Raw genomic sequence first — 72,089 nt, 5'->3', positions numbered from 1 at the left:
ATGTGGGAAGGAGACTAAAAAAATCATTGGTCACGGCAGTAAGACTGGCGCACACGCGGCCATGATAATAGGGAAGGAGACTACAAAGATCATTGGTCAAGGCAGTAAGGCCGGCGCACACGCGGCCAAGATAATTGGGAAAGAGGTCATTGGTCAAGGCAGCAAGACGGGCGCAAAGGCGGCCAAGATAATTGGCAAAGAGACTAAAAAGATCATTGGTCATGGCAGTAAGACCGGGGCACACGCGGCCAAGATAATTGGGAAAGAGACTACAAAGATCATTGGTCAAGGTAGCAAGACTAGCGCAAAGGCGGCTAAGATAATTCGGAAACAGGCATTGGTGTATGAGGCTCATGCTGAACATGCGGTCAGGAAGATGGCTAGCACTGCGGTCAAGAAGGCGTTGGAGGCTAAGAAAGACAAGCATCATGGTTCACACACAGCCAAGAAGAGCGTAAGCAGGGGGTTGGTGATAAGCCAGGCTCATGGTGAACACGCGGTCAAGAAAGATAAAGTTCATGGTGAACATGCTGTCAAGAAGGACGCTGCTCATGGTGAACACGCGGTCAAGAGGGATGCGGTTCACAATGGCAAGGCGTTAGTGGTAGTAAATGATCACGCGGCTCATGGTTCACATGAGGTCAAGGACGAGAGTAAGGCGTTGGTTCTAGTGAACGATGGAGGTCATAGTGACCACTCGGTCAAGAAGAATGAGAACCTGGCGCTGGTTTTAGTAAATGACGGAGGTCATGGTTCACACTCGGTCAAGAACGAGAGCAAGGCGTTGGTGGTCCACAAACCAGTAAGTAAAACAGATAGCAAGGCGTTGGTGGTCCACAAATCCGCAGGTAAAAAACCAACAGGGGTGCAGTCACTGATGGGTGGATTGTTAAAAAAACAATCTAAAGATTCTACAAAATCAAGCAAGTCTAAAAGTGCAACAAAGGGAACTAGTGGTGCTAGTAGCAGTGGGAAAAAACAAGGTGGTGGTACAAGTAGTAGTGGTGGAAAGTTGAAAAATAATATAACGTGGGTGCAAATGCTACGGCAGAAGCGAAGACTAGAGCGGATGGAGAAACTACGTCGCAAATTCGACACTGGTAAGAAGCGTTAAATGTATATATTTGATTCTTCTAAATGTTTTTTTTACTAGTAGTGGCATGTATCAAGATAGATCTTCATTTCATGCATATCGAGTTTATGAAAACGCAAGTAGGGGTGTTAAATGAGTCGTATTGAATACATTAACCGAACATGGCACGAGTATTTATGGATTGACGTGAACTCGATTCATTTAAACTATAAGTTTAGTTTTATCTTTTGCATATTAATGTTCTAAAATTACAAATTTATAACAAAAACTGAAAGTGATATATGAAATATTTAAGTTTTTACTATGAAGTTGATGACTCAGTTTCTCTTTTCTGTTTAATTTTGGCATACAGTACCTGATCAAGTTAATTTATGAAAGTAAACTGTTTTCTTCAGATATATAAAATAAACGGGCCAATCCAAAACGACCCATGCTTGTGGGTTCAACTCGAAACTAATCTGTGCCTGTTTATACTAAACTTGAACACGTGAAAATATATGGGTTGATGGGCAGGGCAAAAAGAAAAGGTTGAAAACGAGTAAGTTTTAGTAACGTAAAATATGACTAATAAGTTATATTACTACACAATATAATTTCAAAAAAAAAACATAATATAATTTCCAAAAAGAAAAAGATTTATGAAGCTGCATTTATAATATGCCATAAAAACTAAAACTATTAATATTCACCGATAAGAAGCGACTTTAAAATGGCTTCTTTGTTACCATTATAATTTGGGAGCAAATGACCGACACCCGGTAGCTCATGGTAGTGAATCCATGGTAGCTTTTTTGCTATGTACCTTTCCAAACTCACAGGCACGAGCCCGTCTTCATCCCCGTGCCATAAATGCACACAACCCTCGTTATTTGGGAACGGGTTTTCTATCTCCATTGGGTCGAACTCCCATTTACCAAACCCGACTATCATGTCCCTAAAAATCGACTCCATTAGTCCTTGTTGCCTCACGTAATCCTGTTTACAAGTATTAGCTCGAGTTAGAGGTCGAAAGATGAGCATGTTAGATAGATTTGCAAACATTTTTCTTGTCTGTTACTATTATTTTTTTTTTACATACAAAAAATTATTGTTTTGAAAATAAAAACATTAGCTAAGTTTATTTTTCTTTCATAGTATTACAGTAGATGAGTGGAATTGGTAGGCCATAATAAATAATTTAAAACTCCTACTTTTGTGGATTTTTGTTACCAAATAATTTGAAAATAGAGCAATTGGAAAAATTAAATAGTCAAAAAATGACTACTTTGACCCATTATTTTAGTTAAATATATGTTTGACCAGACTCGTCTAATATACACAACTTAAAAGTCATACTTTTGTGGCTTTTTGTTACCAAATAATTTGAAAATAGATTGATATTTTTTTAGTTAAATAGCCATTAAAAGAAATTTTCGTGATATTCCCTTTAGTTTTACCTTTAGGTTCGGCTGCGATGTTGGAGACCCTTCGCTTTGACGTTTCACAATAATCTTCCAGTCTGAAACCGATAAATTAGGCCTTCCTGCTATAACAGTAGAGCCCATGAACCATTTTTGAGTGTTCCACCAGCAGACTAACCATGGCACGTAGTGTGACACAACAACTGCCCATTGATCTTGAACAGGTTGTAACTTGTAGGCCGCCATTGTTAAGTTTCTTGGAAAACTAGACCACCAATAGTTCACAACGGGAGACACCAATGCCACTCCTGCTAACCTGTTACAAACACTTTTTTATTATTTTTATTTTTCATTTTATAAATACTTATATGATACTGCAATTACATAAAAGTTAACTGTTAAATTTTAATATAAGTTGACAGATTAGACCGGCATAATTTGACTTTCAACTTCTTCCTTTTAAAGAAAAACAAGAATAAAAAACTAGAAAAAGTATAAGATGTCTAGAAAGATCAAAGATATCGGTTTTGTTTGGTTTACCAAACAATAACTTATAAAGATAATAATAATAATGAGAAAAAGAGAAAAAAACTCAACAAGTTGATAAATATTTTTGTTAAATACAAACAAGACTCGTAATTCATGTAAAAAACATAAACTCACACACTTAAAATTGTATAATTCAAACATGTCTTTTTAGCCCATTTATTTGAATGTGTCAAAACAGGTTGATAGTTCAAAATCAAGTTACTAACAAGTTAATCGGAGTATGGGAACCGGCCTGTTTTAATTAAATGGATTAACATGTCAATCCAAACCCGCGCCTTTAATTAATCTTATCAACATGTTTTATCCATATGATAATATAAACATATAAAAATCCAAAATTTAATCATCTGTCATACAACTCATCAATGCATGACGTGTTATTATTGGGAATCTTTGCCATGATCTTCAAACATTCGCGTGAAGAAATAATCTTATCATATGTGGGCCACTACAAACCTTAAACTTATAGGTGACAGAAAGTAACATGTTGTGCTGACTTGTACGGTACAATTAAAATTTAAAACATTACCTATGAGGAATGTACTTTAACTGCCCCAAGCTCCTTGTTGACCCATGGAGTATCCAATTACATAAAACTTTGACCCCTTCATCAGCAAGATTTTCGATATCCAAAGCGAAGCTCCGAATCGTTCGTTTCGGATCTGGATCACTCTCTCCATAACCCGGCCGATCAAACGTTACCATGTAGATCTTTAGTTCTTCGAACAGTTCCTACAAATTGTTCATAAATTCACAAATCATTTTATTTATTATCATTTTGTCAAAACGTCGCATCATACACTATTTAATTTTACTCCTAACTTTCAACCATTTTATAAAATTAACTCCAAACACCAAAGGACAATTTTTAACAATAAAAAAACTAATAAAAAAAGTTTTAGCGCCACGTATATTTTTATTTATTATTATTAAAAATCAACTTTTTTAAACTAAAAACTCAATCGATGATTCTAGCAAAATTTGTTAGGGGTGTGTATGGATTAGGTTTAGGAAAGGTTCATAACGAACCGAATACCAGGGTTTTATAAAACCTTTCGGTAATATGAATATAAAATGCATTATTTTTAAAATCCGTAATAGAATGATTTCTCAAAAGTAGAATTGTTGTACCGAAAATATGGTTGCATTTTTTCAACATGTGACCCGACCCGACCCGACAGACAATCTAATCGTTTTTCATTTTAGAAAGTCTGAAAATTACCCTATGGAAAAGCGATGCGTCATGTGGGCAAGACCCGAACCCATGAACAAAGACGATCTTATAATTGGCTGGCAACACCGTATTCACTATAAGCTAGATGTCTACCGTCTCTGAGGGTGACACGTGGTCCGGTGACCGGTGGACCGCCGGGGGTACCGCAGAGTTGTGGGGGTGGCGGGGTTGTGGCCTGGTACGCCCATGCTAATAATCCGATGAAGAGCACCACGGCAGTTCGCCTGAATGTTTTGTTTTGTTGCTTCATTTTATGGTGCTCACGTCGCCGGAAAGTGACGACGGAGATGGCAAGGTGTTGAGCGGAAGACTTGTTCTTGTTTGATTTGGCTGTTAATATTTGAATTGTGGAAACTAAAACTTATATGTACATATATAATAATAGAAAAATAGCCAACGTATGAAATTTGAATATATTTTATATATAAAACGTTACATTATTTTTATATTGGGAATTGGATGAAAATGACCATTTTTCTTTATGAAAATACTCAAAATAGTTATCTAAAACCAGTCGAACCGTTTGATTAAAATTTGTTAGGGGTGGAAAATAGGTTGGGTTGGGTCGAAACAGGTCATGGGTCGTAACGGGTTAGGGTCTGAATGGATCAACTAAAAAAGGGTTGTTTTGGTCCGGGTTGGAACGGGTCAAGGTCAAAACGGGTTTCGAGTCGTTTTTTTGTTTTTGAAGAACGAGGGCAAATGCGAAAACGTTTTAATTTTTTTACATTTTTCGTTTTTGATTTATATTTTGAGTTATGATTTTTTTATTACTTTTTTTGAATTTTTTAAAAACCCCTCCGAAAAAAAATCAAAAAAAGTAATAAAAAAATCATAACTTAAAATATAAATCAAAAACGAAAAATTTAAAAAAGCTAAAACGTTTTCGCATTTGCCCTCGTTCGTCAAAAAAAAAACCCCGGAGAACTGAAATCGAAAGTCGACGAAAACGGAACATACACCAAAAGGGAACCAAATTGATCGAAACCGAAAAAATAATAAAAAATGAAACTAAAAAACTGAAACCGAACAGAAATGAAACTAAAAAAACCGACCACAACGAAACAAAAGGCCGAAAACGAATCCGAAACCGACCAAAAACAAACAAAAGAAACCTAAACCCAACATGTCCAGTGCTCTGAAACTGACCAAAAAGAAACAAAGGAAGCCGTAACCCAACTCGTCCAGTGCGAAAACCCGTGTCGGTTCGAAACCTAAACCGAACTCATTCCAATACAAAACCCGTTTCAACCCGAGCTTGCCACTTTTCCTTAAGCCACTAACCCACATCAACCCATTTCTTTAAATTTGTCGACCCATTTTGACCCAAAAATAAGAAGGTGGAATTTCAAGTGACTCATTTTGACATATCTTATTAAAATCTATGACTCAAACCAACCCATATGATTTTTTAAAACAACCCAAATTGACCAATTTGAAATGGTTTGGGTCAAGATTGCCACCTCTAAAATTTGTCGTTCAACGGGTTATGCAATCATTCATAAACACATGTCCGCATAAAAGTCGGGTCAACGATAGATTTTGCTCAGAACCGACAACTTATTATTAAATTGTAGGTACGTTGTTTAAAGTTCTGTTTCCATCGAATCCGACTATTTAGTGTTCAGTCGGGTGGTCAGTCTAAACGGTCGGATGACCAATCTTGTTAACAAGTAAAAGGATTTTATTGGATTACAAGTCAGGCGGATGATAGATAAAAATGGACGGGCAGCCGACGGTTTTTAAAGTAACTGGTTTGAGGATTTTTGAAACGAAAGTATGGTCATGAAATCTCTAAGATAAAATGACAATGCTTTAAAGATTTTCTCTTTTATATTTTATAGTTACATGCATCTATAAATAGTTGTGATTATTATTGTTTTGGTTATAAAAATATTTTCCTTTAAGAAAAACGTGTTGCCTACACGGATGAACAAAATGATTTTAATATTTCTTTAGTAAATTAAAAATACAAGTTAAACCAATTATATTAATCATTTTATATTTATATATACTATCCGTTTATCTTTTTCCAAAAATGAGTTCGCCACCAACTACAATAGCATCACACGTTAAAACATGTCTCTTTTTAATACGTTCAAGTTCAACCACCGAACAATACTACTATTCTTTCTTAATTGTTTGGAGAAAGGAAAATATTTTTATAACCAGAACAATAACAATGATAACTACTCAAAAGAAACACATATCATAAAAGAGGTTTTCATGGTCTAACTCGTTATATTTGACGAAACTTTTCAACAAAACCATCAACTATGGTTTTAAGAAACGATAAGTTGGCCTCTCGGGCCCACTGGTTCACTGGCATGAGAGTTTATCATGTTTTGATGGTTTAATTTTTTCATATACAAAATCAATAATTTGTATTAAATGTTTTAAAATGATAAAGATGATTCATGTTATAATATACATGAATACTGCATGTTCCATAAATGAAAATAAAGATCAAAAGTCTGGTTTTCTAAGTTGCAAACCCGACAACACCTACTTGAGCCCGCTTGTTTACCGGTGGATACTATTAGAGAGAGGAAGCCCCCATTCATTCAACTACTGCACCTCCGGTTATTCACTGTTTTATTATGTGTCATTGGATCGTGGCGGAAGATAACAAATTAATATTGATGCTTGTATCTTTAAAGCTTGTAATTAAATGTTTTGTAAAGGCGATCAAATACAAGAACTAAAGATCATATACAATTTTTAGTAGTTAAAGATCAAGTATAATTTAGAGAACTAAGTATTAATATCAAATATAAGTATTGAAGATCAATTGCAAAGAGTAGAAGGTCAACACAAGATGCAAAAATCAATGAACACAAGAACATGATAGAAGCTATAATGGACACTAAAGTGTTTCATTTTTCTATTTAATATAAAACTAATAATCTCTTCTAATTTTTCAATAAAGTTAGGGGTTATTTATTTTAACCAGATCTGATCGATTCGAATATCATTCATTCTCTTTTCCATTCTGTATCAATCGGGAACTGCCCAATTCATACATAATTTTGTCCCATTCAGATGTTTTTCTTTCTAGAACCAAACGGTCTAAGCTTTGACCAATTCAGATATCTCCCTCTTAATGGCTCCGTTCAAAAGCAAACAAACAGCCTGTTGTTTACAAAAGTTTACGTCTTAACATGTATAAAACATATTAACATAATTGCTTATAATATGCTATGTTTGTGTATACACCAAAATATGTTATATGTCAATCACACACCTAATTCAGTTCACGCATCTGCCTCAGGGCCTCACCTATCTCTGAATCACCCCTTTCTGTTTTGGACCACTTATGGGTAGTGATTGTGTTCTAGCTTTATGTATGTATGATAGTGTTTTAACTTTTTTTGAAAGGTATATATGATTATGTTTAATATTCATATTTTGTAACTTACCAATCTCTTATGGCCTAGCTACTTTTGTTGTGGGCCATTTTGTGGGACTATTTTGACACCTCCCAATAAGAAAAATACCTCATACAGTCATACCTCTCACTCTTTCCGGTAAGTTAGCCAAAAATTAAATTTAATTTTAAATCTTAACTAGGTTTCATAACCCGTGCGTTGCGCGGGTTTGTGTTACACAAAGTTGTGGAGGGTAGAGTAAATACAAAGGTCGACTATTTTTCTAGTAGTCCTGACCCGTGTGTTGCGACATGAGTTAAGTATGACTAATATGTTATTGAAAGGCAAATTTTTTTAGCAATCTTGAACTTATATTACATCATATGTAAAGATGGTTTCTTAACATTCTATAAAAGGTAATTGTTTCTTTGTTCTTTTAGGTGCTGTTTGTTTTTGCAGACATAAACTGTCTGCAAGCTGATTTCATCTGTTTTCATGTCTGCAACTGAAGATGTGGTCTGAAGATCTGCAAGCTGAAAATATAAGACTGTTTGTTTTTATAAGCTGATACTGTCTGCATAACTGTCAAACTTATCTCACAAGATAGAAGTCATTTATTCAAGTTACATCTAGTTTTTAGTCTTTGCTTGCCATGCCGATTTGGTTTTGGTGGGTGGTGGAAGGTGGTGGTGGTGGATGGTGGTAGTGGCGGCGGACGGTGGGTAGTGGCGGTGGATGGTGGTGGTGGACAATGGGTGGTGGTGATGGATGGTTTTGGTTGGTGGTGGACGGTGGTGGTGATGGATGGTGGTGGTGGTGGGTGATGGATGGTGGTGGTGGCGGTGATGGATGGTGGTGGTGGTAATGGATAGTGGTGGTGATGGATGGTGGGTGGTGGACGGTGGTGGTGATGGATGGTGGTGGTGGTGGCGGACGGTGGTGGTGATGGATGGTGGGTGGTGGACGGTGGTGGTGATGGATGGTGGGTGGTGGACGGTGGTGGTGGCGGTGATGGATGGTGGTGGTGGTGGGTGATGGATGGTGGTGGTGGCGGTGATGGATGGTGGTGGTGGTGGCGGACGGTGGTGGTGATGGATGGTGGGTGGTGGACGGTGGTGGTGATGGATGGTGGGTGGTGGACGGTGGTGGTGGCGGTGGATGGTGGTGGACGGTGGCGGCGGGGTACGGGGGTGGTGGTGGCGGCGTACGGTGGGTGGTGGTGTTGGCGGACGGTGGTAGGAGCAGTGGATGAGAGGGTGGCTGCAAAGGGAGAAGAGTAGGGTTTTTTTGTGAAGATGTTTTAAGCAAGATTTCCTTGCTTTTCTTTTAAGATGAAAGAAGATAACTTCAGATCTGTTTTAAGAAAAAAAACAAACAGTCTTCAAGGGTAATGTCTGCGCGCCTGCAGACATTAGCTCCCTTGAAGATGTTTGAAGAAAAAACAAACACCCCCTTAGTCGCATCTTGGGATGCTGCACACTTTTAACCAAAAAAGTTGTACCTGCATAAAGTTGCAAGAAGTTATTTTTGTTTTAATGTTTGTATAAGCACTTGTTTTTACTAAAGTTGTTCAAAAAAGGGATGATTGCCACACAATACAAAAGACTCTTACCTGCATATATCCCAGCTGCAATCTTCTAATTTGATTCCCAACTAAATCAACCTACAGTTCCATTCTGCAAATTAGAACAGTTAAGAAAGAACTCTAAAATTGCAATCAGTTAAAATTACTCATGATGTGCTTTAGACTTATAAATACCAATTTACATGTCCATCGATCTATATTTACAAACGAAGATACACAATCTATTTTGCACCTTGAATAACACTGGTAATATGCCAGCAATATGAACCGTTCGCGAATTATCTGCTGATAAAACGAACCGCATGTACAATACAAAATACCAAGAATGACCTCCTTTTCAAAAGTGTTATGTTAATCAATACTACACCAAATCAGCACAATAATGAATTTATTTCAAGCCGAATATGAGGCTTAGATATGTTAACATTTTCAAACTGCCACAATGGTGTCACGCCAAAACAATGATTGCAACATTTTTTGTTCACCATCACAGTCTATGAACGCTTTTTTAGGATCAGATCATATTCATGGCTTGTTTCCGAGCAACACAGTTGCCACTTGCCAAGAGTCCGACATCGTCCTCGTCATCGCCTTACGTAAACAAAGGTAAACTATAGGTAAAGTTTAAAGTCAAAGCATTCCATCAAGGACCTCATGTGAAGGTCACATAATCCATTGCCGCAACCTCCATATCGCTACACGGCAACGATTGGGGATGATAAAGTCAAACCATTCCACGTGACGGAACAACCAGGTTTACCAACAACACAACAGAAGATACACTGAAAATATGCACATAGATCGAAAAGAAATATATAATAATATCATATGCGAGCTTTCTAATGAACAGTTAAGTTGAGAGTATGACAGATCTTTTAATTTAAAATATATAATAATATCTCATTTCTATTTAATTAAATGTCTTTTTAAGAGCAATTTATAGATTTTCTAAGATAGACCGCAACATGCACCTCTAACCTTTTGGTTGAGGGTTTAGATACCCTGTATGAATTAAACTCTACAAGATTTGAACTCATGATTTTTATTAAATTAAATAAGTATTATTTAATTTTATTTTTCCATTGTTTTCTCTTTCTTTCATTTACTATAACACCAACAGAAATAAGAAGAAATGATAAGGAGTCCCTAGATATGAGTATTAAGAAGTGAGTCTTTAAATTTCATCATCATTTTTAAGAATGAGATTAGTGTCAATTTAGATGAAGAGCTTAATAATTTTCCTTAATTATTGGGGTAGAGTTTAATATGAAGAATGTGATGTGAATACTCTTGGCTGTTTCTATTCTTTGATGTGCATAAATTAGGGATGACAACTAGTTGAGCTTGTGACATGTATAGGTAATTGCAGTCTTTAGTCTATCCGATTGTAAAATAATGTCTATGCTCGGTCCAATACTTTTGGATATCAGGTTTAACACGGGTATTGTGTATACTCATTGCTTTGTTAAACTTACTCGTTGTGATTCCAATTACATTTCTTACTATTTTATTTTTCCGTAACTTTACTACACAAAAGAAATTAGAAAGATAAAATCCAAAAATTCATTGGATTAATAGATATATCCATTACACAAAAACAATGAAAGATTAAAGAAAAGAAAAAACTATACCCCGGGTATAGTTCGAATAAATGTGTGTATGTTTTGAATAATTAAGTTAGATATCATTAAATACCATATACACCCCATACCCATAAAATAATTTTAAACTAACTCGTACTCATTCCCATGTTGTCAAATGTGGGTTTGTCTGCCATCCCTAACATATTTATAATTGAAATACACTTATGAGGTAGTATGTGCCAGGAGACGAGTGTGTATATAGTCAAAAAGACATTTCTTATTGAGGATGCAAAAATTTTCAAATAAAAACACTAAGGTCAGGTATTTGAATATGAGACTAGGTATGATATCGATAATTTCTATTTTTTGCGGGTTCTGTGTGATATCTGACTCGATTATCCAAAACCATGTACTCGTTTATTCTAATCATGTATCCAAAAAAATTAAATTTGTTTTTTCTTGAACCTTACAGTAATATTTCGTTTTAGTACCTTTATCATGTGAAAAATTAAATTTTCGTTTCAGATATGTGTTTTATTATATTATTTTGGTATCAAGTATCAACTTGTTTTTTGAAACTTATAATGTCATGAAATTTACATGTTTTAGATATTTCAAAATTGTTTGGTGATGATTATGTATGCAATTTTTATATTTTAAGTTTTGTAATTGTTAAAAACATGAAATTATATATATAAAAATAGAAAGGTAAAAAAAAGGAAGAAATATACTTCGAATAAAAAAAAAGTCTTATGAACCACAAAAATTACACTATTTTTATTAAAAAAAATAAAAAATTAGCAATACATGGTAAAGGAGGTCTTATGAGACATTGAACTTTAACTTAACTCATATCGGAGGGAAAGTGAAGGTTTTAGTGTAGTGAACTTTCGAGTAACAAGTTTTTTTCCAGGATAGGAGATGATCATAGGCTTCAGCTACCTAGCACTGTCTGCGATCGCAGATGTATGAAGTCGTCTTGGGCTTTATTTGTTAGTCGTTCCAAACCGAAGGAAAAACAAAGGTCTTATAAGCCATTCAAATTCAACGTAGGCGTTGAATCGCTACATTTATCAGATAGCATACAAATTCTTACCAAAATAATTTAATTTACAAATTTAATAAACATGTGTAAGAATCATATCCACATAGTCAGAAGTTTGAACAAAAGAATATTAATGACGATCCTTCAATTGAGATGACGCCACGTACGATAAATGGACTTCAAAGTTTGGTAATCTATATATCCCAACTATTGGTGGTTGTCGGTCCACATCTTCACAACCACAGCTTTGAACAAGAATACAAAAACGAATCTTACTATTCTAATAAATAATAAATAAATACTAACCGAATCTATTAGCAACTCTCACAAATTTTAACCCATTTTCAAAAACTGGTATCTCATTCGGTTCAACCCGCCCCAATAATACTAACCGAATCTATTCTTTTTAATTCTTTCTTTCTTTTCATCAAACCCTAATTTCAGTTCCTCTCTTCTGTAGCCACCTACGCCATCGCCATCGCCGTTCCTCTCTTCCACCTTCGTCTATTTTAATCCATTATCAATCTCTCTTAAAATCTGGCCATCGCCGTCGCCACCGCTGTCGCCGCCTCTCTTCCGTAGCCACCTACGCCATTGCCATCGCCGTTCCTCTGTTCCTCTCTTCCACCTTCGTCTATTTTAACCCATTATCAATCTCTCTTAAAATCTCGCCACCGTCGTCGCCTCCGTCATCGCCTCCGCCGTCGCCTACATTTAAATTGATTAACCTACTGTTTTTATATTGTTTTTCGTCTATGTTGAGTGCTGACCCTCTATTTTTTTTGTTGTTGCAGTCTTTCCGTCTTGCTTTCGCGTTGATACTAATGGGGTTGGTGTTCACGATGATGTCACTTGTAATGCTATCAAGGAAAAACTGGTAAGTTAAATTTTCCTACTCATAAAATGTCACTTGTAATGCTATCAAGCATTTATAATGTACGTATAAATAGAACAATTGTTAATGCTTTTGTGTCGTGATTTAATTATTTGAGTTTAGGCATGGTATAGTTGATTAAATTGGTTATTAGACTGTATTTAGGGGTATCTATTTTCAGCTAGGCTTCTGTTTACCGTGAATAGTTTTTAGGTTTAGTTTACGAGCTTATAACGAGCAGTGCTTGAAGTGCATTGGGATGTACTGATGGGGAGGTGCATTTTTTATGTGATGGCTAGGTCTATAATTTGTGTGGCATGCATTGTGTTTGTATGTTTGAGCATTAGTTATATATGTTTAAAATAGCACCTGAAAAGTGTAATAAGTTGACATGCAGGGGAATCAAAGGAGAATGGATTGCTTGATGGACTGTTTTAAGGACATTAAGCTTGTATTAGCACTAAAAACGTGTTTGTTAGTATCATTCATTTGTATTATAGTGAGTTAGTGACTCATTACAATGTTGAGTTGAGAATGAGGTTCCTTGAAATCAGTGTTTGTAATACACTAACACCTAAGCAAATTATACACCACTGTGTTTATAAGGAAAACTCAATCCTAAATACTGTCAATTTGTTTTGGGTGTGTTAATTGCAAGTGGCATGAGAACTCCACATTTAAGCTAATTCTAGGATGGGTAGTCTCCACCCATCTAGGAACTCTTCGTTGGCAATGCCTATAGTATTGGTTGGTATGAGGGACTGAATGTGTTGCTAGATCTTTTAGCAAATTAGCCTTCCATTGTCTTTGTTAGATCTTGAAGTTATTATTTTTTGTTGTTGCAGTCTTTCCGTCTTGCTTTCACGTTGATACTAATGGAGTTGGTGTTGGCGATGATGTCACTTGTGATGCTATCAAGGAAAAACTGGTAAGTTGTACATACTGGTAAAATAGTTGTACTCCGTATAAATATGTCTGTATTTTGAGTTTTGACTTGAAACTAAATGTTGCAGCAAATCGACTGTGTTCGTAACCGGTTTAGGTGCACAAGATTTAGCTCCAATGAGCTATAAATGGATATGATATGTGAGCTATAAATTAGTTTTGAGCTACAAACGGGTTTTAAACCGGATGAAACCTGTTTTTGTCTAACTGGTTCCAAAATATCAGGTTCAAACCGGTTTTAGCTAAAAAAAACTCCAAACTGGTCCTAACCCGGTGGCTTATAATTACAAACCGGTTTTTGTAATATCGGGTTCAAACCGGTGTTCCTATTATGCTCCTTAGAAATCTTAACCAGAAAGAAGCCTTATGTAACAGTACTCGACTATAAATTATATCTTTAGGTACTCGTGTAGTTGAAGCAAAAATTATTTCTGGAACTAACATTGGACATAGAGTTTTGATCCATAGATCACCACTGACTCCAATAGACAACAAAATAGTATATAAGTTTCAAGGATAACGGTTTCCCCTTGCAGTATGTTTTGCGATGACTATAAACAAAAGCTAAGGTCAATCATTATCTAGGGTTGGCTTGCACTTGAAAGAACCCGTGTTCTCACATGGACAGTTATATGTCGCCTTCTCAAGAGTTACAAGCAGGTGTGGGCTAAAGATTATGATTCTTGATAAACAAGGTAATCTGACAAATACAACCACATATGTAGTGCACAAGGAATTTTTTTTTTATTTGTAAAATAGTTGTGTAATGTTTGTTTTGTAATTCCTGTAATTTTAATGTAAGTTGTAATTGTATTAATAATATATGATAATTGTGTTATGTGTTATTGATTGTATTTTGTTTAATGTTTAAATATTTTAATTTTTATTAATTCCCCGTGTAATACACGGGTCTCAAACTAGTAATAAATAAATAAATAAATAATTGCATTCTTAAAAACAGACAAGGACGGCTAAGAAGAGCATTTGCACTCAATGCCCGTAGAGATTCACAATGGCCCATTGATACAACCACGGCGGTTGCATCATGGGTTCATGCATAGACGAGTCCATGTGTGTTTGTATGTATTCATTTTAACGGATCTGGTGGTTGACTTGATGAAAAAGGGCTAAGATAGGAAAAAAGAAAAGTGATATGAGGGTGTGCATGTAATTGTTTCTGTTTTGAGCTGAACCAAACCGAAACCGACATCTTGGTTATTGGGGAATGCTAGCATGTTGATTTTCGGTTAATCTGTTTTTGCGTATGGTTAATTTGAATTAAGCTATATTAACCAAATCTTTCTTTATCAATGGACGGACCTTCTTTAGATGATACTATTTACGTGTAAGACGAATGCATTCTTACAAGTTACAACATTAAACTCATACCAATTACTTTTATTATAAGATTAAGGTACAGCACATTGTACGATGCTCCTAATGTTCACTTTCTAACAAACATGTAAAAAATGTCGGTTTAGGACAATAGAACCGGTTTCCAACCAGACCCACTCGCACCTATAACTGGTTTTGCCCAAACCAGTTTGGTTCAAGACCAAGCCTGCCGATTTGCCATCAGGTCAGTATTCAAGATTGTAAAACCGGTTTGAAAAAGAAAACCCTGAATTGTGACCTGATTGTAGCCGTTAAAACTCAGTTTTCTAACCAGTTTAACCGGTTTGAGGGCCCAACAAAAACATAGCTGTGAATTGGTAGTTGAGAACCAGTTCTTTTACCAATTGTTTTTTCTTTTTACCATTTTGCCACCCAAATGTTGAAACATATGGTGGATGTTGTGGAACCACAACACACAAATATGCTCTCTACTCTTGAAACTAAAAATGCACATTATTTTCTAGGGCGTTCAAGCAAAAATGTGACATCTGACCCGATCCGACCCGACCCAGGTACCCGTTTCTCCGATCCGATCTCTTTCTTTTATGATTTAATATTTATTTATACTTATATTTTACTTTTAATAATAATAATATATTTTCCTTCCCGCCTCTTTCTCTCTCTTCCTTTCCTCCGTCCCGTCCCTCTTCTTCTCTCCGCCTTCTCTCTCTTGTCGCCGTCCCGCCCTTAAGCCTTGAACCCCTTCTCTTATCTTTGTGTCCTTTGTTTCTTCCCGCCTAAGGTTGTCTGCGCAGCTCCACGCGCCAGACTCCTTACAAGGAAGCCTGCGTGAAGACCAGTTGTTCCTGCGATACGCGAGGCGAACTGTTCTCGCAGCGCGCTAAGAACGGTAGTTCTTCCCGCGACGCGCTAAGAATGGTAATTCTTCCCGCGGCGCGCTAAGGATAATAGTTCTTCCCGCGGCGCGCTAAGAATGGTAATTCTTCCCGCGGCGCGCTAAGGATAATAGTTCTTCCCGCGGCGCGCTAAGGTTTGTTCTTTCAGCCTTCGCCCTCGCGCGTGCGCTCGAGCCTTCTCGCGCTAAACCCTTTGAGTTTTCTTCTGTTTAATCTAGCCGTTTGCTTTTGTGTTGTCTTATCTTCTGTGCTGTTGACCTGACCTGTCTTGTGTCTGAAAAGTTACTTTCGGCGCAGCATGTGCACCAACCCCATTGGTTGACAGAAAAAGTGACTGACATAATCTTTTGAGATCTGCTTTTTCCATGCTTGACCAGTACCTTTATCTGACCCGCCCATGCCTGTTACTGTTACCTGTCAGCTTTATCTTGCCCCCTGCAGCTGCCATATCTTTTGATATCTTTTGCTTTTGGAATCTTTTACTTTTTGGAGATCTTTTCCCCTTTTCTAGGGATTGTGTTCCCTAGGGTTTCTCTATAAATAATAATATTATTTTTCCTAACACATCACACACAAACACTTAATTTCTCCTATTCTCTCTTGCTCCTTGCTCTCTCTGCCGCCTCCCTCTCTGCCTCCGTCTTCCTCCCTGTTCTGCCCTGCTTTTCCGGTAATATATATTATATATAATAATTTACTTATTATTTATGCTAACTTATATTCAAGACTTAAAACCAATCGTTAAAACAATAATCTTTAATTATAGGTTAACTTGTGCTTGCTTAAAGTTGGTTCTTGCTTTATCTTACACCGCATCGTTTATCAAGTGAGTAATCTCGTACCTAATCCCTTTTTGCTTTTAATGTTTTGGGATGTTCATGTGTTCATACAAACTTAGAGTCTTAAACTTGTTTATGAACTTTAGTCGCGCAGTATCCCATGTGTTGAGGACGTTTACTTGGCTGTTTATTTGTATGCGTGTATCATTAACCGCTTTGTTCGGCCTATTCCGAAGTTTTCATGGATCCATTAGATGAACACGGGAGACCTATCGTTTACGGTTTTCTTTGTTTACACTTGCACAGATGTTTTCTTGTTTTTGTGCTCAATTGGGAGCACGGATTGAACTATGAGCTATGATCTATTTAGGCTTGATCACAATCTGATTGCACCCTTGTTAAACACCAGACATACACGTGTTGCGCGCAGATTTATTGTTATCTATTATCTATTAAACTTGATTTCTCACCAACACGCAAGTGTTTGACGTTTTATTTTAACACATGTTCAGGTTTGCAGTAGCTGTTTTGGAGCTTGTGGACACGTAGGAAGTTTTCTTTATTTTGGACCTAGATTAAAATGTATCAAGACAAGTTATTGCTGTTCGATTATTATGATTTATAATATATTGATTTATGATGATTTATGTTATATTATGTCTACTTTGCGCGTGCGCGAATGAATGTATTTATTAAATATTGACACCCAATAGTGTCACGAGTAATGAAACAATATGTGGCGCCCCGATGTATAATCCGCCTTTGGTCGGGGTGTTACAGATTGGTATCAGAGCTCGTTGACTTTAGGATAGGTGGTTAGACGTAACGGCCTAGAATACCTAAGAGTCCCTTCTCGCGCATGAGAGAAATCTCATGTTTGCGCGCTTATTGTTAATTACTCGTTGTTTATAAATATGCTCGCGCTTGCGCAGTATATGATTTTATGATTTATTTCGCGATATTTCGATTTTTGCTGAATTTCGATTTTTATTGATTTTTCTTGCATATTCGTTTGTTGGGATTTGAAAATCCGAAAAGTCATGGTGATACATGAATAGTTGATTTTCAATTTCCATTTACGATTATGTTCTGAGGTTGGAGACTTGAAAAGTCATGGTGATACATGAATTGTCAACCTCCAATACTCATTTTCTTGTATATTTTATATTGAGGATTGAAAAGTCATGGTGATACATGAATCGTCAATCTCCAATACACGTTTGCTCGTATATTTTAAATTGGGAATTCGGAAAGTCATGGTGATACATGAATTGTCGATTCTCGATTCGAATTTGTTACCTTTATTAAGTCTGCATTTAGGTTCATTTATTTTACTTTAACTTTTGACAGTAACTGACTCCGTGAAACCAAGCTTTTCGAGGTTATACTTTGCGATAAAACCAAGATATTAACTAAAATTAAAATTTTTATAGAATGCCTCCGCTATCTCGTCGCCATCTCAAGAAGAAAGAAGCCGCGCGCAGACGTTCGCTGCAACGTTCCCAGGAAATGGCCACCGCAATAGCCCAAGCTTTGAGCCAAAACAGTACCAACACCTCCAGTTATAACATTAAGTCCTTTAACGCGGGTAACCCTCCAAAGTTCACAGGTCTTGGAGGAGCCACCGTGATGCTCCAATGGCTCGAGAAGATTGAAAACACTTTCCTCCACACCCAATGCCCCTCAGACAGACGAACCCTGTATGCTTCCAGTGTCCTGGAATCTAGAGCGCTTACATGGTGGAATGGAGTAGCTCATGCGCGTGGCGCAGAAGCTGCTTCCAGCATGCTCTGGGAGGAATTCAAGGAAATTCTTACGCGAGAATTCTGCCCTCCCAACGAAGTTAAGCGCCTGGAGGAAGAATTTTGGAATCTTAAGCAGTACAGTGGCGAAGCGCGCGAGTACGCGACGCGTTTCCATGAACTAAGCCTGCTTGTCCCTCACCTTGTTACCCCTTCCCGCCGAGCCATAGAGAAATTCCTTGGGGGTCTCCCCATGGAAATTCAAGATTCTGTATGGGCCAGAAACCCAGCAACCCTCTCTGACGCCATCGAGTTGGCCGCTGTGCTCAGCGACAACCATGTCAGAGCAGGAACCCTGTTCCTGCGGGGATCTGAGAAGACCAAACCCACCAAGACTGTCCCTGAACCAACAGAAACCAAACCAGAACCCTCAAACCGTAACAACCTCAAGCGCAGGCGCAAAGCCTATGCGCTTACCAACCTGCCCATTGTCCAGCAACCCACCTACCAACCTCCAGTTTACGCGCCTAACCCACTGTCAGCCTACCCAACTCCCCCTATAGTCCACAACTATGCCCTAACCAATCCCGCACTCCCTGCCCCGCCAACTAAGAAACCTTACACAGGAAACCAACCATTTTGCCCAACCTGTAGACTTCACCACCCAACTCAAACCCCGTGTCGACAATGTAACCGATGTGACCGCGTTGGCCACTCAGCCGAATACTGTAGAGTCCCTCCCGCCAATCCAATTGCGCCAATACCACCAGTCTACCCGCAGAACCCACAACCAACCTACCAAAACCCACGACCCAGATCGTGCTTTAACTGCGGTGATCCCAGTCATTTCCGGAACGCGTGCCCGAGACTACAAGTTCAGATTACGCAAGCGAATCCGGTGAACCAGATTTCGAACCAAGTGACGCGTGGCCGAGCTTTTAACATAACCGCGCACCAAGCGCAAGCGAATAATGACGTAGTTAATGGTACATTTTTGCTTAACGGATTTTATGCTTCTGTACTTTTTGATACTGGCGCCGATCGAAGTTTTATCTCTCGCGCCTTCGAGCAGAAGCTTGCGCGACCGCGCGATTACTTAAAAGAAGATTTTTCAGTTGAATTGGCTAACGGTGAAACTGTTTTAATTAACTCAGTGATTAAAGATTGCACGCTTAACCTTAACGAAAACGATTTCCTGATCGACCTCATCCCCATGCCTCTTGGAAGTTTTGATGTTATTATTGGTATGGACTGGCTCTCAAAGAATCGCGCCGAAGTTATTTGCGCCAAGAAGATGATTCGCATACCTCGAGAAAATGGTGATCTTCATATCTACGGCGAGAAACCCTCCAGTGGTCTTAAACTTATGTCTTGCGCCGAAGCCCAAAGACTCATGCGGAAGAAGTGTATTGCATTTTTAGCCCATGTGGTTAAACCCGATGAAGGAAAGAAGAAGCTTCGCGATATCCCTGTTGTGCGTGAATTCCCTGAAGTTTTTCCTGATGATCTTCCTGGTATTCCTCCCGCTCGTGAAGTCGAGTTCCGTATTGATCTTGTCCCTGGTGCTTCCCCCGTAGCTAAATCTCCTTATCGTCTTGCACCCGCTGAGATGCAAGAATTAGCAAGCCAACTTCAAGAGTTGACTGCTAAAGGATTCATTCGCCCTAGCTCTTCGCCCTGGGGTGCTCCGGTGTTGTTCGTTAAAAAGAAAGATGGTTCGTTTCGCATGTGTATTGATTACCGCGAGTTGAACAAACTCACCATTAAGAACCGGTATCCCTTACCGCGTATTGACGACCTCTTTGATCAACTCCAAGGTGCCTCTTGTTTCTCCAAGATTGATCTCCGCTCTGGCTATCACCAGTTGCGCATCCGCGATGAAGATGTTCCGAAGACTGCCTTTCGAACTCGTTATGTCCATTTTGAATTCTTGGTCATGTCCTTCGGTTTAACCAACGCACCCACCGTTTTCATGGATCTAATGAATCGGGTGTGTAGGCCTTTCTTGGATAAATTCGTGATTGTGTTTATCGATGACGTTCTGATTTATTCTAAGACCAAGGCCGAGCATGAGCAACATCTCCGATTGGTATTGCAAAAGCTTAGAGCCGAGCAGCTCTTTGCTAAGCTTTCCAAGTGTGAATTCTGGTCTGATGAAGTACAGTTTCTTGGTCATGTTGTAAACAAGATGGGTATTCATGTCGACCCATCCAAGATTGAAGCAATCAAGAACTGGTTGACGCCATCTTCTCCTACCGAGATCCGTTCCTTTCTGGGCTTAGCTGGTTATTACCGGCGCTTCATTTCGAACTTCTCGAAGATCGCTTTGCCTTTAACAGCTCTAACGCACAAAGGTAAACCGTATATTTGGGGCTCGAAGCAAGAAGAAGCCTTTCTGACGCTCAAGCGTTTGTTGTGTGAAGCTCCTGTCCTTGCACTACCTGAGGGTAATGAAGATTTTGTCGTGTATTGCGATGCATCCAACCAAGGTCTCGGTTGTGTTCTTATGCAACGAGGCAAGGTTATCGCTTACGCATCAAGGCAACTCAAGGTTCATGAAAAGAATTATACAACTCACGACCTCGAACTTGGTGCAGTTGTTTTTGCCTTGAAGATCTGGAGACACTACCTTTATGGTACTAAGTGTATCCTCTACACTGACCATAAAAGCCTTCAGCATATCTTTGATCAAAAGGAACTCAACATGAGGCAACGCCGATGGAACGAACTCATCAGCGATTACGATTGTGAGATCCGGTATCATCCTGGTAAGGCTAATGTGGTAGCCGATGCGCTCAGCCGAAAACCCTGCCAGCTTAACTGTATCTTGCCGCACACGCAGCTTCACTTCGCGCTGATCCAAAGCAATCTTGAATCGCGCATTCGTGACGCGCAGCGCGCATCCATCAGTAATGGTAACCTTCGCGCCGAGTTAGCGTGTGGCGCGGAAGCGCACTTTGTCCCTAATCTGAGTGGGATTCTCTGCTATCTCAATCGCATCTGGATCCCCTTTGATGAGAATCTTCGCGCTGATATCCTGAGTGAAGCGCATAAATCTCGGTATTCTATTCATCCCGGCGCCGATAAAATGTACAAGGATTTGCGCATTACTTATTGGTGGCCCGGTATGAAGAAGGATATTGCTGTGTTCGTAGCTAGATGCCTGACTTGTTCTAAAGTAAAAGCTGAACACCAACGCCCATCTGGTTTGCTCGAACAACCAGAAATTCCTACGTGGAAATGGGAAGGTATAGCGATGGACTTTATTACCAAGTTACCTTTGACAGCAAGCAAACATGATAGCATTTGGGTAATAGTGGATCGTTTGACTAAGTCTGCTCACTTTCTGCCCATTCGTGAAAACTACCGTGTTGAGCAACTCGCGCAGCTTTATGTCAAGGAAATTGTCTGCCGTCATGGTACTCCTTTGAGCATCATATCCGATCGCGATGGCCGTTTTGTATCTCGCTTTTGGAAATCTCTCCAATCTGCGTTAGGAACTCGCTTGGACATGAGTACGGCATATCACCCTCAGACTGACGGTCAGTCTGAGCGAACTATTCAAACTCTTGAGGATATGCTCCGATCTTGTGTTCTTGATTTTGGAGGTAATTGGGATTCACACCTGCCTTTGATCGAGTTCTCTTATAATAACAGCTATCATTCCAGTATTGGTATGGCCCCATTTGAAGCACTTTACGGTCGTAAGTGCCGCTCCCCGATTTGTTGGAGCGAAGTGGGTGAAACTCAAATCACAGGACCCGAACTTGTTCAAGAGACAACCGATAAAATCGCCAAGATCCGTGATCATCTGCTGACTGCCAGAAGCCGACAGAAGAGTTACGCAGATCGCAGGCGAAAGCCTCTCGAATTTCAAGTTGGTGATCTTGTTCTCCTCAAAGTATCGCCTTGGAAAGGTGTTGTCCGCTTTGGGAAGAAATGTAAGCTTGCTCCTCGATATGTTGGACCATTTAAGATTCTCGCGCGTGTAGGGAAAGTTGCCTACAGACTTGACCTGCCGCTCGCGCTCAGTAATGTGCATCCAACGTTCCATGTATCCAATCTCAAGAAGTGTTTAGCCGACGAGAACCTTCACATTCCACTTGATGAAGTTCAAGTTGATGAATCTATGCATTTCGTTGAGAAGCCTGTTGAGATTATGGATCGCGAGGTAAAGCAAACCAAGCGCAGTCGTATCCCTATCGTGAAAGTTCGCTGGGAGTCCAAGCGCGGAGCCGAGTTTACATGGGAAAGGGAAGATCAAATGAAGATCAAGTACCCGCACCTGTTCTCTGCGCAACCTACTTCGAGATAAATTTCGGGACGAAATTTCTTAAAGTAGGGGAGACTGTGACATCTGACCCGATCCGACCCGACCCAGGTAGCCGTTTCTCCGATCCGATCTCTTTCTTTTATGATTTAATATTTATTTATACTTATATTTTACTTTTAATAATAATAATATATTTTCCTTCCCGCCTCTTTCTCTCTCTTCCTTTCCTCCGTCCCGTCCCTCTTCTTCTCTCCGCCTTCTCTCTCTTGTCGCCGTCCCGCCCTTAAGCCTTGAACCCCTTCTCTTATCTTTGTGTCCTTTGTTTCTTCCCGCCTAAGGTTGTCTGCGCAGCTCCACGCGCCAGACTCCTTACAAGGAAGCCTGCGTGAAGACCAGTTGTTCCTGCGATACGCGAGGCGAACTGTTCTCGCAGCGCGCTAAGAACGGTAGTTCTTCCCGCGACGCGCTAAGAATGGTAATTCTTCCCGCGGCGCGCTAAGGATAATAGTTCTTCCCGCGGCGCGCTAAGAATGGTAATTCTTCCCGCGGCGCGCTAAGGATAATAGTTCTTCCCGCGGCGCGCTAAGGTTTGTTCTTTCAGCCTTCGCCCTCGCGCGTGCGCTCGAGCCTTCTCGCGCTAAACCCTTTGAGTTTTCTTCTGTTTAATCTAGCCGTTTGCTTTTGTGTTGTCTTATCTTCTGTGCTGTTGACCTGACCTGTCTTGTGTCTGAAAAGTTACTTTCGGCGCAGCATGCGCACCAACCCCATTGGTTGACAGAAAAAGTGACTGACATAATCTTTTGAGATCTGCTTTTTCCATGCTTGACCAGTACCTTTATCTGACCCGCCCATGCCTGTTACTGTTACCTGTCAGCTTTATCTTGCCCCCTGCAGCTGCCATATCTTTTGATATCTTTTGCTTTTGGAATCTTTTACTTTTTGGAGATCTTTTCCCCTTTTCTAGGGATTGTGTTCCCTAGGGTTTCTCTATAAATAATAATATTATTTTTCCTAACACATCACACACAAACACTTAATTTCTCCTATTCTCTCTTGCTCATTGCTCTCTCTGCCGCCTCCCTCTCTGCCTCCGTCTTCCTCCCTGTTCTACCCTGCTTTTCCGGTAATATATATTATATATAATAATTTACTTATTATTTATGCTAACTTATATTCAAGACTTAAAACCAATCGTTAAAACAATAATCTTTAATTATAGGTTAACTTGTGCTTGTTTAAAGTTGGTTCTTGCTTTATCTTACACCGCATCGTTTATCAAGTGAGTAATCTCGTACCTAATCCCTTTTTGCTTTTAATGTTTTGGGATGTTCATGTGTTCATACAAACTTAGAGTCTTAAACTTGTTTATGAACTTTAGTCGCGCAGTATCCCATGTGTTGAGGACGTTTACTTGGCTGTTTATTTGTATGCGTGTATCATTAACCGCTTTGTTCGGCCTATTCCGAAGTTTTCATGGATCCATTAGATGAACACGGGAGACCTATCGTTTACGGTTTTCTTTGTTTACACTTGCACAGATGTTTTCTTGTTTTTGTGCTCAATTGGGAGCACGGATTGAACTATGAGCTATGATCTATTTAGGCTTGATCACAATCTGATTGCACCCTTGTTAAACACCAGACATACACGTGTTGCGCGCAGATTTATTGTTATCTATTATCTATTAAACTTGATTTCTCACCAACACGCAAGTGTTTGACGTTTTATTTTAACACATGTTCAGGTTTGCAGTAGCTGTTTTGGAGCTTGTGGACACGTAGGAAGTTTTCTTTATTTTGGACCTAGATTAAAATGTATCAAGACAAGTTATTGCTGTTCGATTATTATGATTTATAATATATTGATTTATGATGATTTATGTTATATTATGTCTACTTTGCGCGTGCGCGAATGAATGTATTTATTAAATATTGACACCCAATAGTGTCACGAGTAATGAAACAATATGTGGCGCCCCGATGTATAATCCACCTTTGGTCGGGGTGTTACAAAAAAATCTCAAATGGCTTCATCTAGTACTGTTCAATCTTCCGTTGGCTGTGGTGCCACTTAAAGCGAGTTAGTGTTTCGAACAATTCCTACGAAAGGAACCAAGATGTTTGGCAACACTTCGATTTATGTAAAATGGAAGTCAATCCGACCAAGACACGTTGCAAGTATTGTGGTAATTTTTTTGGAAAAGATGCAAACACAACTTTCCACATTCTCTTTAAATACTGCAAGGCATTAAAACAAAGCAAATCGGGTTAAACATCAGTGGGAAATGACGGAAATATATAGCTTATGCCTTACAACGTTGATGGGGTTTAAAAGCAAATGATGCATTTTGTGATTCAAGAAAGCTTGCCATTCAATCACTTCGATAATGAGCGTGGAACCCGGCTTATTCTAAGAACTCTTCAACCGTGTTATACGCACATAAGTCATGTTACCCTTACAAGAGATTGTTTAATTAAAATGTGGGAAAATGCTAAAAGTGAATTAATTTTCAATTTTGAAAAACTTAAAATTCGTGCTAACGTAACTTGTGATACTAAACCGAGTTGATATGTAAAGTGCAAACACTTCTCTTTATGTTTCGATGCAACAACAAGATTTTTCCTGATTGTCTCCAGTGGAGTATCGTAGTATCCTTAAGTATCGCCTTATGATTCCTCTATTTCCGGTTGATGAGATATGTCATGTTTGTCGTAAAGCGTGTTTAGACTCATATGGGGAGCATGCGGTGCACTGTAAAGAGCTCCCGGGGTTCAAGTACCGACACGATCTGGTTAGGGATGTGCTCTTTGATATATTCAGGCGAGCTGGAATTTCTGTTAAGAAAGAAGCACCTGTGAATTTCCTGACTGACCCGTCGGAGGGAAGATCATTTCTTCGACCGGCTGACGTTTTGGTGTTTGGATGGATAGGAGGGAAACACGTGTGTGTGGATTTAACAGGGGTTTCTCCTTTGGTGGGCTTAGGGAGTAGTGGTTTCGCGGTCGGTCAAGCCGCATTAAAAGCTGCTTCAGGTAAGGTGGCAAAACATGAAAAGGCGTGTCTTGACAACCAACATGTATTTATTCCTTTTGCTTTTGACACTTTTGGTTTCCTCGCGCCTGAAGCTGTGGAGCTACTTACCCGTGTTCAGCGGGTCATGCATAGTAATGTTATGACTTCAAGATCAGCAAATATAGTTTTTAAAAGATTGGGTTTTGCGATTCAAAAATGGGTAGCGGCGCAGCTTGTTGTCCGCTTGCCTTCTGTTTCGATGTAATCAAAAGGTCTTTAAAAATTATACAAAACTTTTTGGAGCCCAAGGTCTTAAGGGCCAGAAGTTGGCTTAAGTGGGTATTTTTGTTTTTCATACAAACAATATTTTCTTCCAAGTATTCTTAGTTTAATAATTTAATTTCAGTGTGGAGCCATTTGCTTCTCTTTCTTTTATTTTCTTTTCTTTTCTTGGATTTGTTAAAAACTAGTAGTTCAACCGGCGCGTTACGCCGGGGCAGGTTGGTAAAATCCAAGCGTTGTCATCAAGGGTGTTGAGGTGGTAAGTCAATGCGAATTGATCGATTTTGGTTACGTGCGTAATTGAAACTAAAACCAAAAATTATATTTTAAAAATTGAGGTGGCCCAATGGGGTTGCCGGTTGGTAAAAGTCGAGCGTTGGTAAAACCCAAACATTGTCAATCCCCGACGTTGGTAAAAGTCGAGCGTTGGTAAAAGTTGACGCAAATTCGCTTGGTCTCCGTCACGTTTGTTACGTATCATAACTAAACCAAAAACAGATTTGGTATTTTGTCGGTTTCATTACATTCGTTACGATACTAAAACTAAACAAAATGCAGTGAGCTTATGCAAATTCGGTTGGTTTCTATCACGTTCATTATGATACCGAAACTAAAAAAAAGCAAAAAACAAAATTTTCATTCGGTCGGTTTACGTTATGTTTGTTACGGTGTTGGACCTAAAAAAACAAATTTTCTTCGGCCTATAAGGTGCCGCCAAGTGACCCAATAGAGCATTTGCGGCACCAAAGTTATCATTTATATCTATTAGTAATAGTCATAGTCATAGTAATGTAACATTAAAATATGAGTACAGAGCTATATGCCTATATTACCATGCAAATAATATAACTTGGAATAAGATGAAACTATTTATAAGGTTTTATTATGGGTACCACAATAACCAATACTATCAATATTCACCGATAAGAAGTGACTTCAGAATGGCTTCTTTATGACCATCATCATATTGTATCATATGACCAGCACCTTTTAGCTCATGGTAGTGAATCCATGGTAACTTTTTTGCTATGTATCTCTGCAAACTCACAGGTACGAGCCCATCTTCATCCCCGTGCCATAAATGAACACTGCCCTCATTATTATTTGGGAACGGGTTCTCTATCTCCATCGGATCGAATTACCATTTACCGAATCCGATGCTCATGTCCCTACAAAGGGACTCAGCTAGTCCTTGCTGCCTCACGTAATCTTGTTCGCAGATTTTAGCTCGAGTTGACCCCTGCATAAAGATTAGAGGTGGAAAAAATAAGCGGTTTAGGTTGACTTGCAAACACTTTTCGGTTTTTATATTGTAAAAAGTTAATGTCTTGATTGCGATTACAAAAGTAATATTGTTACGATATAGTCTCAAACCATGAGTAATTTTTTAAGAGGCTGTATGGGTTAAAATTGAAACTATCAATCGTAACCGGTTTAACATGTAGATAAAAACATATATAACCAGTTTTGTTTTTATTATTTTTTTTTCATAATTTTAAAATAGATAATACTTCACACATGTCTATTTTTGGGCCCCAAATAGTGACATTTCACGCTCCCTTGTCACATGTTTATAAAGACTAGTTAAACTAATTATTTATATAAAAAAAATGTATTAATTAAAACGACCATTTATATGTTTTTCCCTATAGTTTTATTTTACCACAAGCTTCCTGTCCGAAGCTGATAATTTAGCCCTTCCAGCCATAACACTAGAGCCCGGGAACCATTTTTGAGTGTTCCACCAATAGACCAGCCATGGCACGTAATGAGACACGCCAACTGCCCATTTGTCTTCAACAGGTTGTAACTTGTAGGCAGCCAGTGTTAAGTTTCTTGGAAAACTAGACCACCAATCGTTCACAACCGGAGCTATCAGTGCCACTCTTGCTAACCTATTACAAACACTTTTATTAATTACTTTTTCTTTCATTTGATATACTTTATTATAAAAAGCATATATAGAAAACTATCTATAAAAAAACCACTTACAGTTTCGTCTTAACCGATAAACGTAACAATCAGTTAAAAAAATTGGAATCGGTTATGGGTTTCGTTTTAGCTCGTTATAATGGATTAGAAGGATGTATAAGTGGGGGTGGTCTCCATCGTGTCGTGTTGTGGGTAGAATTGTTTGACTTGAACACGACCCGCGCTTTTATTTGTTTAAAAACATCAGCCCTAACCTGCACACACTTAATAACAATATCCCCACCCATTTAACCCATTTATCTAAACGTGACAAGCGGGTTAACGATTAATAATCAAGTTGTAAACTGTGAACATGTTGATCTGGTTGATGAAATGTAAAAATAGGTTAAATGAATCATAAACGGCTAAGCAACTCATCGATACATGCCTTATTAAAATCTGAATAAGCCCGGTTAATTAAACGTGTCAACCTGGATTATTTACTAAATAAATTATATAAAACTTTATCATCTATCATGATTCATGCAACTCATCCATGCAAAATCATGCCGTGTTGACAACCAAAACCTCTTATCTATGAGGAATATACTTTAGACTGCCCCAAGCTCCTTGTTGACCAATGGAGAATCCAATTACATAAAACTTTGACCCGAGTTCCATTTTATCAGCAAGTTCTTCAATATCCAAAGTAAAGCTCCGAACCGTTCGTTTCGGATCCGGACCACTCTCTCCATAACCCGGCCGATCAAACGTTACCATGTAGACCTCAATCAGTCCCTAGAAATTATTCACAATCATTTCATTTATTACTATACTTTTATAACGTCACGTCACACAATCTCTAATCATACTTCTAAATAAATCATAATTGTTTTTCAACAATAATACATTAATGGTGGCTAGGATTAATTAATTACCGGATGGAAAACCGAATCGTCGTAGCGACAAGAACCAAATCTATGAACAAAGACGATTTTGTAATTCGCTACGTTTTTGGAGACACTGTATTCATAGTAAGCTAGATGTCTACCGTCTCTAAGCGTGACACGTGGTCCAATTACTGGCGGACCACCAGGGGAACCACAGAGTTTTGGTGGTGGCGGGGTGGTGGTCCGGTACGCCCATGCTAAGAATCCGATTAAAAGCACCACCGCAGTTCGCCTGAACATTTTATTTTCCGGCCAGTTGGGCTTCATTTTATGCTACTCCAGTCAGTAATTGAAGTAGCAAAATTATATATAGACAGAATAACATATGTGTGAAATTTAAATTTATTTTATAATTAAAACCTAGATTAGTTTTGTCTCTCTTATCATTTTAAAGTTTATGTGTGTCCATGTTTATTAAAAGTTAAGAGACTAGTAAAATGAAACATCAATGATTAATGACTATATATAGTTACTTTTGCTATTTATATGATAACATATAGTTATATTATTCAGCTGTTAAATGTATTACAAATGACAAATTGTAGCGTATGGTGTGGTGGTGAATCTGTTTTGAGATAAAACGTATCGTTGAAGAATATACAAAATGACGCACTCATGCATTTAGTTGCCAAACGGGTCAGAATCTATAGACAGTGTATAAAGTATATCTCAAACAGACAAACACACAAGAAAGGATACTTTTCATCCAAAAAAAGAGAAAAAGGATTGTTACCAAAGTAAATTTAACTTCTTATCCATAAAAAGGAAAAAAAATTGATATCAAAGTAAATTTATTTAAGTTATGAGCGATCAATATGTACGTGTACAACGAACCAAGTTAACGTAGTTTAAAACCAAACCATGGTCCGAATTTAAATTAAGTTTGTTTTTGGTTTCAAATGAAAAACAATAACTTTTTTTTTTACTTTATTAAATGCTAGTTTTTATCCCCGTGTTACGGAGTTGTTTTACATTATTCGTTTCTAATATTTATATATTTTGCTGGATTTTTAAGATTATATATAACTGAATTTAGTTGGACAAAAAATATAGTTGGATTGTGGCATATGACACAAGCTACATAACCTTTATTTGTTTTGTCACCTTTGTGAACTAAAATTAGGTTTTTAAACCAAAAACCGAATAAACAATTCGGTTTTGGTCTACAACTTAACCAAAAGTTAGAGTTTGGTTTGGTGTTATTTTCGATTTAATCAGTTGTATACATAAGCGGGGTTTTATAATAGTGGGCCATCATGATGAAAATATTATTATAGTGTGGTTTTATTTTTGATGTATCATATTATCATAGAGCGCAGTAGACAATACAATTTCATTTATTATTATATCTTTATAACATCACGTCACACACCCTTTAATCATACTCCTAAATAAATCACAACTTTTATTTCAACAATGATACATCAATGGTGGTTAGGGTTAACCAATTACCGGATGAAAAACCAAATTCATAGTAAGCTAGAGTCTACCGTCTCTAAGGGTGACACGTGGTCCGGTTATCGGCGGACCGCAGCAGACCACAGAGTTTTGGTGGTGATGCCCGGGGTGGTGGTCCGGTACACCCATGCTACCAATCCTATGAAGAGCACCACCGCGGTTCGCATGAACATTTTATTTTCTGGCGAGTTGGGCTTCATTTTATATGTAAAAAATTGAAGTGTTAAACTTATATATAGAGTATATTTTATATATTTAAAAAACTTAGGATAGTTTTTATATCTCTTTTTATTTTAAAGTTACGTGTGTATCTATCTATGTTTAATAAAAGTTAGACACTAGTAAAATGAAAAGCAATGGTTAATGACTATATATAGTTACTTTTGCTATTTATGTGATAACATATAGTTAGTTATATTATATTGCTCGGATTGAAATATCATGATGAATGTGTACAACACCTTTGATGTTTTTTTGTGCACCTTCTAGAGAGGCTAATTAAACTCTGAAACACTATTAAGTCCAATGTCCATTATTATTTTAGGGGAGAGCAACGGTTTTTATTAATTGCACCATCAGTTGAAGACCTCATCGTATGAAATCTTATTAAATTACTATAAATGTTTATCTTTATGTTATTTATTATCGTGTATATATAAATAAAGACTTAGTAACTATACTAGCCAGTGGAATACAAAGGAAGTTAATTAACATGAATTTGATTTTTCATGGGGTGTTCATACTCATACTCACAATGCTATCACCATTTACCATTGCTTCGACCCCGAACGCCGTTTATATATGGAATATGAGGATGTATGTCCATAACGTCGTTGACGAAGGTATTATAGTTAATGTCTCGGGTAGAGATGGCGAAGACGATCAAGGAGAACGCGAACTAGTTTTCAATGAAGGGTTTGATTGAAGGTTTGGGGTAACATTCGGCACGTACTACAGAGGCGAGTTTTGGTGGGGATTGAAGTATCAATCCATCAGTCTTTTTAACTCCAATATTGATTGTCTCAGTGTGCATGTTTTTCGCGTTCAAAGATGTTATTGGTTAGTAAGGCGAGATGGATTTTGGTATAGTAATAGTAATGACACATTTCCTGATAGTTGGACCAAGGTGTCATCTTGGCCAACTGGGGAGAACATGTAATCAATACAAAACTGAATAAATAAAATAAAAATGATATATATATTGATGTATGTCGAACTCTTTCTATCTACGAGTACGTTCACGGTATTGAGTTTGATTTATGTGTATGTTGTGTGCGCGATTTGCCTAGTTGTTCTCGGTTTGATTTATGCAGGAATATTGATTTGCAAATGAAAAACAATTAAAATGATATTTACATGAAATAATTCTAATTGATTTATCATCCAAAACTATATACATTGTGATCCTAAGGATATTGATGCTGATGTTAAAAGTTGCATCTGCTAATTCAGATGCTGATATTATAGATGAATATGATTATAAAAGGTATGTTATTTACTTGAAACATTGCTCATATGTTATAGAGGATTTGCAAGTATGATTCTCATCTTCATTCGCCTTTTGATCGGTCAAAGCCAAATTTGATTCATCAAAGTCGGCCTTAGTTATTATAAGTTATAACACAGATGGTGCTTCAATTTTTCTGACTTATATTGCTTCTGAAAAAGATCATACCAAGGTAATTTTTTTTATTATACTTTTTTTTTTTATTTTCGTTTGGAGTCCTTAACTGAGCCTCTAAGCCTTGATTCATCGTTAGAAAAAAGCAGTTTGTCGGTAATGTGATTAATGATAATTCTATTCACACGGAGGTTAGTATAAGTTAGGTTAATTTTATTATTTTTTTGTTGCGCAAGAAAGTTGATCCTAATTTTTGTAGTGGCTATGAGATAACGGAAGCGAGAAGGGTAATATTGTAATTTGAACTTTGAAATAAAACAGAATGATAATGAGAACCCTGACACAACTATATATACTATTGGCTCGAAATCAAATTATTATGGCTAGGGTTTATGCGAGCATTATGACAATGAAAACGTTACATAATTAGCATGTAACGCGTGAACTGCAATGTCAACTTAAAGTGATACAAATCCGTCTTAAGCTGAAGGGTCCGAGGGAGACAAATGGGTGAGGACACTACGGTCTACGTAACCACAACATTCATTAATAAAATTGTGTCTATAGGAATAACTGTATTTAGCAATTTCATCAATATTATCCCAGTCATGAACATCTTTCACATTCCCATGTCATAATTATTATTGTAATTGCCACAATCAACACCAAAATTGAAATGTTACACAACCTTCACATTGTCAAGTGATTGCTTCCTCTTGTTCCAAAAGCCTACTATAAACGAGTCGATGATAACCTACACAAGAAATTTCAAATGTTAGGTATGCAACATAACACTTTAGTTCAATTAATTACCTTTCAAATCAACTTAAAGAATGATGCATATATAGTTTTTTACAAATAGAGAGAAGATGATAAACCTGGATTATATGTGCCGAAATACACGGAAGAACAAGTAAACCGGCTTCACCAAAAGTGCCACCAAGTTGTTCTACAACTGCAACCAGCAGAGATATAGTTTTCTACCCATAACTTGTAACATATCAGGTCTCATTTAACGCAACAGTTGCAATTCTAGTTAGGACTTAGGAGTAGCTAAACTATTAGCTGATTAATGTTACCTGACTCGCAACAAGCAGGACTGTCTTATAATTATCCTCTTTCGCAAAAATTGATTTCCTGCCACTCGATACAGCACATAGGATTTGTATCGAGAGGGCATTAAAACACAGCAGCATAACGTGAAGAAGCCTGCATTAATTTATAATATTTAATCATGTTTACTGAATCGAGAACACAATGTAAAATGCATAAATCAAGCGTATTCTTGAACTGTATATGTAAAGAAAAATCATGAAATGTATATATATGAAATAACAACAATATGTAAAATATTAAAGGAAGTTAATAAGAACATACGCTCCCATTAAGACCGCTACAAGAGCAACTTCAGGTTTAACCGTTAAAAGCAGTGGCCTTGATTTGCTAACTTGTACCTAAGGGATCTGAATGCAATGATAATCATAAGGCACAATAATGACGATAAATTATTGATTCACTTAAAACTTAGTTACCATTTTGCGTAATTTGCACAATATAATCAACAACAGGTGGTAGTTGTTACTGTTTCTATTAAAGAAACATTTGAGGTATTTTTCTTATTATGTTTTTGCTATAGTTAAATATAAAAATCAAACTAATGCAAGAGACAACTTATTCTCACCAGGCCTAGTAAAATTGCACTCAGCGCAGATAAGCTCTTACGATTACTATCAACAATATCTGGCATGCCTGCAAAGAACATGTGTGAAGAAAACATCAAGGCAAATGATGTAGTTAAAGATATTAATCACTTAAGTTGTAAAATATTTGACCGAGTAGGAAAATCACCTTTAATAGACTCCCGAAAAAGCTGTTATAATGAAAGAAAGAAAGTGTTAATCTTGTGAGGCTTATAATGAGACAATAAGCAAGTTAGCAAGAGAATGACTCCTAGCTATATATGCTTTAAATATTGAGGATCAAAGAAAACATAAATTACGAACAGATCGGGATTAGTTATTCTTTTTATTAATAAAATTCGTCAGTCGGGGTACCGTCCGTTTCAAAAAAAAAAAAAAAAAAAAGACTAGCATGTTATACCTTTCCCAAAATCAGAGGTATCAAAACTGTGACAATAAGGCTTCTAAACATCTCATCAGCCGGAACAGTTGCACCAACTCCACTAGCAATTAGTCTTGATATAGAAAAAGGAATCTACAAATTAATTAAGCTATAGTTGGTGATTATAATGTACAATATGTAGCTATTAAATCCAAACAAATACTTCTACTTCAATAGGATTTTAACTAAACATTATTATTACTTTCTGAACTTACAATCAAGATTCCTAACAGACTAGATAATACAGTCATTGCAAGAGCCAAAGTCGAATTTCCTCCGGCAAGCTGCATCGTAAATAATATATAAGCCTTATTTTTATTGCACAATAATCAAAAGAAAATTAGTAACTCAAAAAGTTTGCTTGAACAATCAACTAACCCTGGTTAGAGCAACTCCACTTGAAATTGCGGTAGGCATACAGTTATATAGAGCTAGACCTGTATATATGGTCAGAAACATATATAGATAATTACAAATGTGGAAATGCTATATATAATATACACATAACAGCATGTAACGATACAACCGAATGGCCAATATCATCTAGTCTAAAAATCACACAATCATTAGACCTGTTACAAATTCTTGAGGTTTTAAGTGAACTTGCATCATAAATTTGGAAAGGAGGGGAGTAAGCAATAAAATTGAAGCCTGCATTGATAATTATAATATATTAGAGTGTAAGAAATTTATCACAAGTTTAAAGATGAATTACATACTATAGGGATAGGTATGATAGATCTTAAAAAAAAGATTAAAAAATTTGAGTATTAGCGGCGGTGATAAAACCTAAAGCGTACGTGTCTAGTCATCAAACAAATCAGCAACACTTACAACTATTCCCACAAACTTTTCCTCATCAATGATTTCATCCAACAACCATTCTTATAGTTTCCATATCATTGCCAACTTTTGCACCAAAAAAAAAAAAATCTGGCACGAAACATGTTGGTTGACAACAATGTTTTGTCCATTAAATAACATGATTTAGGAGGATGCATATATGCATTAGAAATAGATTTTGGACAAGTTTCAATCTTTTCGATTCAGTCGCCTTTTAGCTAAGATTTTTAGTTGACCCGGCCCTTAGGACTTTTTCAACCCAAATCAAGTCATTCATAAGCAAGCGTATCAATTTTATAAGAATGAATTAAAAAGAGAAGCATAACAATCACAATGATACTAATTAATAAGATTTAAGGTTCATATATACTAGTCCAAAGAGCCCAACTGGCCATGCTTCAGCAGCTTCGCCAATTTCTTCGCTAGGCAGCGTTAATCCTGTTTCATGGAGAAGAAAATCTGATTAAAACGGGCTAGTTATGACTCAACGGAGACATTTAATTATTAAAATGACCAAAATGTACGTGTAATTGGTTGATGAATGAAAATAAGTATATCAAATTTGGCCAACTGATTGCATTATTTGTTGCAATAAAGGGTTACACTAGATAAAGTTTTATAAGTTGTTAATTACCTGATATGAGGAAATTTCCAATAATGCTGAACTTGGATACTTGATATCTATGAGCGTGACAACCCGCACTAGGATTGATGAGGGCGTATACTACGCCTGCAATAAGAGCTGCACCAAGTGGACTATAACAAATCAAGCATTGTTTAGACTCGTCCCAAAAATATAAGATCGATCAGTCCGTAATACAGTTTTGAAAAACATGATCACATCTTGAAAGCAGGTAAAGAGATTATACCTATATAAAATCTATTACGAGCCTTATTGATAATGTAATTAAACAAGGTGGGAATATGTTGATTAATTTATTATTCAAATATTATATATAACTAATTAATCTTAAAAAACTTTACTATTTATAAATGTAATCACAAGATTGGAACAATGTTTGAACTTTAGTTTTTAAAATGAAAGAAAGCGTTAACGACTTTACTAATACATTTTTTTAACGGCAAAACTCACACAATCTCTAATATACTCTTAATATAAACCTTTTATTGACTACATAAGCAAATAATATATTTACCTGATGGTAGAAAACTGGAGGAGGTTGCAAATTTCACCAGAGGTTCTACAGATACCCGAAATTTTGGTAAAACCAATTCTTGAAGAAGGTGATCATGGCCCCGGATTTCCTGAAACTCCTATTACATTACTATTATTCAAATCTAGAGGCTTAACTTCACATGAACTAAGTTAATTCATTAAACTGGAAAGAAACCATATAAATGAATCAAAAGTACATACCCGATCAGGATTTTTGCAGCTTCGGATGATTAACATTCTGGTAGCAGAATGGAGGTTTGGTGGAGGCAATGCGGTTTTGCTGATAATATTGGAACTAGTCGAGTGATGACTGCGGTGTGATGACGGACATAAGTGGTTCGTTGATCGGAAATGAGTGGTTCCAATCATTGTAGGAGTGATTTTTGCCATGATTTGAAGCATTCTGGTAGACTGACTGGTTGTTTCTTAGACCATGCACAAACCATCCTACCTTTAATATCATCTGGCTCCTTCTCCATAAAGTTAAAGCTACTATAATGTGCAATTATGCTTTAAATCATCAGCAACGTGCAACACATGATATACATATATTCATAATACATATAATTATGCACCACGTGTTTATAAATATTTAACATGCATGCATTTATATATATAATCATGTTTAATTACATACCGTTATATGTAATAACGTGTGTCAGTCAAAACACAGTGAGATTCCAATAAAACTGGGATCGATGGCAGCGTGGTTTCTTATGGTTTTATTTACAACGGATGGTTATATTTTTAAGTGTGTACATTTAATAGGTATGATAGGCATGTCTTGAAGGTTAATGACACACTTGTATATTTAAACCATCATAAGTGGATGGATATATAGCTTTGCATATTAATTATGTTTGGTTTCTAACCAAGAAACATAGGTGATTGAGTTGGGTTTTGTTTGAAACAATAAGAGACAATATCGTGATCGCAATATATATAATCGTAGTCAGTACCATGTTTTGCAAAAATCATATAAAATAAGTCGAGTGCCGTTTTGAGGTGTTAACATACAGTAGTTATACAGGTTTTGTTAAAGCATAATCCATCCTATATTTACAAAATCATATAAAATCAACTGAATATCCATTTGTTGTGTTCTTTAAATGATTGGAAACCTTCCTTGATGAGTCTATTTTTAGCATGAGCTAATATGATCAGTAAATAGGTCACATTTGTTGAATACAGTAGTTGCATAGAAAGCAAGGGTCGTCTCGGAAATTTTGAATGCCCAAAGCGAGAACTAGAAAAAGACCCTTGTATATGAAAAAATCCCCTCCCAAAATAGTCCAATGAAACCTAGTATTACGTATATCTTATAGAGACCGTGCCCTAGATGTCAGCTGAACCCTGCATAATGGCCCTGATAGAAAGTTGAAGAATCAAATTTTGGAAATGTTAATTTAAGAATAGTGTTGGTATATAATTGGAGTATACTTGAGATATTGGAAAGAATTGCTAGATTATGAAGTAAGTTTGTTTTAAGACTTGAATTGTCCATGTTTCAAAAAAACGTTTAGGTCCATAGATCTTAGTTTCATAATTTTCCTTTCAAAGTATTGTATTAAGCAAACTTATATAAAAGTTTGTTTTTTTCTACCGCGTAAGACTAGCACAATATATGGGTCACAATTAAGTCTTGGTTCAAATAGATGTGGCATGCATTTATCTATGTATGAAAATAATTTCGTACATAGAGTCCAAAAAGCGTTTTGACGGGGTTTTAGACGTGGTGGTCAACAAGATAATAAACAAGCACCTCGAACATTGATCATAATCTTCCCTCAGATTTTGAAGACATAGGAAACAATGGAATTTGGAAGTACAAGATTTTTGCACCTCGTCCTTTGATATCATCCCAAATGTCCTATCCAGTTAACTTGTTAAATTTAAACTAATATTCAACCGTTGCTTTAATATTATAACTTAAACGAGCTAGCTCACAAGCCAATTTACATTCGCTTCGAACTCAGACCGTTTACAAACTGAGTCAGCTTGGTTCATTTACAAACCAAGCCACCTCGACACATATATAAGCAAGCAAAGTTAATAATGAATTATTCTCTAGTTAGCTTTGAGCGAGTCACGGGCCTTTTAAGCATCACTAATAACAACCAAAAAGTTCTCACCCCATAAAAATACATTTCTTAATTATGTGTAGATAATCGATCATAATTCATACGTAGTTTTTAAACATCACTCATAACAATCAAAAAGTACTCACCCCATAAAAATGCATTTCTTACTTTTACACAAAGAGTGAGCTCGGTAGCGATACCGATACCGAAGTGCCAGTACCAAAAATGTCGATACCGAAAATGTCAAAATGGATACCGGTACCGAAAATGCATGCTGTTGGTAAAGAAAATTCTCACCGTACCGTCCTGAACCTTATAAGGTGGGCACCAGATTTGCATAAAAAATACCTGGTGCCAGTTTGGTTAAGGTACCTAATATCATTTGATCAACCGTGACACTCTGACAGCAACTCGTATTTGATGACTAAAAAAATTTCATTTATTAATCGGCATTGTTGGATGAGACGTGTAAAGGTAAAAAAGAAAAAAAAAAGAGCCAAATGGGCTAAAGTGCTAAACATTAAAAACACTTTATAGGTAGTTGGTAAAGGCTAAAGTGCCAAATGATACGGATTAATGATGCAAATACAAAAAGGTATAATATAAAATATAATAGATCACATTGTTAAAATATATTAATATTATGGTTATCAGTATCTAATATAGATTAGCTTTTTTCTAAAGTTTTTTCCTTTTATAAATGTCCCATTGTATCTTATTGTGTTATATACCTGATTAATGAAATCTCTATCTTTCTCCCTACATTTCTTCCTGTTCTTGGGCTATTAAGCGTGTTTCACAACACGTTATCAGCATGAAGTCTCTATACAAAGAGACGACGGATCACCAATCTAGTGTTCTCTACAAAATCGACAACATAATCTCCGTGGAAGACGACTTGATGAATGGGAGTTCTACAAATTTCTATCTTTTCTTTCGTTAGTTAATCAGGTAACTATTACTTATTTAATCTTATATTATAACTAGAGAACTTTAAAATATAGAACGTGCTCCATGAGTCGGCCGGTAAATTGATTTGCTAGCTTTTTTATTTTTTCTCTCCTTGTCTGTTTACTTTAGTGGGTTGGTGTCAATATCTAGTATCTAGATATAATTAAATTAATTCTTGAATAGCATAAACCGAATATGTTTTGATTAGTTGTTTATAAATTGATTCTATAGTTTCAATAGACTATTGTTATATATATACGTGTGTGTGTTTAGTACCATAAACTTTATGCTTTATTTAACTTGTTATACCACATTGTTTTGCATGTCTATACAACGTGTTTGTTTGCATGTCTATACAACGTGTTTGTTAGTGATGTATTACTAGTCGTATTATGTTAACCATGACAGTCCAACGCTCATGTTCAATTGGAATTTTAGTGCTTGATTAAGATATCTAATATTAATTTGCTGTTGAGTTATTATGTTAACATGATTATAATTTTATTGGGATTTAATTTGAATAATCAATCAATCAATTATACCCGTTGTAGTGTCAAGGAATGTTAAATTTGTTGAAAATATATTTCTTTATGAATCTCTTGAAATTGTCAAGGAAGATGAAGAGAAAGGCATCTTTGACTTTCCACCATGGTACTATGAAGAACATGGTAGTACAAATGATACTCTTGACGTTACAAGAGATGAAGAAAATGAGTTCATACCTGGTTCCACAGCAACAGAGAACCAAGCAGAAAGCATTGGGCCCCCCAGGTTGAAAACCATGAAACTCCAATGACGGAGAACCAAACAGGAAACCATGGGACCACTTTGGAAACCGAAACAGAATTTGTTCGGCCTTCTTCACAGGCCCAACACACCAACGATGAACCAATAACACAACCACATAATGGTCCTTCACAAACTAAACTTCCTGTTGAAACAGAAAGCGAAGGGCCCGTCCGAGAAAGAAGAGAAAGGGTTCGGTCCAAACGTCTTGAGGGTTATGATGTAACGCTTCCGCCATCCATCGACCATGCATTACCCATCTCTAATCAAGAACCCTCGACGGTACATCCCTTGGCTAACTACATCTCTTACGAAAAATTTTCAAAAGCTCATAAAGCTTTTCTAACGGCTATTAGTAGCAACGATGAGCCAAAAACTTTTAAACAAGCTGTGCAGGATAAAAATTGGCGAGAGGCCATGATGAAGGAAATTAGAGCTGTTGAACAAAACGGCACATGGACCCTTGATGAGCTTCCTCGTGGAAAGCGTGCTATAGACTCCAAGTGGGTCTACAAAGTGAAATATAAACCGAATGGTGAAGTTGAGAGATACAAGGCACAACTAGTAGCAAAGGGTTTCACCCAGATGGAAGGAATCGACTTCCATGATACATTTGCTCCCTTAGCAAAGTTAGTAACTATTCGTACCATATTGGCAGTCGCGGTCAAGAAAAACTGGGTAATTCACCAACTAGACGTTAACAACGCTTTCTTGCATGGGGACCTACATAAAGAAGTCTATATGAAAATCCCTCAAGGTTTTGAGAAAAGAAAGGAAACGAAGGTATGCCGTCTCAGAAAATCGCTTTATGGTTTGAAGCAAGCCTCAAGAAACTGGTACCAAAAGTTCACTTCCGCTTTACTCGAAATCGGTTTTAGACAATCCAAAGCAGATTATTCCCTTTTTACCTTCAAAAGGGGAGATGTTTTTGTGGCCGCTCTCATATATGTTGATGATGTTATCATAGTTGGAAATGACACAACAAGAATCAAAGAAACAAAAGCATTTCTAAATGACCGATTCAGCATAAAGACCTTGGAAACTTGAAATACTTCTTGGGCATAGAGGTGGCAAGGACTCGTGATGGTTTAGTTTAAGCCAAAGAAAGTATACTCTTGATATTCTAGAAGATAGTGGAATGTTAGGATGTCGACCAAGTGCTTTTCCAATGGAGCAAAATCTAAGGCTTGACAAAAGTGAAGAGGAGCAACGTGTGGATGCTAGCCACTATCGTCGGTTAATAGGGAGGTTGATCTACCTTCAAGCAACCAGACCAGATATTACATATTCAGTAAATATTTTAAGTCAGTTTGTGGCCGACCCCCAACAAACACACCTTGACGCGGCCACTAGGGTTTTAAGATACTTGAAAGCGACGCCGGGACAGGGTATTTTGCTACCGAAATAGGGTGGCAACAACCTAACAGCATATTCTGACTCTGACTGGCTTGGATGCCCAGACACTAGAAGGTCTAGAACCAGGTATTTGCTTTTAGTTGGAGGAGCACCGGTTTCTTGGAAATCAAAGAAACAATCTGTCGTGTCACGTTCTTCTGCAGAAGCGGAGTATAGAGCCATGGCCACCACGGTTAGTGAAATCTTATGGCTAAGATGGCTTCTAAAAGATCTAGAATTGGAACAAAATGGACCAACACCTCTCTTTTGTGACAACCTAGCGGTTTAACATATTGCTAATAACCCAGTGTTTCATGAACGCACAAAACACGTAGAGATGGATTGCTACTTTGTTAGGGAACATAGAACCGGTACACATTTCCACCAACCTACAAGTTGCCGATCTATTCACAAAACCCTTCACGACAACTATATATACTACTCGACAAGTTGGGCATTTGTGACCTTCATGCGCCAACTTGAGGGGGAATAAAGGAGAAAAGATTTGCAATCCCGTATTCTTAGTATTTCCTTACTGTACTTTCCATGCTTAAAACAATTCCTTCTTATTTATGTTTGTAATATTCCTTGATCTAATGAGAATGAAAATTACAATTGAATACCATATGGAACAACAACAACACTAATAATAAATGTTATAACAAGAAAAATAGCCCATCCTCCTAAAGGTTATTGAACTTGATTCTACGTCTCTAGGAACTCCTATCCTCAACCATATCCTCAGAGAGGTGCAACTCTAGCAAATCCCTTCTAATCCTCTCATCCCAAGTCAATTTGGGTCTACCTCTACCTCTCCTCCCCTCTATAATAAGAGTTTCCATTGATCTAACGGGAGCCGTTGTCTGTGTCCTTTTTACATGTCCAACCATCTCAGTCTGCTTTCTCTTATCTTATCTGATATACTGGCCAAACCTAGTTTTTCCCGAACAACCTCGTTTCTTATTCGGTCTAACCTTGTGTACCCACACATCCACCTTAGCATCCTCATCTCTGCTACCTCCAACTTACGCATATGTGTCTTCTTGATGGCCCAACATTCTGTTCCGTATAGCATCGCAGGTCTAATTGCAACCCTATAAAATTTTCCCTTTAATTTAGTTGGGAACCTCTTGTCGCACAGTACCCCTGTGGCAGCTCTCCATTTACACCATCCTGCTTGGACACGATAGGCTACGTCACTATCTATGCCCCCCCGTCACTTTGTACATATGATCCTAAGTATTTAAACTTGGTTGACTGCGGAACCTGCTGGCCTTCAATGGTGATTTGAACGTCTTCATCATCGTTTTACCCACCAAAGTCACAGTAAAGATACTCCGTCATTGACCGACTAATCTTTAAACCTTTACTCTCTAGAACAGATCTCCACTCCTCTAATTTCATGTTCAGATCTTGTTTACTGTCAACGATCAACACAATATCGTCTGCGAAAAGCATGCACCAAGGAACCGTATCCTGAATCAGCTTTGACAGCTCATCTAGGACTACTGCAAAAAGGAACGGGCTCAATGCTGATCCCTGATGAAGGCCTACCTCCACGGGGAAGAAGTCAGTATCCCCTACAGATGCACGTACGCTTGTTTCAGATATAGATGGTACGTTTATCTTAATATTTGAATAGATGATAGCTTAATATTATTGGTACGTTTATCTTATTATTCAAATATATTTTGTATATTCATTTCTATTATAGTGCTGATAAGTATTTTATTGAATATTTATATGTTATTAATATAGTATGAAAATTGGTTAATTAGTTTATTATCATATATGTTATCTGATTTTTTGAGGAATAATGTGCTTATAAAATTGATACTTTGAAAAATAATTTCAATGTGTTTATATTACTCTATGTAGAATATGCAATGAAGACTTTGAAAATCTTATGTGATTACAATTATGCATGTGCATATCTTTACAACAGTTATATTTCTTGAAATAAAAAAAAAAAGTGAATGTCATATATCAATAAACAGCTATAATAAAGTTTGAATATAGTTAACTTTAAATAATGTAGATGTTATATTGCTATGGGATAAATATAATAACATTAATAATGTTAGATGTCAACATGCAGATTTATATGCAATTGATGTAATTGTATATGAAAGTTAATAGTAACTAGTGATTAGCGCGCACATTACACGGTAAAATCGGTCGGTAAGACCCAAGTGTTGCAGCGACGAGTTAACGCGAATTCAGTCGCTATTAGCTACGTTTGTTACGGTACTAGAACTAACACAAAATGAAAACAAAAAAGTAAAAATAAAAATTGAGGTGAGCCAATGGGGTGGTGTCAGTTGGTCCCGAATGGCAGTGACAAATCAACGCGAATTCAGTCGGTATTAACTACGTTCGTTAAGGTAATGGAATTAAAACAAAATGGAAACAAAAAATAAAATTAAAAGTTGAGGTGAGCCAATAAGGTAACATCAGTTGGTCCCAAATAATGAGGTAGTGACTATATGACACTCGTATAGCATATTATAAATTTTTTATTAATATGTTTAAAACAATGTTTATTTTGTCAGTAAATCCAGGTATTGGTAAAACCCAATCATTGCAGCGGCGAGTCGACTCGTATTCGGGCGTTGGTAAAATTCTGATCGTTCTGGTGGTGGATCGACGCGAATTTTTTCGATTTCGTTTACATTTGTTACGGTACCATAACTAAATGAAGTTCAGTAAAACGCGGGCGCATGTAAACCCCGAGCGTTGTCAGTACTAGACGTTACGCGGTGAGTCAATAAAACCTGAGCCTTGTCAGTCTCGAACGTTGTGACGATGAGTCAACACAAATTCAGTAAAACAAAAAACGAAATGTTTGTTACGAATTCGGAATAAAAAAAGCATTTAACCAATAAAAAAAATTATCAGACCATTAAGGTGGTGACACTTGGCCTAATCAGGGCCTTACGGCACCAACCATTAGCTTTACTTATATGTAGATAATTGATACATGGTTTGATGAATAATAAGGAAAATATTTGACCGGAAAATGTAACCGTAGAAAAGATGCTCTAATATGAAAGTTTGTATGTTTTAATTAATATTTTGATGCATGCTCTTACAGTCTTACGTGTTAGTTCTCATTCATTACGGCGAGATCTTGGCTAATAACTTCTAAGGTCTTTGTCAATCAAATAATTCCAATTCGATCTATTTGTTTATGTTTGAAAGTAGAGAAACACGTATTTGTATAAGATGTATTTGTGATTTGTTAAACCATGATAAGTTAATACATAATATATTTATTTGTGGTAGATAAAAACAAAGAGCATCTTATTTCATAAAGTTTTTTAAAACTTGTTTTATGTGGTGGCATGTTATTACGTTGTGTATTGTATACTTCATACATATGGTATACATCATATTCTATATGTTATCATTTATAATAGAACAAATAGCCTAAGGTTGTGGTTTATTATCACGATCACAAAGGAGTATAAATATGTTCAAATATGATACTTGAGAATGTCATACTTCCTAAATCTCATTGGATTCTCAAGCATTAAGACCGATAAATATTACATGATTAGACTGATAAACTTAAACAATAAGACTTTAGTTGATCAAATCAGGACGGTGAATCAACACTTTCATAGTTCCATTTATCCATCAATCTTCTTTCATCTGTCTATCACTCTATCTTCATATATATGTGTGTGTATATATATATATATATATATATATATATATATATAGGATTAAGTTCATTTCAGAAGTGTTTTTAGTGCGAGAAGTGCAAGAAATCATTATAACCAATCATAATTTTTCTTTTAATTTTATCTTTAATTTATGTTGAAAGGTATAGTTGTAATCTCCACAAATGTGTAAATATAATAACTATTAATTATTGGAGGTTTCAAATCATATTTTATTTTTTATTTTCCTTAAACATTTGCAAGAGGTTAGTGTATATATTCTTCAAACATTTGCAAGTAATATTTTATTTTTTATTTTCTTAAACATTTGAATATGGTAACTATTTTTTATTTGTCTTTAATTACTATACGTATTGTACGTATTCCTCATGTTAACATTAGTGTCCCACAATTCTTCAAATTAAATGTTTTTTTGTACCAGCTGTTGTAACTGATAAACTATTTTGTATATTATGAATAAGCACTATATATCATATATGACAACATACTATGTTTTACCTACACGTCCCAAAGACATGAGTTTACAATTTTTTTACATGTGTTCACCATACTTCAAATATTTTTTTATAAAACAAAATTTTACATCATCCTAATTACTTAGTTTCGTCAACTGCTTGCATTTATTGTAGGTATGCACTCACGGATGCATGTACGTATGTAGGTATGTTTGTATGTAGGTACATAGGTATGTGTAGGTGTGTACGTAAGTACGTAGGTATGTAGGTATGCAAATATGCGTATGTATGCATGTATGTACGTATGTATATATGTATGTACTTACTTTGGTTATGTATGTATGTAGGTTTTATATGTGTGTAGGTATAATAATTGAGACGAGGTTAAAAATTAATTAAAAGTCCACCACAAAAACTATTACTTATAATGTAGCGCGTGATTGAATGTTTTAAATATTGAATATTTCTTGAATAAGAGCTCCTAATTACAAGATATTTGTGGTTACGATTTAATTAATTAAGGCGTAAATAGTGGTAACGGATGGAGAGATTGAATTCTGATTTAATGATGCCAAAACACCAAATGCATTTATACCCTTTTGAATTAAATACATGTAATAATGTCTAATTAATTACTAATATGCCATTTGTATTGTACACCATTGATTAAACACCATCAATGATTCAGATGTATATCTCGCACTTCTCACCCTAAAATCATTTCTTGCATGATCCATCTCCTATATATATATATATATATATATATATATAGGGAAAGGATCAAGAGAAAACTCATCTTTAGATAGAAAAGTTAAAAACTCGTAAAAAATTATTTTTAATTAAAGTAAAAAAATATTTTCAAAATTATGTTTTTGTTATTATTCTTATATTTTCTTACCCTTCACTTGAAAAAAATAAAAAATAAAAAATAAACTCCTGAAAAACTATTTTTAACTTCTTTAAAAAAAAATTTTTAAGTTTCTTTTTTTTCCATTATTCTTATATATTCTCTTTTCTTAAAGAGGTTCTCCTCGTTAAAAGACAAAGACATGGTCGATGGTCATAAGTTATAACTAAACTAAGCCAAATGGTGGCATGACACCAAGAATCTACTCTTCCACGTAGACTTGGCCATAATAATTTTAACAAACTTTCAGAACTTTAGTGACAGTCAGTGTATGTTAAAGAAACAAAGAATATAAATATACCCGTACGAAATGTTCTCAGTTATTGCAGTCGTTACACGAAACTATCACCGTTATCTTAATCGCTGCAATTCCCAGTTATTGCAATCTACGCTGCCTTGGCATTGCTAACTGATTGTTCCTTCTTGTTCCAAAAGCTTACAAAGAAAGAGTCCATGATAATCTACACACACCAAAAAAAAAAATCACAACATCAGCTGTAAAAGAAATTATGTTGAATATTGAGGCGTTATTACAAATGATGTTTTCCTTAAAAGAGGTTACAAATTTATAATGGATTTAGTTAAATAAATGGTCCTTGTGGTTTCGATTTTATAGCAAGTTTCGGGTCTAAGACTAACCTCCATTGATTTTTCTGTTAAATTTGGATAAATGACCAAAATACCCTTTAATTGAAAAACAAAAAGAAAATAAACACCATGGACTGTTTATATCATGCACCAATAGTTAATAAAAATAACGTTTTTAAAAAAAGTTGACCCCCCCCCCTTTCTCTCCACCCATACGCAAATAGCCTCTCTAATTAAATAGAGTTAATTACATAACTGATATATTTGTTTAAAAAGGGTAAAACGGTCATTTTACACAAATATAAAGAAGTTTTAACGAAAGTCAGCCTTAGACCCCAAACTAGTTAAAAAAATCAAAACCACAAAACCGAAACTTGCAACTTTTAGAACTTAGTATCCAAAGGTGTGACTTTGGAAAAACCACCATTTGTGTAATTAAGTGTTAACAACATGTAAACGTGTGCGAAACCTGGTTTAAATGTGCTGCTACACACGGAAGGACAAGCAAACCGGATTCACCAAATACACCACCGAGTTGATCCACGACTGCAACCAGCACCGGCAAGGTTTTCTGGAAATATGTCTCAGTTTAAACAACTGTTTTCTTGTTTTTTTTTTAAACATAGTCTAAGAATTTTAATAATAATTTTATCATTAAGTGTCACCTGACTTGCTACAAGTAACAGTGCACTAGCATTTCCCTTCTTTGCAAAAACCGATTTGCTGCCACCAGATACAGCACATAGGATTTGTGTTGAGAGAGCATTGAATCCCAACAGTGTGAGGTGAAGAAGCCTGCAGTTCATGGTATAAATTTATATTCAAACTTTATAAACATTATTTTATAAAAAAATAAAACATACGCTCCCATTACGACAGCTACAAGAAAAACTGCAGGCTTAACTGCTAGAAGCAGCGGTCTTGATCTGCTCACTTGTATCCAGGGGACCTGAATAAGATTAATCATTAAACACAAAAGTTGGATTAATTTAATTTGGCGCATTCGTGACAAGATAGGAATATAAAATTAATAAATAGAGTTTAGTCTTACCAAACTTAGTAAAAGTGAATTCAAATTTGATAACAGCTTACGATTATTGTCTGTAAAATCTGCAACACCTGCAATGTGTATGAAATTTGATGACTCAGAAGAAGTTAAGTAGATAAATGCATTTCAATACTAATTCAAGCAGCCCATAAAAACATGGAAATTAAGAATAATCACCTTTAAAGGATTCCCGAAAAACCTGTCAAATGAAAGAACAATGAACTTTTAAAACTCAAAAGATTAGTTAAAGAATAAGTAACTTACGTAATTATTAATAAGTTTATGTCTGTTACACTGTTACCTTCCCTATAATCAGAGGTATCAAAAGTGTGACAATAAGGCTTTTAAATAACTGACCAGCAGGAACAGATGTACCAACTCCACCAGCTACTAGTTTTGATATAGAAAATGGAACCTACAATATATAAAAAGTAAATCTATGTAAAGATGAATTTTTCCGTGTAAAATGTTTCTGAACTTACAAAAAGAATTCCCAACAGATTAGATATAACTGTCATTGCAAGAGCCAATGCTGAATTTCCTCCAGCAAGCTGAACCAAAAAGATTCAAACTTTGGTCACAATCAAACTTTCTTCAATCTTATAAATATATAAAAAAAGGTAATAAAAAGAAGTGTGAACAAAAGTCAACCAACCCGTGTTAGTGCAACTCCACTTGATAATGTTGTAGGCATACAACAAAACAGAGCAAGTCCTGTAAGGAATATACAAAATGACAAGGCAAAAGCTTAGAAAACGGTTAACTTTTAAGATTACCCTAAGTGAAAACTTTTTCAAAGTCCTTTAACTTTTGTGACTGCAATTAAAGCTAGTTACACATAGAGCAACTAGACCAAGTTTGTTATTATCTTAATAAGCTATTAGTCATCAAATTAATATTAGAAACATATTGCACGGTCCTGTTCTAAGGTCAAACCTGTGACAAATTCTTGAGGTTGAAGATGAAGTTGCAGGATAACTCTGGAAAAGAAAGGAGTAAACAACAATATAGAAGCCTGCACTGACCATGAAAAGAGAGTAATTCAGAACTTCATCATTTACTTTTATGACAAACATAAATTCTGATAACAAATATCTGATTCAGTTAAGATACTAACAGCATTACTTCTGCTTAAGTCAAACTAATAATTATAAAAGTTCATAGTTCATACTAGCCCAAAAAGTCCAACTGGCCATGCTTCAGCAGCTTCACCTATTTCATCACTACGCAGTGTCAAGCCTGTTTATTTTAAACAAGAAGGAAAAACTGGTTAACAAATAAAGATTTAATCATGATGATGATTAAAACTAAAAGTACGACTTTCTTTTTACCTGATATAATAAATATCCCAAAAGCGCTAACTTTTGATACATGATATGTATGAGCAAGACAACCAAGGCTAGGGTTTGCAAGACCTAATGCTACTCCTCCAATAAGAGCTGCATTTATTAATCACAAAACCAAGTTTCAGTAACTACCGCAGGCTGTAATAATTCAATTACAAAACAAGTTTCAATAAGAGCTTCAAACTTGCCCTATTCAAGTTCCATTTCATGTAATTTTTAACAGTAACATCATTAGTTAACAAAAGAATCCAATTACACGAAAGCAGATGGCATTACCTAATGGAAGAAAATTGCTGGAAACAAAATTCAACAAAGGTTCTGCAGAAGTCAAAAACTTTGGCGGTCCAAGCTTTTCACCAGGTTGATTCGCACCACCGTTTCCCTGAAACTCCAACCACACTACTATTCTTCAGATCATACATATAGGGGGTGCTAACAAGCCGAGCTAGTCGAGATCAGATCGATAAAAAGCTCGAAACGAGCTGAGCCTTATCAAGCCGAGCCTGAGCCTCAAATAAAGCTCGTCTAATTATCCAAGCCCAAGCTCGAGCCTTGTGTATTTCAAAACTTTAGCTCTTTTAGACTTCTATCTATTAATTTCTCACCACACAACCGAGCCATGGCAGACCTACGCTGGGGGTGGCCGCCCACTTTAAATATATATACACCACTGTTATGCATATGTAAATCTCCCGATCACGCCCCTTGAAATTAGTGTTAAGCCCCCCGACCGCCCCCCATGAAAAAAATTCCAGGGTCCACCACTGAACCGAACTCTAGGCCGAGCTTTGGCTCATTTAAGGTAATGCACACGAGCTCGAGCCAAGCTTAGGCTTGTTTGAGGTTTTCTCAAAAATTACAAAAAAATAATAAAAATTAATTAAAAAATATAAACGAGCCGATCTGCAGCTTAAAAAAACACGACTCCCTAGCCGAGCTCAAGCTTTAGAAAAGAGAGCTTGAAACGAGCCGAGCTACTTGAGAATGGATCAACAAAAACCTCGAAACGAGCTGAGCCTGGTCCAGTCGAGCCTCGGCCTCAAATAAAGCTCATTTAATTATCGAGCCCAAGCTCGAGCCTTGTGCATTTCAAAAACTTAGCTCTTTTGAACTTCTATATATTAATTTCACCCCACACCCAAGATCGAGCCGAGCTTTGCCTCATTTAAGGTACTGCACACAAGCTCGAGCCAAACTTAATACTCGTTTAAGATTTTCTCAAAATTTATAAAAATAATAAAAAAAATGTATATAAATTAATTAACAAATAAAAAAGAGCCAAGCTCGAGCTTAAAAAAACTCGACTCACAAGCCGAGCTCAAGGTTTGGCTCATTTAAGGTACTGCGCGTGAGCTCGAGCCAACCTTAGGCTCATTTAAGTTTTCTCAAAACTTATTAAAAAAATGTATACAAATTAACTAATAATATAAATATAAGCGAGCCAAGCTCTAGCTTAAAAAGACATGACTCACTAGACAAGCTTGAGCTTTAGAAAAAAGAGCTTGGAGCTCAATAGATATAAGTACCCTAGCAGTCGTAATTTACACAGCATGTGAATTAACTCAATGAATGCATTATTTAGCAAGTAATATAACACGAATAAACATAAACTAAACAACCTGATCGGAATTGGTGCTGTTTCTGATAACAATTGTTCCGGTAACTGAACGGAGTTCCCGAGGAAGCAATGACTTGCTGATAAAAGTGCGATTGCCGGAAAAGATGACGTGTGACGGCTTCAATTTGCGGTTGCCGGAGCGAGAAGTTGAGATTCCGGTCAGCGGAGAAATGACGTGTCGTAGGGATTGAACGGTTCCCGCCATCTGCTCCTAAACGGAGCTGGACCTCCACACAACACACTGTGTGTGTGTGTGTGTTTTATTATTATTTATTTATTATTTTTTGTGATTGGTAGTTATTTTAAATATGCAAAAGGTTTGAACAAAAAATGCCTAAAAACTTTAAAAAAAAAAAGATAATTAACTTCAAAATTATGGAAATATTAAAATTTATTGAATTGATATATCTAGCAATATCATTGGTGAAAACGTTTTATTAGATTGGGGATAACATTTCTGAAAGACGTTATTTTAATAAAATAATTTTGAAGTTGGTAATACTATAAAGCATGAGAACATGACAAATAAAAAGTTTTTTATATGAGCATTTATTGCAAAAGATGTATATAAAACAATCGATGTATGTTTAAAACTATATATATTTTACAATGATTTATGGCTGCATTGATCTACTTTAGTTTGTGCAATGCAAGATTGCAAGGCCTACATCATTATTTGTTAAAGGTGTGCCACCTGGTTTATAGCAATGCTAGTTTTATTTTGAAAATTTCTTACTTGATAGAATTAATAGAAATAGTTACACTTGTGTGTGTGTAACATCACTCGTTGTGAAAAGGTAAGGCGTTCTTGATTTAGAACATTACAACATGTTTTATCAAAATTGTTATAGCATTCTTAAAAGGTGTTATTTAATAATTTTGAATTTAGTATAACAATGTGATATCACGTGGACCAATTAGAGATTAGCTACACCAAACCATCCATTTTAAACTATATAAGTCACAAAACCCACAAGGCCACAACAATACTGGCTATTTGCACCAGTGGTCACGCCTAATCATAGGTTAAAGTGATGGCCTAACGTGTTTTCGTAGATTTCAATGATAAATTTAATTTAAAGTGAGAAAAAAAATCTTTGTACAAAATCATTTATGTTGTTGGTTTTTGCCAATCACATGTTTCATTATTGTATTTTATTTTTATTTAAATTTTTTCTTCCAATAACATAAATCATGTTTAAAATCCTGTCATGTTGTGTGCAAATGATATCAAAGTGCTCATAGTAATATTTTCATATATCTACACTAATTTGAATTTTTAATGATGTCTGGTTGGTTGCAGACTTGCAGACATATTTTATGATTTGAATATTGATTAGCCAAATTCATCCTACTTATGATGTCTTTGTGAATCTTAATTTCTATGTTGCACATACATTATCAGCCAATATCTATACTGCATGAGTATGATTTGTGCAGACATACTTTTCCACTTTTACAAAATAGTATTAATCTTGGCCGAAGCGGGACAGCCATCCTGCTGTTTCAAGACTGGAGAGTGGAGAAGTTGTTAGTGGGGCTGGACGGGATGGACACCATGCAATGGAAGTGTGGTTTCCAAGACTCTGGCCTCAAACTGCTATCGGCCTTTGGTTGGTGTTTGTAGCATGATCCGATGCTAGAGTCAAGGGCCGACCCAACTAACACCATTTTTTAATTTCCCATCTTTCCATTTTGACCCGAACCAAATTGATAATTTTTTAATCTTTCAACATAAAACCAAATTCATAACTTCCCATTTATGACTATTGTATGTATGCTATAACAGTTTTGTTGAGGTTTTATGAGAAACTTATATCATTAAATCTAAAGTATAATATTTGATCCTTTGAGCACTAGATCAGTGTAAAGATTACCATCTCATAGGTACAGTGAGAAACTTTTATAGAGTCAACCGCAATTGTCTTATACGGTCAACAATAGAATGCATGTGTAAGGTTATACACCAACAAAATATGTTCACTTGTTGACTAAACCCTCTGTCTAAACTGGAAAAAACGAAGATGTATTTTACCAACTTGGTTTGTTTACGACTTTATGAAAGCCGATAACCCACATGGAAATAATTCAATAGGCAGTACCACCCAGCAGGAAGTCAATCTGGTCAACAAGACCAAATGATTACTTGCTTCTACAATCACTAAGTTATAATCTACATTTCTCATCTTACAATTACTTCATTTGTTTCACTTCCGGGAGCACAAGCTAGGGTCATCCAATAATTCTTTTGGCACAAGCTTACCTAGCAACTTAGAGCATTCCCAACCCATCCCCTACCCTGTATTCATATGTATCATATAATTACACTAAAAATCACTGTTTTTGTTTAATTAAATAATACCCCCTCCGTCCCATTAAAAGTGTCCATATTTCCTTTTTTAGTTGTCCCATTATAAATGTCCACTTTCAAAATTTATTAACCAATTTCCAAGTTTACCCTTAAACACACATAACTAGCATTAATAATCAATATTGATGGACCCAATTTTCAAAGGCATTATTGTCATTTTATAAACAAAAAAGGTAATCATTCAATCTTCGTTGAACTTTGTGTTTTTCAAACTATGACACTTTTAATGTGACGGGGAATACTTTTTATACATTTATCATTATTTTTTCTCTTTCCTCCACTCACAACCACTTTTAGAAAATATTAAAAAATTATACGGTATGAACAGTGAATCTCCAAATTTAACTTTCCCTTATAACATTTTCTCTCTCATCTACTCACAACCACTCATAACCATACCATATAATTTACAAATCCCCCTCACATATTTTAAGGGAATGGGCTGAGAATGCTCTTAAGCATGCTTCTATTGAATATAATTATGTGTGTCTTTCTAATTAAACATAATTTGATTTAGACAAAGAAATACTAACTATCTAGGAGACTATTACGGAAGACAATAATTACAAATAATATAATATTACAAAATACATGCCAAATATAGTGTTGGCTAAGACACCCCTCAGTTTTAGCGGTAGTAGGACGAACGCAAAGGCTGGACTTGAAACGCAAAAAGAGAGGGCGAGGAAGCCCTTTTGTAAACATGTCGGCATATTGGTAGTCAGCCGGTACATGCAGCACACTAATGTCACCAATTCAAACTTTGTCCCGAACAAAATGAATGTAAAGTTCAACGTGTTTGGTTCTTTGATGTTGTACCGGGTTTTCAGACAGATAAACAGCCGACAAATTATCACAATAAACAATTGCAGCTTGACGAGCGGGGATTGATAGTTCAAGTAAAAGATTTCGTAACCAACTTGTTTCAGCAATCGTGTTGGCGACCCCACGATATTTCGCCTCTCCGCTTGATCTCGAAATGGTGGGTTGACGCTTAGATGACCAAGATACTAAGTTGTTACCCATAAAAATGCATATATCCCGATGTAGATCTCCTCGAGTCGGGACACCCGCCCCAATCCGTATCAGAGTAGGCCGTAATAGTGGTGGACGAAGAGTGAGAGATGTGCAGCCCGTGAGAAGTAGTACCTCGAACATACCAAAGAACCCGTTTGAGAAACCGGAGATGAGGTTCCCGTGGGGCGTGCATAAATAAGCAAACCTGTTGTACTGCATAAGCGATATCGGGGCGAGTGAAAGTAAGATACTGAAGGGCTCCGGCTAAGCTTCGAACTCGGACCCGTCCGGTAATAAAGGACCAGCAAAAGCACTAAGTTTAGATGACGTGTCTACAGGCGTGGCGGCTGGTTTACAGTTTGACATATTAGCACGCGCAAGGATGTCTTCAGCATATGTTTCCTGAGAGAGAATTAACCCACTGCTTTATGTTGGACAGAAACACCCAAAAAGTGATGGAGTATACCAAGATCAGACATAGAAAATTCCTTTGAGAGGGAGCTAATAATGTTGCGTAAAAGTGGTTGATGGGATGCGGTAAGAATAATATCATCAACGTAAAGCAAAAGATAAGCAACCTGGTCCCCTTTTTTGTAGAAGAATAAGGAGTCTGAACGGGAACTTGTAAAACCGCATCGATGAAGATATGAAGCAAAACGTTGAAACCATGCTCGGGGTGCTGTTTCAATCCATATAATGATTTCTTTAATTTGCAAATGTGGTTCGGTTTGGTCGGATCCTTGAAGCCTGGAGGTTGAAACATGTAAACCTTTTCTTTTAAGTCTCCGTGTAAAAAGGCGTTCTTCACATCCAGTTGATGGATTGGCCAAGATCTAGAGGTGGCAAAACCGAGCACGGTTCGTATAGTAGTGGGTTTTACGATCGGACTAAAAGTTTCATCACAATCGATTCCGACCCTTTGAGATTTTCCATTAACAAGTTGTGCTTTGTAACGTTGTAGCTGACCTGTTGCGTTAAACTTGTAGCGAAATAGCCACATGCAACGAATAATATTTGTATTTTGTGGCCTCGGTGTTAGAAAATAATAAATATATCAAATAATCAACTACATATCTTTTTCTTATTTGGATCACATCAACACCAAAAGACCTCAAAAGGATGACCATTTGAGCATAAATCAAGGATTCTTCATTCCTTTATTTGACATATTTTCTTGTTGAAAGACATAACATTCTTCTATTTATTTGTTATTATTTTTCATTTGTAAACACAAAACAATATATGAATAAAAACATTTTGTGCATTCTATTCAAATCAACATGGTATCAAAGCAGTGTTTACGGTCTTAGGATCAACATGCTTTAAACCTCCCATCATCTGCATACTCAAAACTTTTTTTTCTTTTCTGTGAATAATAAAACCAGGGATGTGCTCAAAAGCCAAAACCTTACAAACATCCCATCTTCTTAAAACGGGGTGGCCGCTGACGGGCCACATGAATCGGAAAGACTAGAATTTCTGTCAAAGGGTAGGGCAGGTCATAAGAACTCAAGCAATTCAACATTCCTGATCGATAGAAGCAAATTAATATGCAATCATTGTGGGATGTCGAAACATACCAGAGATCGGTGCTTCAAACTCGTCGGTTTCCAAGGCTGCTGCCACCGTTGGAAACCCAGAAGCTACCGGGAATGACGCCGACCAGCGTGATATCAGAAGAGGAAGCGGAGTTTTTTGTGGTGTTGCATCGGCCGGAGCAGAGATCGATGTTCAGATGAATGTCGACATTGGTAACAGGTTTGAGAGAATACTCTCAAATCCTCTTATTAGCAATTCTAACTTTGTTGATCCTTTAGTTTTAAAAGTTCTAGATCAAACCCCTGATGAATCAGTTTTGGTTGATAAAACCTTTGAAGAATCAGTTTTTGATAAAACTCTAAATGAATATATCAATTCCAATAAAATCCTTAAAGAAGCTGTTATGTGTGATACTGGCCAATACCATTTTAATAAAAATCCACAAGATTCTATATTTTATGAAAATGTAGGTTCCCAGCTGGATCAACACAGGATTATCTCGTAACACGAGGGTGCGGAATCCCCTACGTATACGATACGAGTGTTTAGACGAGAGAAACGTAAAGGAACACGTAACACGTAAGACAAAGGTTACTTTTCTATTAAATATGAATGCTAATCACACCGAAACGCTGCTTCGGCTTACAAGACGAATACCCCAAAAACCTTACAAACTGACGGCGGAAGTTAGGTTAATATAACACGACAACTTCGCTGTAGGTTCCCAGCCGGATCTACACGGAATATCTCGTTCTACATATGTGCGGAATCCCTACGTAAGACGATACGAGCGTAGAAGACGATACACGTTAACACAATCAAACACACGTTACAATAAACAAAGACACATTGTATTGCAACTGGAAACACGTGATTCACTGATCACCGATTACAAAAACTCTGAACAACTCATAAACTGATTCTTCTAAATCAGCCGTAACCTAGCCGTATATAACAGATGACAACTTCGCCTAACATGTTTAGGCGAAGTTGTCACTAACTTCGCTTGTTCCACAAGTTCGCCTATATAAGCGAACTTGTGAGCTAACTTCGCTTAATACAAAATACAAATCCAACTAACTCGATTACAGACACTAGACACTGAACTACTGACATCATGTACCAACAGACTCCCCCTTGGCAGTAGCTTCATATCTCTATCTTCAAACACGTGTCTTGTAATCCCAAAAATCTTGTATCTTTCATCTTCAAGCATGAACGCCTTCTCGTACACAAACCGAAACAACTCTTTGATACTTCTTTGCTTCTTCTTTCCAAGCAGGAATATAAAATATCTTTTTCTCGTTCAGCACCTGCAGATCAGCTTGAGACAGATTCACTAGATGCATAGAATCATAAACTCTCATCAGCTCTTGTTCATCTTCATCCTCCATTACTGCTTCAGCTGTTTCACAATCTACATACCACCACTTCAGATCTTTGAGCACATCCTTGGGCATTTGTTTCATCGGCACTTCTTTTAAACACCGGATCGGCTTATACTTCATGATCATCCAAGGCTTGCCATCTGCTCTCATTCCTCTGTCTTTGTCTTCAACAAGCTTTCCTTTCTGTGGTTTCAACAGCTCGAACTTTTTCTCCTTTATGCTTTCCTTCCAGACTATCTTCCCAATGACCCTAGCCATGTTATCATCACTCCTGTTTATCAACCCCAACCTGACTAAGTCCTTCACTTCACACTCAGGCAACGTATTCAACGATCTAAACAGCCTCTTGAAATACTGAACCCCATCATACCTTTTAATCACAAAAAGCCTCAACTGCTCATCATATAACCAGCATATAATCCCCTTTTTCGATTCAGCATAACCCCTGATGTTGTAACTTTTCTTGAACATAGTAGGGACCGCCGGTTTCTTAGTCTTTACGAACCACTGAGAGTAGCCTTCTTTCCATCTTGGCTGCTCCTCCCATTCCGTCTCATCGCTTCCCATATCTTGACCCATATCTGCCTTATCAACTTCCGGAATCTCGTGCTCAACATTCTCCTCCACAATCTCTCCTTCTTCAATCTCACTATCAATGACAATCTCAGCCCCTATCTTCTCTATCTCCTCCATTGGTAACACATCCTCATCACCTATAACATCATCTAACACCTCCTCAGCATCCACAACCACCACATCATCACCCCCTGAACCGCCAGCTACACTCGTTGACTCCCCCTGAGATGTGGAAGTCCCAAGAGCTTGTTCAGTTCTTGGCAACTCTCCACCTGCACCTTTCGATGCATTGGGATCATCTTCTCGATCATTACGCTTCTTCGTCCTCAGCTCATCACCCTTACAGCCCGTCTCCCCCTGAGATGTAACCGACACCTCAGAAACAGGTGGAAACGTAACCGCAGGTGGTATCGTAACCGACAACCCTGCAGTAGCAACAACTGTCGACTCAACAAACCTTGCTACGACCTCCGTTGGAGTAAGAGTTGGAGGTGGCAGGGACACAATCTCCGGAGCCGAGAGCTGGAATGTAGTGGGTGGGATGCCGAAGGAAGATGAGGTAGTCACCACGGGAACATCCGTGGCGATTGGCCCTGTAACTTGCAATGGTGTAGGGACTATAGTCATACCAGACAGTGCGGGTGGAGTGAAACTAACCACCCTTGAGCTCTCACCAGTTCCCGAACCTGCACCTGCCCGTTCCCTTCTCGATCTATGGACCAACTGATGTAAATCTTCCTCAAAATCCGACTCACTGTCATCATTGTCTCTCTTCCTCTTCCCATGAATCCTTTCTTGTGTAACCAAAATCCGTCTAGCTTCAGCCACATCATCATCTGAAGAATCAGAATCAGCCTCAGTAGTAGCTGCCCTAGCAACATCCACACTAGTAACCCGGGCTACCGAGACCTGTACCTCTTCCTCAGGGTCAACACGATCCATATCAAAAAATCCTTGACCGCCAAACGCAGCTTCAAGGTCTACATTTTCCTTCGGTGCCACAACAGGAGCAGCAGGTAAAGCTTGTTGTACCTCAGGTGTTGGTTGAGGTGCTCCAGCCTGTTGTGGTGCCAGATCCCGAAACTCGTCCCCACGAGCTGGAACATACTCTGGGTTGATCAAGTACCCAAATAATGGAGTATGTCGAGGACGAAGCTCAGGCTTGCTTCTTGCACTTGATGATCTACACAGAGCGAAGATCCTCTTGCTTACACTCTCCACATATCTAATCGGGCGGCGCTGAGGTAACGTGGGAGCAACATGATTCAAGATCATTTGAAGGAATCTTGGATACATCAGAAATCTCTCACGCGCCACCGCTCTTCTTTGAATGTCTATCTCGTAGAATACCATCTGACTAAAGCTATAACGCTTATTGTAAGTCAGTGCAGTCATCGCCGACTGCATGGTCGCACCCATTCCATCCGTACCAGCCTTTCTCCCTGACATACACACGATCATCACGTGCATAAGAAATCGTCATTGGTCTAACAAGAATCCCTTTCGTCTTTGAGTATCTCCCAATGAACCAGAATATCCCATCCTCAGAAAAGCACCATCTCTGAATGGAGCCACGAAGTCTGTAGGATCGTCTCTCGTTTCATCCCCAAACTGTAAAGCCACCCTGATCTGTTCAGACAAGAACTGTACTATCTGATTGTTAACCGTTGCACGCATAATCGGGGGCTCGACTCGACAGTCATATTCCACTGTCTGCCAGAAATCTTCTATGTTTGGCAATGAGATAGGCAGTGTTGTAGTAATAGCGTGGAAGATACGCGAGCGGAGTAGAAATGTGATGATCTCGCGGAAATCATCAACACCGCTCGCATCCGGGTCCAATGTGATGTACATGTTATGCCCCGGGAAAAACTGTCGATGGTTATCTCCTCCTTCGTCACCACCTGCACCACCTGCTCCAGCTACAGCTGCCATTTCTGCAACAAAAACAGACTAAGTTAGAGAATTGTCGAGGCAAATCACAAGTTCGCCTGTTACCATGAGCGAAGTTATGATTTATTCTGAATAGGCGAAGTTAGAGGTGGGGCGAAGTTGGGAACAACTTCGCCTCAACTTGAACTTCGCCTGATCAATGTTAAGTAAAAAGGGCCAGGCGAAGTTAATGATAACTTCGCCTAACCACAACTTCGCCTCATGTACTGTTACATAATTAATTATCAGGCGAAGTTAACCCTCAGGCGAAGTTAAGGATAACTTCGCCTAAACTGTAAGTTCGCCTGAATATGAATCGGCAACAGTTTAGTTGTTCAAACGAATTGATTTGGTCAATTTGGAGATTGCGGACTGTTAAACACATGTTTTTATGGAGATCTAGACGATCAATATGATTACGACCACGTGAAAATAAGTTTGAAAATCGGGTGTTGGATGTTTGAAAGAACGAGGTCACTAAACGGGTCGAAACGACCTTTGATTAACGCCAATGACATAGATTAAAAGATGCAACAACCCTACACACCTTTAACACGGAATGAACTCGAGAAAAAATAACACAGATTGATCGAGATATAACTTCGCTTAGGGTTACTGGGAATAAGTTCGTCGGATTTTGAAAAACAATACTGAGCATTTAACCAAAAACTTCTTTATATAGGGTCAAGGTTATACAGGAGAAGTTATGGATAACTTCGCCTATTGCAGGCGAAGTTAGGGATAACTTCGCCGATATTAAAATTTACAAAACAAACCCCTATAATTTGAACAATTTGCAATTAAGTTTTAAAACATCCTTTAAAGAGTTAAATGATACGATCAAGACCAAGTAACCAGGTATAAAATCATACAACTACATAAGTAGGATAAAACTTAGAAATAAGGTACACGGGATCAAATTTCAGTCTCGACAGGGACTACCACGTTTTAGAAAAGATCCGAACAGGAATCATACTAATTACGTGACTGTCACATAGATCCATGTTCAGCTGTATTATGACATAAAGAGACAGGTTGTAAGCAGGTAAATAACTTAAAATGGTTTTCATTGCTTCTGTGATACGGGTTAGGTTCAATTAAGCTCAAAATTTAAATGGGCAACACATCAGAGATTGTGATGTCTCCTATCTATTCTCAAAGCGTATTTGGCTTTCCCCAAGTCACCCCGAGTTGACCTCGACCCGTAGTGTTTGATTAAATAGTAAGTACTCTTCGATCTTTAGACTCTTCTTCCCGTTCTCTTTCTTGCATCTTGATTGAGAAGTATTAACATTATAAGCTCTAGATTGTCTCAGTTTTTTTTTTTTTTTTTTTTTTTAATAACAAGATTTACACAGTTTCAGAGACGTAAACAACTGCAAGTCCCGAATCTGGATCACTGCAGTTTCTTGACACTCTATTTTCACGGGAATCAGAACACTCACGGGCTCGTGTATGACTGGGTAATCGCTTTTCTGCCGATCATTCGGAAAGATATATATGGAGACATGCACAACTCTTAAGGAGTTTCCACGTAAAATCGAGGAGATTTAGTTTGTATCACTTCTACTTTTACGCACCATAAAAAGCTACCATGACATACAATGACTGTTCTAAAGTCTTTTAGGCCTAATAACTTCACTAATTAAGCACACAGAATCAGTTTGTCTATCACTTTCCAAGGTTGGATCAATTTTCTTTTAAACATAGTAAAGAAACTTCTTACGAAGTAGTAGACTTGAAAAATAATTTCATCTCCCTAAAAAAATTTAACTTCTATCGCCCCGATCAATTCGAAGTCTTCAGGTAAACGGCTATCCTGAAGATCCAATGGATCAGCTGGACCGACCACATACGAGTATGTGTCCTTCTAACTAAGTATGAACGACTAATTTTCAGCGAAAGAATAAAAACACATCATAAACCACCTCGGTCACTTTCAGTCATCTGGTTAATGGCTATCCTCATACTCTACAGGTAGAAATGAGGACCAAACATATCCGAAGATATGTCCTTCAAACTGAAGCAACCGACATAATTCTAAGCGATAGTGACGTTTTTTTTTTTTTTTTTTTTTTACAAATACTCAAAAACGAAAAACACGGTTACTCGGGATTGATCATCCCATTTAGCTCAACAAGGTTTTGAAAACGAGTTTTGTCAAACGCTTTAGTAAACAAATCAGCGAAATTATCTAACGAATCAACCTTTTCGAGCACAATCAATTTCTTCTCAGCACAATCCCGTATAAAATGATGACGGATGTCAATGTGTTTAGTTTTGCTATGCTTTACGGGATTGTTAGTTACTGAGATAGCAGCAGTGTTATCTATGCAAATAGGAGTATGAGTGAAATTCAGACCATAATCGCGCAATTGCTGTTGTATCCAAAGAACCTGGGAGCAGCAGTTCGATGCTGCCATGTATTCTGCTTCACAGGTAGAAATGGCGACTGAGGTCTGCTTCTTGCACTGTCATGACACTAATCTGCCTCCAAGAAACTGACATCCACCTGTTGTTGACTTCCGATTCTGATTGCATCCTCCATAATCAGAATCTGTGTAGGCGACTAACTCCAAGTCTTCTCCTTTCGTGTACCACAACCCTAGCTTAGGCTTGCCTTTGAGATATCGCAATATCCTCTTCACACCCTTCATGTGAGATTCCTTTGGGTTTGCCTGAAAGCGAGCACAAAGACAAACTGCAAACATAATATCAGGTCTAGATGCAGTTAAGTACATTAAAGAACCTATGATTGCCCGATATTGGGTGGGGTCCACGTCTGTATCACTGTCTGAATCAGCACCCAGTTTATGGTTGACGCAAACTGGAGTATCAAATGGTGTGCTGTCCTCCATCTTGAAGCGTTTGAGAACGTCTTGGACATATTTAGTCTGATGAATGAACATCCCATCTTTCTTCTGATCAACCTGCAGTCCTAAAAAGAAAGTTAGTTCACCCATAGCACTCATTTCAAACCTCTTTTTCATGACGGCTTCAAATTCCTGACACATGGCGACTTTTGATGCAGCAAAGATGATGTCGTCCACGTAGACTTGAACCAGAAGAAAGTCTCTTCCATTTCTCTTAACGAACAGTGTGCTATCGATCTTTCCCCTTTCAAATTCATTCTCAAGCAAGTAATCGGATAGAGTTGAGTACCAGGCACGAGGGGCCTGATGTAGCCCATATAGCGCTTTACTTAGCTTGAACACGTGATCAGGAAAGTCTGGGTCAGGAAAACCCGGAGGTTGCTCAACGTACACAACCTCATCGACTTTACCGTTAAGAAACGCACTTTTCACGTCTAACTGGAACACCTTCATCTCCTTGTGTGCCGCAAATGCCAAAAACAATCGAATCGCTTCCAATCTCGCCACAGGAGCAAACACTTCATTGTAGTCGATCCCCTCTTGCTGATTAAAACCTTTTACAACCAGCCTCGCCTTGTTCCTGATAATTATCCCTTTTTCATCTCTCTTGCATTTGAAAACCCATTTTGTGCCAATCGCATGCACATTTTTCGGTTTTGCAACAAAATTCCAAACCTCCATCTTCTTGAACTGGGCTAACTCTTCTTGCATGGCTTCAACCCACGAGCTGTCCTTGAGAGCCATTTGATAGTTCTTTGGTTCAATCTGGCTTATGAAGCAGGTGTACAAGCATTCGTTAATGATGCCTGTATCTTTAATGCTTGTGTAAACACAAGTGTGCTCATTCAAGCTTCGTCTTGTTTGTACACCGTCGGACAGATCACCTATCACGTTCTCCAAAGGGTGATTTTTGTGAACACTCGTAGTCGGAACCGAACTGACTTACAGATTGTCTTCCAGGTTCAAAGATAGCTCATCAATGGGTGATTGTTGTTGAGAGTGAAACGGATTGAAGAATTCCTCTTCTATAGAGGCAGCAGGGGTATCGACAGCATTTGACGAGGAAGGTTGACATTCATCGTACTGCGGTCGTTGCACAAGAGTTTCTTCCTCATCATAAAGCATCTTCGTAGCTATTCTCTCATCAACTTCTGCACAATCCAGGTAAGGCAAATTAAAAAATTTAAAAAGCCTATCATAGTCGAAAGCCCCAGCGGGTCCCGTGCTTGGTATTGGTGATTTGTAACTTATGATATCAGTGTTACACACCACCTCAACCCTGCTGGTCGATAGATTAAAGACTCGTCTGTTGGGAGTCCCAACAACATATCCGACTAGAATACCTTCGTCGGCTATTTCACCAAATTTTGAGTTCGTCTTTAATATCGAACACGGGGACCCGAATAGTTCGAGACCACTCAAGTTAGGCTTTCTCCCATGCATAAGTTCATAACATGTTTTATTCTATCTTTTAACAGTTAAAACTCTATTAAGGATATAACAGGCTGTTGCAACAGCTTCAGCCCAGAACACCACAGGAAGTTTAGAATCAGCCAGCATGGTTCTGGCTCCTTCAATTAGCGTTCTGTTCTTCCTCTCAGCCACCCCATTTTGTTGCGGAGTATACGGAGCGCTGTACTGGTGGTCTATCCCTTTCTGTAAGCAGAATATCTCTATCTGATAGTTTTTAAACTCTGTCCCATTGTCAGTCCTGATGTATTTAACCTTCTTCCCCATAATATTCTCAACCTTGGTAATCAAATTTATTACCAACTGCACCGTTTCATCCTTTGTCTTCAGGAAATATACCCAAGAATATCGAGAGAAATCATCAGTTATCACCAAGCAGTATGATGTTCCACCTAGGCTTTTTACATTCACGGGACCGAAGAGATCCATGTGAAGTAGGTCTAGGGTACTGACTATTGAATTAACCTTCTTGGTGTGATGAGATTTCTTGTGTTGCTTTCCCTTTTTGCACGATAAGTATTGGTCTTCAAAGTTGAAATTTTTCAAGGGAACACCCAGCACCAGCCCATTCTTGACAATGTAGTTCATTTTCCGAAGATGAATATGCCCCATTCTTCGATGCCATAACTCGGACTCCGATTCAGTTGCTTTTGACAGAAGACGCGATTCTTCTGTTGCCGTCTCAGTCGACCTCATGTCCATAATATATGTATTCTTTTCCCTTGGAGCCTTCATTACTATCCATTCCTCTGGTATCTTGAAACCAGGATACAGTACGATCGCTTCATCTTTGGTAAAGTGCACAGTGTACTCTTTGCCACAGATCTGAGATACACTCAGCAGATTATGCTTCAGTTCTTCAACGAAATTCACCTTCTCTAACTTCATTTTGCCATTAGTCACTGTCCCAATTCCAGTAATCCTTCCACCACTCTCTCCAGCAAAACTAACTCTTCCTCCCTGAACAGGTTTCCACTCGTGTAACAAATTCTTGTTACCCGTCATGTGCCGGGAACAGCCGCTATCCACAACCCATAGATTGTTTGCAGCCCTGTTCAACTGTTCCTGCACGATCAAAGCAAAGGATTAAAATCTGGGGACCCAAGACCTATTGGTCTTGGGTCAATTAAATCTGTTAAAATGCATCCCGTACTTTGGCTGTCCAAAGTTAGTATTAAACTGATTTCTGTAAGTCCCAAAAGGATACCTTTTAGTAGATTGACTATGAGGCCATCCAAACCTTCGTGAGTTAAATGAATTATTACTAATGGTTTGGTTGTTAACTGGGAAAAACTGAGGTCGACTTCTTTGAAAAACCTGGATTAGTCCAACATCTGAACTCTGATGAGTTTTCATTTTTACCATTATAGAAATTACTGTTAGTTCTATTCTCAGTTTTCGAAGGCCTCATACCTCTGAATCTCTGCTTCAGAGGGCAATCAGCAATCAGGTGTCCTATTTGATTGCATCTGAAACAACTCCTGTGTTCAACTTTCGTCTCAATAGTTGTTTAGATGATGAGGCTGCATTACTGTCCGTTTGTCTAACATATGGTGGGACATACGGGTTTAGTGGAGAATTCTTTTCAGTTGGTTTATGTTCCTCTCCACGTTTTAGTAACACTTCCTCTTCTTCTGTCTCACTAGACTCGGATGTCTTGTCCGAATTTGATGAGACAGAACTAGGAACAGAAATCTTAACATTCGAAACAGGCTTACTCGTTTCGCCTTTACTAACTTCTGGATCTTTAATCGTAACCTTAACAGGAACTGTCTGACCAATTTCAACATCAACAGATTTCTGATTACTAGGATCAAAAGTATAGTTATGATTATAAGGTGGTGGAACTTCATTATATCCAATTCCTCCCCTTTTAACTGGGGAACGTTGATCACTTACGAGGTGATCAAGTATTGCGGAGGAATTTCTAAATTGCTCAAGCTTTCTGTTTAGTTCCACCATTTTCACCTGGTGATCAGCTATCTGCTTATCCCTTTCAGCAATTAGTTTGGTATTCTCTTCTAACACTTCATAGCTAAGATCAATTACTTGTATTTTTTCAGCTAGAGTTGCTTTAAGACTTCTGATATCTTTCTCACTAGCTTTTATTTTTACCTTGTAACTGTTTTCTCTAGTTTTAGTGTAATAATGATCTTCTTTTAATGTTCTGAATTGAGCATCCAAACTAACAAACTGATCAGTTATTGTTTTCAACTGTTCAGACAGATTTTCAAATTTCGTACAAGGGAGTTTAGGACTTACCTCAGAAAGCTGATCGTTCACTTCTGCCATGTAGGCTTGATTTTCTTTTGTCTCTCTGGGTTTTTCTTCAGTTTCGATGTTAACCAAGTTGGCCTGTTCGAACACTTCCTCAACTTGCAGATTCCAGTTGTATTCCCCGTTCTGTCTGGATATCATCGCCCTATTCTCACTACCACCACCACTCTGTTGTGTAGACCTGTTTTGACTGCGTTCTACTCTGTCATTTGTGCATTCTTTAGCAAAGTGGTCATTCTGTTGACAGTTATAACACCGAACCTTTGACTTGTCAAAACCTGGTCTTTCACCAACGAATTTTCTACCAGTTTTCTTCATAGACCTTTTAACTCTTCTTATAATCATTGCCATCTGCCACTGCAGATCCATCTCCTCCAGATCATCAGCATCGATCTGATCATAGTCTTCGTCTAAAGTTGCAGGATCAACGATTTTACCTTTAATGTAATTTTCGTTAGAAGCAATGAAAGATGCATAGAGAGCAAACTGCTGTTCAGCAGATTTAACACTCATGGGCATCTGAGAGTAGTTGATGTTCGGAACAGTTGAAGAAAAACTACCCTTTGTTGTTTGAGGTTTAGAAGAATTTGTTCTACCAGCTACGAAACACACATCACCGTCCATGTTGAGAGAAACATGACCATCATGAGTTGAGTTAGAGCTCGAGTCTCCCTTTGAGTTGTAAGCAGATGATTGTGACTTCGAACTTGAACTTGAATTAACTTTCGCACCATACATTCCCGGATCCTGAACCTGATCAGTTGGTGTCTCTTTTCGAACCATGTTAAGTTCAAACGTTCGTAGTTTCTTGACTGCTGTTTCCAAGTCATAGTCGGCAAACTCTCATCAAGACAGTGTACATATCCCATTTCGGTGGGAGAGCATCAAGAAGTTTTTCTACAATCTCCTCTTCTTTTTAAGCAATGGAATAATTGCTGAGTTCGGTCATCAGGTGATAATATCTCGTGATGATATCATCAAGTGATTCATTCTTCAAATACTTGAACACCGAGAATTGGTTTTTGAGTAGTTTAATCTTGGATGCACGTATCCCCACATTACCTTCAAATCGGTTTTCAAGTGCTTCCCATAACTCTCTAGCGGTTTTATACTTCCTGAAGGTGTGAAGAATCTCTTGTGGAAAAGCCATTGTTATCGCAGCATGAGCTTTGCTTTCAGCCTCATACATCTTCTTTTCTTCCTCTTCCATCTTGTTGTATTTCTTAATTTGTTCACGACCCTCATACAAAGCAGTTGGTGGAATGTATCCATCTTAAATGCACACCCGCATCTTAGCATCTTGATATTTAACATACTGCTCAAACCGATCTTTCCACGCCACGAAATCGGTACCCTTAAGCATTTTCGGTGCCTTAGTAGCTGAACCCGCTTCCACCTCCATTTTTACCAGTTCCGTAATATTTATGGAAGTCATCTTTCACGAAACGAAAACACAAAGAAACCCGAAAAAATAAAAATTTTATTCTGAACAGCACTGTAGGCGAAGTTAAAGTTAACTTCGCTTAAGTCTTATCTTCGCTTGATTTCTCAACTTCGCCTGATTAAGTTAAGCGAACTTGTGAGGTAGGCGAAGTTGTGGATAACTTCGCTTAACCTTATATCTTCGCCTAAACCCTACAAACAGTAGCGGCAACTTCGCCTGATGAACACGATGATTTTGCAGGTTTGATTTTGACGTTTTGCGAGGTATGCGAAGCTGTAATGGGTTGTTTATGATGGTGGGAGGTGAGTAGGACACAAAAATTCGGTAAACTCGTCCCGCGAATAGTCGAACGGAACGATTTCTACACCCGCGTGATAATCCTGAACCACACAATCACGAGCAAAAGCTCTGATACCAATTGTAGGTTCCCAGCCGGATCTACACAGAATATCTCGTTCTACGTAGGTGCGGAATCCCTACGTAAAACGATACGAGCGTAGAAGACGATACACGTTAACACAATCAAACACAGGTTACAATAAACAAAGACACGTTGTATTGCAACTGGAAACACGTGATTCACTGATCACCGATTACAAAAACTCTGAACAACTCATAAACTGATTCTTTTAAATCAGCCGTAACCTAGCCGTATATAACAGACGACAACTTCGCCTAACATGTTTAGGCGAAGTTGTCACTAACTTCGCTTGTTCCACAAGTTGGATTTGTATTTTGTATTAAGCTAACTTCGCTTAATACAAAATACAAATCCAACTAACTCGATTACAGACACTAGACACTGAACTACTGACATCATGTACCAACATTCGCCTAACACCCTAGGCGAAGTTGTCCCTAACTTCGCCAGAAGCTAAGTTCGCCAAAACCAAAAACAAAACTAACTAGTTTATCACGACAAACCAAACATCGTAATGATTACAGACACGATAAACTCGAGACAAATGAACTACTGGCATAATGCACCAACAGACTCCCCCTTGGCAGTAGCTTCATTTCTCTTACATCTTCGTCTCGTCATGTAATCCAAAAAGCCGTACCTTCCATCTTCAAGCACGTACACCTTGTCTCACACAAACTGAGACCACCCTTTGATATTTCTTCGCTTCATCTTTCCAGGCAAGAATATAAAAAATCTTCTTTTCGTTGAGTACCTGCAAATCAGCTTGAGACAAATTAACCAAGTGCATAGGATCATACACCCTTAAGATCTCCTGTTCATCTTGATCTTCCATCACGGCTTCAGCAGTTTGGCAATCAACATACCACCATTTAAAATCTTTTAACACATCTTGAGGCATAGTTTTCATTGGAACTTCTTTCATACAACGAATTGATTTGTACTTCATCACCATCCAGGGCTTGCCATCAGCCCGCATTCCTCGATCTGTATCTTCAACCAACTTCCCCTTTTGAGGCTTCAACAACACAAACTTTTTCTCCTTAACAACTTCACTCCACACTACTTTACCAACCCAACTAGCAAAGTTGTCCCCACTCCTATTAATCAACCTTAAACGAGCCAAGTCCTTCACCTCACACTCAGGTAACGTATTGAATGATCTCAACTTCTTAGCAAAGTACTGAATCCCATCATATCTTTTCACCACAAATACTTTTAACTGATCATCATACAACCAACAAATAATACCCTCTTTCGATTCAGCATATCCTTTAATATTATAACTCTTTTTGAACATCGTTGGTACCACTGGCTTCTTTGTTTTGTTAAACCAATGAGCTTATTCTTCTTTCCACCGTGGCTGTTCCTCCCACTCAGAATCACCCGACATATTATCATCTTGACCCACACGTTCTTGACTTGTAATATCATGTTCAACACTATCATCAGGTATCTCACCTTCCTCTAAGCCACTGTCAATCTCAATCTGTTCACCAAGCTTTTCAATCTCACTAAGAGGCAACACATCTTCATCCATATCTTCCTCATCATCCACCACAACAGTTTCACCACTTGTACTGCCAAATGGACCAGTATCTTCATCATCCACCACAACCGTCTCACCACTTGCACTGCCAGATAGACCAGTAGACTCCCCCTGAGATGTGGAAGCTCCAAGAGTTTGTTCAGTTCTTGGCAGCTCACTACCTGCATCTTTCGAAGCATTGGGATCAACATCTCTGTCCTCTCTCCTCTTGGTTCTCAACTCATCCCCTTTGCAACTGGTCTCCCCCTGAGATGCTAAGAACTGTTTAAGCGTATCAAAAAGTTTACCATGCTCAATAAGAAGAGATGAATGAATTTGGTTCTCAGCGACTAGCCGTTGAATAGCTTGTGTTTGAATGAGATTAATTCTTGACTGCTCAGCCACGACACGTTCTAGAGCCACTATCCGTTCTGAATTCGACAATGAAGCATCAAAAGCAAATGACATATGAGAAATGTCTTGTGCATACGGTGGAGGGATACCCAGTGTCACTGGAGTTTCTGATGATGGTGGACTAGTGATCGGAGTAGGAATTATAACAGTGGACCTAGTAGTAGCCATCACCGTAGATTCAACAAACATAGACAGAACCTCAGACGATGCAATAGTACGTTGTGGTAGAGACACAATCGCCGGCATAGACATCACAACCGTAGATGGAACACAAGATGGTGCTGACAAAGCCACCGTTTGACCACTAGATGTCACTGTGAGTGGTTCGGATGAAGAGGGAGGTACTATTGACATACCAGATAACTGTGGAGGGGCAAATTGAACAACACTTGAGCTTTTACCAGCTCTAGCTCTCTTTGATCTTCGGACCAAGGCATACAACTCCTGTTCATAACCCGACTCACTATCATTCGAATCTTTCTTCCGTTTTCCTTGAATCCGCTCTTGTGTAAATAAAACTCTCTGGGCTTCTGCAGCTTCATCATCTGAAGAATCAGATAAAGTTTCCTTTGAATCCTCTCTTGAAGGTCGAGATTGACCAACTGAACCGACAATCAAAGAAGATGGTACCCTAGACACTACGATTGAGGAAACCCGAACTTCAGAGGAAGTACCAAAAATACCTTGCACCCCCAAAGCAACATCAAGATCTATCCCCTCTGTTGCAGAGATAACAGGATCTATTACTGGATCATCCAGTAAGGGAGCATCTTGAACAGTATCAACAGAAACTGGAGCAACATGAACCACGGGAGGTGGTTGCGGGATATCAGCTTGTGCCGGTGCAGGATCAGCAAATTCATCCTCTGGTGGAGCAACGTAGTTAGGATTTACAAGGTACCCAAATAAATCAGTGTGTCACGGACGACGTTCAGGATTACTTCGTGCGCTCGATGATCGACATTGAGCAAAAATTCTCTTGTTTATACATTCCACAAAAGAGATAGGACGACGTTGTGGCAGATTAGGAGAAACATGATTAAGAATCATCTGTAAAAATCTCGGATACATTAAGAACCGCTCCCTGTCAGCAGCCCTCCGCTGACGATCAATTTCGTAGAACACCATTTGACTGAAGCTAAATGGTTTATTATATGTCAGCGCAGTCATGGCAGATTGCATTGTCGCACCCATACCATCAGTTCCTGCTTTGCGGCCGGACATGCAAACAATCAACACATGCATCAAGAAACGCCATTGATCCAATAGAAATCCCTTTCGGCGTTGTGAGTCTTCCAATGGACCAGAGTATCCCATACAAAGAAATGCCCCATTCCTAAAAGAGGCTGAAAACTTGGTGGGGTCCTGAGTAGTTTCATCTTCAAACTGTAGAGCCTCCTGTATCTGATTTGCAGAAAACTGTACTTCCTGACGATTGACAGTAGCACGCATCCCTGGAGGTTCCACTCAACAATCATATTCCACTGTGTTCCAAAAGTCTTCTATATTTGGTAAAGAGATCGGAAGAGTTGTAGTGATGGCATGAAAAATCCTTGATCTTATGAGAAACGTGATGATCTCCGAGTAATCTTCTACTCCACGAGCATCTGGGTCCAATGTCACGTACATGTTGTGACCCGGAAAGAATTTTCTCTTATCCCCATCTCCTTCATCACCACCTGTACCACCCGCACCTGCTACAGCAGCCATATCTGCAAAGCAAACAAGGTAAGTTAGATAAACTCCTAGACAGTGTGTAACTTCGCCAAGCAGAAAGGTAGCGAAGTTGGTGATGGCGAAGTTGTGACCAATCAGCGATGTTGTAATAACTTCGCCACAATCACAACTTCGCTGCACGCACACTGCCTGAATCAAGATCAA

General features: G+C 37.7%; 1 protein-coding gene and 3 pseudogenes across 2 annotated transcripts; all 4 read right to left on the bottom strand.

Moving 5' to 3' along the window:
- Window positions 1-1,746: 1,746 nt before the first annotated feature.
- LOC143590005 (uncharacterized) lies at window positions 1,747-4,526 on the bottom strand (annotated as a pseudogene). The gene is made up of 4 exons (XR_013145388.1): window positions 4,265-4,526; window positions 3,572-3,774; window positions 2,530-2,809; window positions 1,747-2,068 (listed from the first exon to the last, which is right to left on the bottom strand). The product of XR_013145388.1 is annotated as an uncharacterized LOC143590005 (transcript).
- A 22,400-nt stretch (window positions 4,527-26,926) lies between these two features.
- LOC143590004 (uncharacterized) lies at window positions 26,927-29,144 on the bottom strand (annotated as a pseudogene).
- Window positions 29,145-32,635: 3,491 nt separating this feature from the next.
- Window positions 32,636-36,499, bottom strand: LOC143590003 (putative sodium/metabolite cotransporter BASS4, chloroplastic; annotated as a pseudogene).
- Window positions 36,500-46,547: 10,048 nt separating this feature from the next.
- Window positions 46,548-51,163, bottom strand: LOC143590010 (putative sodium/metabolite cotransporter BASS4, chloroplastic). The gene is made up of 14 exons (XM_077070614.1): window positions 50,960-51,163; window positions 49,617-49,722; window positions 49,326-49,433; window positions 49,166-49,233; window positions 48,931-49,009; window positions 48,650-48,708; window positions 48,477-48,545; window positions 48,296-48,409; window positions 48,172-48,193; window positions 47,998-48,065; window positions 47,810-47,895; window positions 47,612-47,741; window positions 47,416-47,517; window positions 46,548-46,819 (listed from the first exon to the last, which is right to left on the bottom strand). Exons 1-14 carry the CDS (start codon window positions 51,161-51,163, stop codon window positions 46,745-46,747), a joined length of 1,290 nt encoding a protein of 429 aa, XP_076926729.1. The 3' UTR covers window positions 46,548-46,744.
- Between the last annotated feature and the right edge of the window lie 20,926 nt (window positions 51,164-72,089).

This window comes from Bidens hawaiensis, unplaced genomic scaffold (assembly GCF_021521415.1).
Source record: "Bidens hawaiensis isolate Kalapana, Puna unplaced genomic scaffold, B.hawaiensis_p1.1 tig00038087_1, whole genome shotgun sequence".
Lineage (NCBI taxonomy): Eukaryota > Viridiplantae > Streptophyta > Magnoliopsida > Asterales > Asteraceae > Bidens > Bidens hawaiensis.
The sequence above is the reverse complement of the archived record's forward strand: the minus strand, read 5'-3'. Positions and strand labels throughout refer to the sequence as shown.

Bases quoted from the DNA above. Each gene is read 5' to 3' on its own strand.
- LOC143590010 (XM_077070614.1), bottom strand. From the start codon at position 51,163: ATGGCGGGAACCGTTCAATCCCTACGACACGTCATTTCTCCGCTGACC. The intron at 48,410-48,476 runs GTAAGTTCAGAA...TATATATTGTAG, and splicing joins ATCTGTTGGGAATTCTTTTT to GTTCCATTTTCTATATCAAA. The intron at 47,896-47,997 runs GTAAGACTAAAC...AATCTTATTCAG, and splicing joins ATTCACTTTTACTAAGTTTG to GTCCCCTGGATACAAGTGAG.